The sequence below is a fragment of the Rutidosis leptorrhynchoides genome, chromosome 4, assembly GCF_046630445.1.
Source record: "Rutidosis leptorrhynchoides isolate AG116_Rl617_1_P2 chromosome 4, CSIRO_AGI_Rlap_v1, whole genome shotgun sequence".
Classification (NCBI taxonomy): domain Eukaryota; kingdom Viridiplantae; phylum Streptophyta; class Magnoliopsida; order Asterales; family Asteraceae; genus Rutidosis; species Rutidosis leptorrhynchoides.
In genome coordinates this window covers 1,350,851-1,422,939 of record NC_092336.1, presented here as the reverse complement: position 1 = coordinate 1,422,939, position 72,089 = coordinate 1,350,851, and positions in this window count along the sequence as shown.

Sequence of the window (72,089 nt, the reverse complement as noted above, 5' to 3'; positions counted from 1 at the left end):
GTCTCCGACCATGCTATGCAACCACCGTTCTTACGGTTGACACCCGATTTGGTTCAGGTGACCTAATGAATTCTGTTGAATTCCCAGGATTTTACGTTCAATGGTAATGAACGCATTGAAAATGGATTTTCAGAAAACAAATCGGTTTTAATTTTGATCAAAATATTTTCTCGTTCAAGCTCGAGTTTAGATATCATTGAATTCCATGAGTTTGAATTCTCAATCTTTAAGGTCAATCTCTAGGATTGAGTAATATCAGTCTTAAAAGCTGATTTTTAATCTTTAAGGAGATTATCCTTTCTGGGGATCTGATTCATTAGTCTTATCAAGCTAATTTGCATGGTGCCTCCCCATTGTACGAGATAAATCCTTCTCATGGTTAGGATAAATCTGACCACATGGCGACCCTGTTTGATGCTGAGGTCCGTGGATTTCCTGCTGATTTTAGAGATGACTTTTCTAGATTTTTCGTCAACCTACAGCTGGTCTGGACGACAACTTCATGACCTAAATCAAGAAGCGCGTGTCTTTTTCGGAAGACTTTACTTCCTTCAAATGATGGAATTGATTCATCGTGTAGATCCATATATTCTTTCAAATATATTACAGTAAACCGGGTAAAACTGATTAGTATCGTCCAAAGCAAAAGTACCTGCAATAATCTTGTACAAAAATATGTGATATATGTTTTAAATTGAATAACTTGGTACATTCTTCCCACACTTAGTTTCTTTCTTTGCCTTTTTATTTTCTTCTATTTCATTTTAAATGAATTCAAGCGTTTTAGGGTATTTCTCAATTTATGTCCTTTTCGAGGTAACGATAATTTCGGTATTATCACCTAGTTTTCATCGTTCATAAATATGTATAAACATGATTTTGAGTTCATTTAGTTGAAAATTTTTCAAATTTTCACAAAATTTGGCAAATAAACTAAGTGTAAACTCGAGAGAATTTATAACCCTTCCCCACACTTAAGATCATGCAATGCCCTCATTTGCATGAAATCAGACTATAATTATAAATTCATGAGGGTGATTAGTGTAGAAAAGTGATTAAAAATACCCAGTTTGCAAACATATTGTTATTTCACATTTGATTTTTTCGTCTTGTCAAAATCAGTAGCTTTTGCTGAACTTCATGACAGTCTTTGAAAGTGCGCTGTTTTACCCTGTTGTGTACATAACATAAAATACAAACATATATATACATATTTTTGAAGTTTGGTACATAACCCCACGTTCAAAAATTTATAATATATTTTTTTTTTTTTTGCATGCTTTAGATCAATAAAATTAAAAATAATGATAACAAAATTTGCCGTCCCACCCTCGGGTAAAGCACTTTCGGCTTAATGACCTAGTCTTCAACTCACGACGAATTTTAGAAATCATTTTTTTAAACTTAATGAAATAAAGTAAATTTTTGTTTTTAAAAACTTAAATTAAAATGCATATTAATTTCATAAAAAACCTACAAAACAAAAATTCAGAATGGAGGGAGAAAACTAGTTCTTTAGTGTCTGCTAGCGGAAAAGACCAATCGAATTCCATTCTCGGAACTATACGAGAACAGAACAACTAACTACAAACAGCATTTTCTTTTTAGAATATTTGAATCTCCTCACACTTAGGTAGATGTGGTGTCGAAATTGTGATTAACTTCATCGTTAATTTCTCTTGGTCCATAATCAACTTGCATATCCGTGACTTTTTCTTTAAGCCATTGGTCGGATTCCTGTGTAATATCCACAATTTCAACTAGTTTCTCCTTTTCTTTAGGTGATAGATTGGATACTAACCGGTTACATAACTTAAAGTTCCCCTTGGTTCTAGCATCGCGAATCCGTTTAATAAGTTTCTTCATTGAACTATTAATAACGGGATTATTTAATTTCGTATCAACAACGGGGTTCTTTGTTATCAGGTCATCATTAGGTGTTACTTCATTTTCCCCACACTTAGGCGTTTCATTATTGCTAAGCACTACCGTTGGAGTTGGTAAAACCACATGGTTATTACCAATCGTTTTTACTGGTTCAACGGTTTTGGCTGGTGGAGATTTAGACTTTCGAATCATAAAGGTGATCGATTTGTCACCACTTTTAAGTGTCATTCTTCCATTTCCTACATCAAATAACGCCTTGGTGGACGCTAAGAATGGCCGACCTAAAATTAGAGGAATGTTTGGGTCCTCTTCTATGTCAATGACAATAAATTCGACTAGAAAGGTTAAATTGCCTACTTGAATGGGTAGGTTGTCAGCAATTCCAACTGGGTGCTTAATGGTTTGATCAAAGAGTCGAACACTCATATCCGTTGGACTTAACTTACCTACACCTAATCTTTTATATAATGAAAGAGGCATAACACTCACACTTGCACCTAAATCTGCTAGTGCATCATACATGACACAATCACTAAGTAGACAAGGAACAATAAATTCACCCGGATCACCTACTCTAGGTGGAGGTTTTGGTGGAACTGTCTTCACCGGGTTTATATTTACGGCTTTTGTTTCTTGCACTTTCTTATTCTTTTTCTTCTTCTTCTTTCCAGAGGTATCACAATCTTTATTACCTATCACTTGCTCATACTCAACTCCTTTTCTTGGAAACGGGATGGGTGGTTTGTATGGTGCCACCACTGGCTTTACATACTCGGGTGGTGGTGGTGTAACTTCTTCATTGTTACTCTCATCTAAAACCTTCCCATCTTCTGATGCTGGTTTTTCAGAATTCGTTGACACCATATTAACATTCTCATTCCGAGGATTTACTTCAGTATTACTCGGTAGCTTTCCTTGTTCCCTCTCACTCATCATGCTAGCAAGAGTACCTACGTGTTTTTCTAGATTCAAAATGGAAGCTTGTTGAGTTCTTAATGACTGATCAAACCTCTCGTTCGTTTGGGTTTGAGATGTAATGAATTGTGTTTGAGATTCAATCAGCTTTGCCATCATTTCTTCTAGATTTGGCTTTTTCTCTTCGGGTTGTTGTGGTGGTTTATACAAGCTAGGTCTTTGTTGATTGAAAGTGTTGTTTTGAGTTGGTTGGTTATTCGGACCTTGTTGGTTATACCAGTTATTTTCTGGTCCTTTTGGATTGTAAAGAATGTTTTGATTTCGATTTAAGTTTAGCCTTGGCGGTTGATAATTATTTTGATAATTATTTCCCGGCCTTTGGTTCATATAGGAAACATTCTCTCGTTGTTCCATCGTTGGTTCAATGTGACAATCTTTCAATAAGTGTGGTCCACCGCATTGCTCACAACTGATTCGTATTGCGTGAATATCTTTATTCATCTTTTCCATTCGTCTTTCGAAAGCATCTATTTTTGCGGAAACGGAATCAAAGTCATGGCTAGAATCGGCTCTAGCCACTTTAGATGATCGAAAGATATCTTTTTCTTGATGCCACTCATGCGAGTGGGAGGCTGTGTTATCAATAATTTTGTAAGCTTCAGTTGCGGTTTTCTTCATAATGGAACCACCAGCTGTTATGTCGATGTCTTTTCGTGTAGCAACGTTGACACCTTGGTAGAATATTTGTACTATTTGGTAAGTATCTAATCCGTGTTGAGGACATCCTCTCAACATCCTTCCGAATCTTGTCCACGCCTCATATAATGTTTCATTTGGATTTTGCGCGAACGTAACAATTTCTCCTTGAAGTCTCACGGCTTTGGATGCCGGAAAGAATCGTTTAAGAAATTTTTCAACTAAAACATCCCATGTGTCAATCGCCCCTTCAGGTAACGATTCTAACCAATCTTTGGCTTCTCCCTTTAAAGTCCAGGGAAACAACATGAGATAGATCTGCTCATCTTCCACTTCTCGGATTTTGAATAGTGTACAAATTCTTTTAAACGTACGAAGGTGTTCGTTAGGATCTTCATTCGGTGCACCACTGAATTGGCATTGGTTAGTTACCATGTGTAGAATTTGTCCTTTGATTTCATAATCTGACGCATTAACTTCTGGTTTAATAATGGCATGACCTTGGCCCGTGCGTTTAGCCCTCATTCGATCTTCCATACTTAGAGGTTCTAGATTTTCCATGATTGGAAGTGTTGTATCTGAATCACTAGAGGTTTCTGATTTAATGGTTTCTTCCTCAACAATCTCTGTTTGAATGATTGGTGGTTCCGGAGGAATAATTAATGGATCAGGGTCTCGGAATTGTCCCTGAGTATTCTCCGGATTCTCAATTGTGATATTGGTTTCAAAAACTGGATTATCGGAAATTTGAGTTGAAGTACTCGGTCGACTTGATGACGAGTCTAAAGAAAAATCAACGGCAGCTATATTTGTTTAAACGATGTCTTGATCGAGTTACAGGTGGTGAACGTCTTGCTCGGTGCATTCACTGAATATCCTATTAGTTTTAAAAAGGAAAGAAAAATTATAATAAGTTATCCAACCAATAGACTTTTCTGATTTTGCCCACGTTTCGAATAGCCAAAAGATGCAGCAGAGGGGCAGGATTCGTTTGGTCTCAATATAATTGAAGACTGTTTGGCTCCAATAACCCGGTCCACGTACAAATCCAACTATTACTACGAACCAGAAAATTTTGATGTCTATCAATTTAACCACTTAAAATAAATTTTCGTAATTTTAAGAAATTTAGAGAAGAAGTAGAAAAAAAATTCTAAGTCCTAAAAACTAGAATGGCGAGAAATAAGAAAGAAATAGATTGCGCGTCGAAAAATGTCGAAAAATAAAAGGTCGAAAAATAGGCGTCGAAAAATAAAAATAAGAAAGTAGTGCGAAATACGGCGTCGTAAAATTCTAAAGCACCTAAAACTTAGTCTAAGGAATAAGCACTTAAGGGATTTTACGGCAAAGCCTAAAAATTCTAGAAGTAAAAATAACTATGGCAAAACTAAACTTAACACTAAAAGTTGCGAATATAGTCTAAAAATCTAAAGGTAATAAAACTAAAAAAAAAAACATTTTTTTTTTTTTATAGACAAAATTTTAAAAATATATATATTTTTTTTTTTAATAATTTTTTTTTTTTTTTTTTTTTTTTTACGTTTTTTTTTTTTTTTTTTACGTTTTTGTTTTTACGTTTTTTTTTTTTTTTTACGTTTTTTTTTTTTTTTTTTTTTTTTACGTTTTTTTTTTTTTTTTTTTTTTTTTTTTTTAAAACGATTTTTTTTTTTCTTTTAAAAAAAAACGATTTTTTTTTTTTACACAAATTTTTTTTTTTTTTTTTTTTTTTTTTTTTTTTTTTAAAAAAAAACGATTTTTTTTTTTTTTTTTTTTAAAAAACGATTTTTTTTTACAAATTAATAATTTTTTTATAATTATAATTTTTTTTAAAACTTTTTTTTTTTTTTTTTTAATTCATTTACTATTCATGAATAGTAAATGAAAATAAATTAATTAATTTACTATTCACATGAAAGCGACATGATAGCAATTATTAATTATAAGTTACATAATATACCCCTGAAGTATTTAATAAATACGACTTTTTTTTTTAAAATTTACGTAAAGATTCTTAAATATTTTTATATTATTATATTCTATTTCAATATTATTATATTATTATATTCTATTTCAATATTATTATAATTAAAAATATAGCGTTTTAGCGCTCCCCGGCAGCGGCGCCAAAAACTTGGTGATGTAGCGTGAGGGTACGAAATAGTATTATTTTTACTAGGAAATACTACAAAATATGACACAAGTTTTATTAATTTACGGATGGGATATACCTAAACCTTGCTACAACACTATAGGCAGTGTACCTAATCGTAAAGTAGTGTAGTTTTTAGTAAGTCCGGTTCGTTCCACAGGGAGCTGGTGAAACTTACTATATTTTTAACTATATTTATACAAAATATATATAATTATATAAGTAGTAATATTATTATAAAAGGGGGGTTTTACCGTTTAATGACCGGTTTGTCGATTCTATATTTTAAGCGTAAAGATAAATGACGATAATTAAAGTGCGTAAAATAATGACAATAAATAAAATGACAGTAAATAAAATTGCGAGTAATAAAATGACAGTAAATAAAGATACGATGAGAAATATAATAAAAGAATTATGCTTATTTAAACTTCCGTAATCATGATGTTTGACGTGTTGATTTTAATTTATTACCATGGGTTAATTGTCCTTTGTCCTGGTTTATTTGATACGTCTATCTGGTTTTTGTCCATAATAGTTCATCGGTCATAAATATAAAGTGCGAGTATCCTCGTCAAATTACCCTTATACCCGAAGTCAAATATTCCAACTGATTAAGGATTTAAACTGTGACGCAGTTATCACTTCTGTCAACAATTACACCAGTTATCACTGTATGTAATCCACCCCTGTTTTAATTAGTTTATGAATATTAATTCATCCACTTGATCAGAATGAATAATCAATTACCCAACCCAATTGATTAATTAAATGATTATAACAGATTCCATATGAACGTCACTAAATAGGACAACCATAATCATTATTAATTATTAGGTTAATTAATTTGAAGATAGGTTCGACAGACTCCAATGAGTTGTCACTCAATTAGACAATACCCCCCATCTATTAATAGTCAATAATCCAATTTCCACAAGTGTCGGTCTTTTGCCCAAACCTTAATTATGGTCCAAAGTTCAATAACCCAATTTTAGTAATTAGCCCAACATCATGAGTACTTCATTTTAAATAAGCATAATAACGACTTAGCTACGAGACATTAATGTAAAAAGGTTGAACATAACTTACAATGATTAAAAATAGCGTAGCGTTACACGGACAGAATTTCGACTTACACACTCAAACGATCTCTATCATAAATCTTATTATTATCATAATTTAAAATTAAAATTAAGATTATTGTTATATCTGATTACATTAACATTATGATAGAGAATTATAAATATAGATATTGATATTTGATAGATAGAAAAATAAGAAAAAGATAGAAGAAGAAAAAAAAGATCGGAAAAAGTCTCTCCCTAATTCATCGAACATATCGTTCGTTTTATAGGGAAATTAGAATTCAAATTTTCATTTACGACCCCTGAACTATGCTCAATTAACAACTTTTTATTATTTAATATTATTCTTATTATGAATTATTTAAATATTATATTTTATTCTTGTGCATAGTTGACTTGTAATTTTTACACCGTTGCGTCGAGCGTTGAGAGTTGGTTCATGTCCCAGTTCCGGATTTTCGAACGTCCTTTCGTACAATTTTATATCTTGTACTTTGCGTTTTGTAACTTGTACTCTTGTCATTTTTAGACGTTCTTCATCAATAAATTGAACCTTTTGAATTGTATCTTGTACATTTGAGCTTTTTGGACGTTTTGGTCTTTCAAATCTTCGTTTTTGTCTTTAAATCTTCATTTTCGAGCGATTTGCGTCTTTCGTCTTCGCACTTATTTATTTAACTATTACAACTAAAAATAAGGAAATCACATTTAAAAACTTTACATATTGGAACGATATTGCTACTAAATATATGTTCATTTGGAACACTATCAACCATAATTAACTTTGATCGGTTGGTTTAGGATTTTCTTCTACTTAACCGTTTTATTATTTCCCCCGCTGGTTCTATTTCTTCTTCCGGTTCCGATTCTTCTTTCGGTTTCGATTCTTCTTCCGGTTCCGACTCTTCTTCCGGTTCCTCTTCGGGAACTTGTGAATCAGTCCACGAATCATTCCAATTTACATTTGACTCTTCATTATTATTAGGTGAGTCAATGGGACTTGTTCTAGAGGTAGACATCTATCACATAATATCAAAAGCGTTAAGAGATTAATATATCACATAATATTCACATGTTAAAAATATATAGTTTCCAACAAAATTTGTTAAGCAATCATTTTTAAAGTAAACACGGTCGAAGTCCAGACTCACTAATGCATACTAACAAACTTGATAAGATACACTAATGCAAAATTCTGGTTCTCTAAGACCAACGCTCGGATACCAACTGAAATGTCCCGTTCATATTGATTATCAACGTTCCATATTAATTGATTTCGTTGCGAGGTGTTGACCTCTATATGAGATGTTTTTCAAAGACTGCATTCATTTTTAAAACAACCATAACATTTATTTTATCAATAAAGGTTTCAAAAGTATTACGTAGATTATCAAATAATGATAATCTAAAATATACTGTTTACACACGACCATTACATAATGGTTTACAATAGAAATATATTACATCGACATATGTTTCTTGAATGCAGTTTTTACATAATATCATACAAAAATGGACTCCAAATCTTGTCCTTATTTTAGTATGCAACAGCGGAAGCTCTTAATATTCACTTGAGAATAAACATTCTTTAAATGTCAACAAAGATGTTGGTGAGTTATAGGTTTAACCTATATATATCAAATCGTAACAATAGACCACAAGATTTCATATTTCAATATACATCCCATACATAGAGATAAAAATCATTCATATGGTGAACACCTGGTAACCGACATTAATAAGATGCATATATAAGAATATCCCCATCATTCCGGGACACCCTTCGAATATGATATAAATTTCGAAGTACTAAAGCATCCGGTACTTTGGATGGGGTTTGTTAGGCCCAATAGATCTATCTTTAGGATTCGCGTCAATTAGGGTGTCTGTTCCCTAATTCTTAGATTACCAGACTTAATTAAAAGGGGCATATTCGATTTCTATAATTCAACCATAGAATGTAGTTTCACTTACTTGTGTCTATTTTGTAAATCATTTATAAAACCTGCATGTATTCTCATCCCAAAAATATTAGATTTTAAAAGTGGGACTATAACTCACTTTCACAGATTTTTACTTCGTCGGGAAGTAAGACTTGGCCACTGGTCGATTCACGAACCTATAACAAATATGTACATATATATCAAAGTATATTCAAAATATATTTAAAACACTTTTAATACATTTTGATGTTTTAAGTTTATTAAGTCAGCTGTCCTCGTTAGTAACCTACAACTAGTTGTCCAACATTAGATGTACAGAAAAAAATTGATATATATTATCTTGAATCAATCCACGACCCAGTGTATACACATCTCAGGCTAGATCACAACTCAAAGTATATATATTTTTGGAATCAACCTCAACGCTGTATAGGTAACTCCCACATTACGGCATATAGAGTGTCTATGGTTGTTCCAAATAATATATACACATGGGTCGATATGATATGTCAAAACATTTGTATACGTGTCTATGGTATCCCAAGATTACATAATATATTAGAATACATGTATAATACAATATAAATTGGCTAGGATATGATTAATATGGATTTGTTACCAATTTTCACGTTGCTACAACAAGAAAAATTATCCAATCTTGTTTTACCCATAACTTCTTCATTTTAAATCCGTTTTGAGTGAATCAAATTGCTATGGTTTCATATTGAACTCTATTTTATGAATCTAAACAGAAAAAGTATAGGTTTAAAGTCGAAAATATAAGTTACAAGTCATTTTTGTAAAGGTAGTCATTTCAGTCGAAAGAACGACGTCTAGATGACCATTTTAGAAAACATACTTCCACTTTGAGTTTAACCATGATTTTTTGGATATAGTTTCATGTTCATAAGAAAAATCATTTTCCTAGAAAAACAACTTTTAAATCAAAGTTTATCATAGTTTTTAATTAACTAACCCAAAACAGCCCGCGGTGTTACTACGACGGCGTAAATCCGGTTTTAAGGTGTTTTTCGTGTTTCCAGGTTTTAAATCATTAAGTTAGCATATCATATAGATATAGAACATGTGTTTAGTTGATTTTAAGAGTCAATTTAGAAGGATTAACTTTTGTTTGCGAACAAGTTTAGAATTAACTAAACTATGTTCTAGTGATTACAAGTTTAAACCTTCGAATAAGATAGCTTTATATGTAAGAATCGAATGATGTTATGAACATCATTACTACCTAAAGTATTTTGGATAAAGCTACTGGAAATGAGAAAAATGGATCTAGCTTCAAAGGATCCTTGGATGGCTTGAAAGTTCTTGAAGTAGAATCATGACACGAAAACAGTCCAAGTAAGATTTTCACTCTAAATAAGATTGTTATAGTTATAGAAATTGAATCAAAGTTTGAATATGAGTATTACCTTGTATTAGAAAGATATCTTACTGTAAATAAAAAAGATTTCTTGAGGTTGGATGATCACTCTACAAGATTGGAAGTAAGCTAGCAAACTTGGAAGTATTCTTGATTTTATGAAACTATAACTTGTAGAATTTATGAAGAACACTTAGAACTTGAAGATTGAACTTGAGAGAGATCAATTAGATGAGAAAATTGAAGAATGAAAGTGTTTGTAGGTGTTTTTGTTCGTTGGTGTATGGATTAGATATAAAGGATATGTAATTTTATTTTCATGTAAATAAGTCATGAATGATTACTCATATTTTTGTAATTTTATGAGATATTTCATGCTAGTTGCCAAATGATGGTTCCCACATGTGTTAGGTGACTCACATGGGCTGCTAAGAGCTGATCATTGGAGTGTATATACCAATAGTACATAAATCTAAAAGCTGTGTATTGTACGAGTACGAATACGGGTGCATACGTGTAGAATTGTTGATGAAACTGAACGAGGATGTAATTGTAAGCATTTTTGTTAAGTAGATGTATTTTGATAAGTGTCTTAAAGTCTTTCAAAAGTGTATGAATATATATTAAAAAACTACATGTATATACATTTTCACTGAGTCGTTAAGTCATCGTTAGTCGTTACATGTAAGTGTTGTTTTGAAATCTTTAGGTTAACGATCTTGTTAAATGTTGTTAACCCAATGTTTATAATATCAAATGAGATTTTAAATTATTATATTATCATGATATTATGATATTATCATGATATTATGATATTATCATGATATTATTATATTATTATGATATTATGATGTACGAATATCTCTTAATATGATATATATACATTAAATGCCATTACAACGATAATCATTACATATATGTCTCGTTTCAAAATCATTAAGTTAGTAGTCTTGTTTTTACATATGTAGTCCATTATTAATATACTTAATGATATGTTTACTTATCATAATATCATGTTAACTATATATAGAACCATATATATGTCATCATATAGTTTTTACAAGTTTTAACGTTCGTGAATCACCGATCAACTTGGGTGGTCAATTGTCTATATGAAACCTATTTCAATTAATCAAGTCTTAACAAGTTTGATTGCTTAACATGTTGGAAACACTTAATCATGTAAATAACAATTTCATTTAATATATATATAAACATGGAAAAGTTCGGGTCACTACAATGTCACTTCATTTAATATATATATATATGCGCCGCCAGATGGAGTACCATTTGACGGCACATAACCTTCGATTTTAGATTGTGCTGAAATTCTCGAGATTACCCTAACATCAAGACTCCTGGATAGTGTCTTGATATTCGAGGTCGTCAGGATGCCGAAAAAGACATTTTACTCAGTTTTAATGTTCTCTTTGAACGTTTTCAATTTATATCTTATTATTAGCTTTGTGTATGCATGAATTAGCATGGTATATATTGTTTTAAGGCCTATTATTTCACTCGCAATGTAATTATGTATAACAGGTATAAATTCGAATCTAATGTCACTTCACTAAACACGTTTTTTTGAATCATTAGTATGCGCCGCCAGATGGAGTACCATTTGGCGGCGCATAACCTTCGGTTTATGATTGTGCTGCAATTCTCAAGATCACCCTAAAATGATCGAACGAGCAAGACTCTCTGAATGTGCTTGCCATTCGAGGTCGTCTAGATTCCTAAAAAGACATCTTTCCTCGCAAAATCGAACCACGCACCAAACACTACCGACGGTTCGTGGTGCTTGGTGTTTTGTGTCTTTGGCCAAAATGTTAGATCTATCGTGTCTTTCGACTCATAGCTCCGATTTAGTCACCATTTTTTTCAAATCGTGTATTTTTTTGGGATCTATCTATTGGCAAACTGCCGTAGGCGGTTTGTCCCAAATATTTTTTGAAACGAGACCTCGAAAGCCTTTAATTTTTCCTTTTTGGATTTTGACCGTTTTGAATTTCATTGATATTATTCCTTTTGTGTATGCATTACTTAGCATGGTACATATTGTTCTAAGGCCTGTTATTTCAATCGAAATGTAATTATGTATAACACATATAAATTTTAATCTAATGTTACTACATTAAACACGTTTTTTTAAATCATTAATATGCGCCGCCAGATGGAGTACCATTTGGCGGCGCATTACCTTCTATTTCAGATTGTGCTGAAATTCCCGAGATCACCCAAAACGACCCAAACATAAAGACTCCTGGATAGTGTCTTGCCATTCGAGTTCGTTAGGATACCGAAAAAAGACATTTTACTCAGTTTTAATGTTCTCTTTAAATGTTTTCAATTTATATCTTATTATTAGTTTTGTGTATGTATGAGTTAGCATGGTATATATCGTTTTAAGGCCTATTATTTCACTGGCAATGTAATTATGTATAACAACTATAAATTTGAATCTAATGTCACTTCATTAAACACATTTTTTTAAATCATTAGTATGCACCGCCAGATGGAGTACCATTTGACGGCGCATAACCTTCGGTTTCAATTTGTGCTGAAATTCTCAAGATCACCCTAAAATGGCTGAACGAGCAAGACACTCTGAACGTGCTTGCCATTCGAGGTCGTCTAGATTCCGAAAAAGACATCTTTCCTCGCAAAATCACACCACACATCAAACACCACCGACGGTTCGTGGTGCTTGGTGTTTTGTGTCTTTGGCCAAAATGTTCGATCTATCGTATCTTTTGACTCGTAGTTCCGATTCAGACACCATTTTTTTCAAATCGTGTATGTTTTCGAGATCTATCCGTTGGAAGTTTTTTCCAAATATATTTCGAAAGAGACCTCGAAAGCCTTCAATTTTTTCTTTTTATGATTTTGACCGTTTTGAATTTCATTCATATTATTCCTTTTGTGTATGCATTACTTAGCATGGTACATATTGTTCTAAGGCCTGTTATTTCAATCACAATGTAATTATGTATAACACATATAAATTTGAATCTAATTGCACTTCATTAAACATGCTTTTTTAAATCATTAATATGCGCCGCCAGATGGAGTACCATTTGGCGGCGCATAACCTTCAATTTCAGATTGTGCTGAAATTCTCGAGATCACCCTAAAATGACCCTAACATAATGACTCATGGATAGTGTTGTGACATTCGAGGTCGTTAGGATGCCGAAAAAGGACATTTTACTCAGTTTTAATGGTCTCTTTGAGCATTTTCAATTTATATCTTATTATTAGTTTTGTGTATGCATGACTTAGCATGGTATATATCATTTTAAGGCCTATTATTTCACTCGCAATGTAATTATGTATATCGGGTATAAATTTGAATCTAATGTCACTTCATTAAACATGTTTTTTTAAATCATTAGTATGCACCGCCATATGGAGTACCATTTGACGGCGCATAACCTTCGGTTTAAGATTATGCTAAAATTCTCAAGATCACCCTAAAACGGCCGAACGAGCAAGACTCTCTGAACATGCTTACCATTCTAGGTCGTCTAGATTCCGAAAAAGGCATCTTTCCTCGCAAAATGGCACCACGCACCTAACACCACCGACGGTTCGTGGTACTTGGTGTTTTGTGTCTTTGGCCAAAATGTTCGATCTATCGTATCTTTTGACTCGTATCTCTGATTTAGTCACCGTTTACATTCAAATTGTGTATTTTTTCGGTATCTATCCATTGTTAAACTGCCGTAGGCGGTTTGTCCCAAATATTTTTTGAAATGAGACCTCAAAAGCCTTCAATTTTTCCTTTTTTGGATTTTGACCGTTTTGAATTTCATTGATATTATTCCTTTTGTGTATGCATTATTTAGCATGGTACATATTGTTCTAAGGCCTGTTATTTCAATCGCAATGTAATTATGTATAATGCATATAAATTTTAATCTAATGTCACTTCATTAAACATGCTTTTTTAAATCATTAATATGCGCCGCCAGATGGAGTACCATTTGGCGGCGCAAAACCTTCAATTTCAGATTGTGCTGAAATTTTCGAGATCAACCTAAAATGAACCTAACTTAAAGACTCCTGGATAGTGTCTTAACATTCGAGGTCGTTAGGATTCCAAAAAAAAAGACATTTTACTCAGTTCTAATGTTCTCTTTGAACGTTTCCAATTTATATCTTATTATTAGTTTTGTGTATGCATGACTTAGCTTGGTATATATCGTTTTAAGGCCTATTATTTCACTCGCAATGTAATTATGTATAACGAGTATAAATTTCAATCTAATGTCACTTCATTAAACATGTTTTTTTAAATAATTAGTATGCGCCGCCAAATAGAGTACCATTTGGCGGCGCATAATCTTCGGTTTCAGATTGTGCTGAAATTCTCAAGATCACCCTAAAACCGCCGAACGAGCAAGACACTCTGAACGTGCTTGCCATTCGAGGTCATATAGATTCTGAAAAAGACATATTTCCTCGCAAAATCGCACCACGCACCAAACACCACCGACGGTTCGTGGTGCTTGGTGTTTTGTGTCTTTGGCCAAAATGTTCGATCTATCGTATCTTTTGACTCGTAGTTCCGATTCAGACACCGTTTTTTTAAATCGTGTATTTTTTGAGATCTATTCATTGGCAAACTTCTGTAGGCAGTTCGTTCCAAATATATTTCAAAACGAGACCTCGAAAGCCTTCAATTTTGCCTTTTTTCGATTTTGACCGTTTTGAAATTCATTCATATTATTCTTTTTTTGTATGCTTGACTTAGCATGGTACATATTCTTTTAAGGCCTGTTATTTCACTCGCAATGTAATTATGTATAACGCATTTATATTTGAATCTAATGTCACTTCATTAAACACGCTTTTTTAAATCATTAATATGCGCCGCCAGATAGAGTACAATTTGGCGGCGCATAACCATCAGTTTCAGATTGTGCCGAAATTCTCGATATCACCCTAAAACAAACATAACATCAAGACACCTGGATAGTGTCTTGACATTCAAGGTCGTCGGGATGCCTAAAAAAGACATTTTAGTCATTTTTAATATTCTCTTTAAGCGTTTTCAATTTATATCTTATTATTAGTTTTGTGTATGCATGACTTAGCATGGTATATATCATTTTAAGGCCTATTATTTCACTCGCAATGTAATTATGTATATCGGGTATATATTTGAATCTAATGTCACTTCATTAAACACGTTTTTTTAAAATCATTAATATGCACCGCCATATGGAGTACCATTTAGCAGCGCATAACCTTCGGTTTAAGATTATGCTGAAATTCTCAAGATCACCCTAAAACGGCCGAACGAGCAAGACTCTCTGAACATGCTTGCCATTCGAGGTCGTCTAGATTCCGAAAAAGACATCTTTCCTCGCAAAATCGCACCACGCACCAAACACCACCGACGGTTCGTGGTGCTTGGTGTTTTGTGTCTTTGGCCAAAATGTTCGATCTATCGTATCTTTTGACTCGAAGCTCCGATTTAGTCACCGTTTTTCTTCAAATTGTGTATTTTTTTGGGATCTATCCGTTGGTAAAATGCCATAGGCGGTTTTTCCCAAATATTTTTCAAAACGAGACCTCGAAAACATTCAATTTTGCCATTTTTGAATTTTGACCGTTTTGAATTTCATTGATATTATTCCTTTTGTGTATAAATTACTTAGCATGGTACATATTGATCTAAGGCCTGTTATTTCAATCGCAATGTAATTATGTATAACGCATATAAATTTTAATCTAATGTCACTTCATTAAACACGCTTTTTAAATCATTAATATGCGCCGCCAGTGGAGTAAGATTTGGCGGCGCAAAACATTCAATTTCAGATTGTGCTGAAATTCTCGAGATCACCCTAAAACGACCCTAACATAAAGACTCCTGAATAGTGTCTTGACATTTGAGGTCGTTAGGATGCCGAAAAAAGACATTTTACTCTGTTTTAATGTTCTCTTTGAACGTTTTCAATTTATATCTTATTATTAGTTTTGCGTATGCATGACTTAGCATGGTATATATCGTTTTAAGGCCTATTATTTCACTCGCAATGTAATTATGCATAACAGGTATAAATTTCAATCTAATGTCACTTCATTAAACATATTTTTTTAAATCATTAGTATGCGCCGCCAGATAGAGTACCATTTGGCGGCGCATAACCTTCGATTTCAGATTCTGCTGAATTCTCAAGATTACCCTAAAACGGCCCAACGAGCAAGACACTCTGAACATGCTGGCCATTCGAGGTCATATATATTCCGAAAAAGACATCTTTCCTCTCAAAATCGTACCACGCACCAAACACCATCGACGGTTCGTGGTGCTTGGTGTTTTGTGTCTTTGGCCAAAATGTTCGATCTATCGTATCTTTTGACTCGTAGTTCCAATTCAGACACCGTTTTTTTTCAAATCTTGTATTTTTTCGAGATCTATTTGTTGGCAAACTGCCATAGGCAGTTTTTTCCAAATATATTTCGAAACGAGACCTCGAAAGCCTTTAATTTTCCTTTTTTTATTTTAAAAGTTTTGAATTTCATTCATATTATTCCTTTTGTGTATGCATGACTTAGAATGGTACATATTCTTTTTGGGCATGTTATTTCACTCGCAATGTAATTATGTATAATGCATATATATTTGAATCTAATGTCACTTCATTAAACAAGCTTTTTAAATCATTAATATGCGCCGCCTGATGGAGTACCATTTGGCGGCGCATAACCATTAGTTTCAGATTGTGCCGAAATTCTCGAGATCACCCTAAAAAACATAACATCAAGACGCCTGGATAGTATGTTGACATTCGAGGTCCTCAGGATGCCTAAAAATACATTTTAGTCATTTTTAATATTCTCTTTGAGCATTTTCAATTTATATCTTATTATTAGTTTTGTGTATGCATGACTTAGCATGATATATATCGTTTTACGACCTATTATTTCACTCGCAATGTAATTATGTACATCGGGTATACATTTGAACCTAATGTCACTTCATTAAACACATTTTTTAAGTCATTAGTATGCACCGCTAGATGGAGTACCATTTGGCGCATAACCTTCGGTTTAAGATTATGTTGAAATTCTCAAGATCACCCTAAAATGGCCGAATGAGCAAGACTCTCTGAACATGCTTGCCATTCGAGGTCGACTAGATTCTGAAAAAGCCATCTTTCCTCGCAAAATCGCACCACGCACCAAACACCACTGACGGTTCGTGGTGCTTGGTGTTTTGTGTCTTTGGCCAAAATGTTCGATCTATAGTATCTTTTGACTCGTAGCTCCGATTTAGTCACCATTTTTATTCAAATCGTGTATTTTTTCGGGATCTATCCATTGGCACACTGCCGTAGGCAGTTTGTCCCAAATAAGTTTTGAAACGAGACCTCGAAAGCCTTCAATTTTGCCATTTTTGGATTTTGACCGTTTTGAATTTCATTGATATTATTCCTTTTGTGTATGCATTACTTAGCATGGTACATATTGTTCTAATGCCTGTTATTTTAATCGCAATGTAATTATGTATAACGCATATAAATTTTAATCTAATATCACTTCATTAAACACGCTTTTTTAAATCATTAATATGCGCCGCCATATGGAGTACCATTTGATGGCGCATAACCTTCAATTTCAGATTGTGCTGAAATTCTCGAGATCACCCTAAAACGACCCTAACATAAAGACTCCTAGATAGTGTCTTGACATTCGAGGTCGTTAGGATGCCGAAAAAAGACATTTTTCTCATTTTTAATGTTCTCTTTGAACGTTTTCAATTTATATCTTATTATTAGTTTAGTGCATGCATGACTTAGCATGGTATATATCGTTTTAAGGCCTGTTATTTCACTCGCAATGTAAATATGTATAACGAGTATAAATTTGAATTTAATGTCACTTCATTAAACATGTTTTATTTATTTATTAGTATGCGCCGCCAGATAGAGTACCATTTGGCGGCGCATAACCTTCGGTTTCAGATTGTGCTGAAAATCTCAAGATCACCCTAAAACGGCCGAATGAGCAAGGCACTCTGAACGTGCTTGCCTTTCGAGGTCGTCTAGATTCCTAAAAAGACATCTTTCCTCGTAAAATCGCACCACGCACCAAACACCACCGACGGTTCGTGGTGCTTGGTGTTTTGTGTCTTTGGCGAAAATGTTCGATCTATCGTATCTTTTGACTCGCAGCTCCGATTCAGACACCGTTTTTTTTCAAATCGTGTACTTTTTCGAGATATATCTATTGGCAAACTGTCGTAGGCGATTTGTTCCAAATATATTTTGAAACGAGACCTTGAAAGCCTTCAATTTTGCCTTTTTTTGATTTTTACCGTTTTGAATTTTATTCATATTATTCCTTTTGTGTATGCATGACTTAGCATGGTACATATTCTTTTAAGGCCTATTATTTCACTCGCAATGTAATTATGTATGACACATATAAATTTGAATCTAATGTCACTTCATTAAACACGCTTTTATAAATCATTAATACGCGCCGCCAGATGGAGTACCATTTGGTGGCGCATAACCATCGGTTTCAGATTGTGCCGAAATTCTCAAGATCACCCTAAAATGAACCTAACATCAAGACTCCTGGATAGTGTCTTGACATTCAAGGTCGTCAGGATGCTGAAAAAAGACATTTTACTTATTTTTAATGTTCTGTTTGAACGTTTTCAATTTATATCTTATTATTAGTTTTGTGTATGCATGACTTAGCATGGTATATATCATTTTTAGGCCTATTATTTCACTCGTAATTTAATTATGTATAACGGGTATAAATTTGAAATCTAATGTCACTTCAGTAAACACGTTTTTTTTAAATCATTAGTATGTGCCACCAGATGGAGTACTATTTGGCGGCGCATAACCTTCGGTTTAGGATTGTGCTGAAATTCTCAAGATCACCCTAAAACGGCTGAACGAGCAAGACTCTCTGAATGTGCTTGCCATTCGAGGTCATCTAGATTCCGAAAAATACATATTTCCTCGCAAAATCTGAAGCGACCCGACAAAATCGTCATTGACGGCGCCGTCTACTTAGGTCCCATTACGTGGTCATAAGTCTTTAAAACAACGTTTGACCAAAAGTATATCGCATTCATTTCAAAAGTAAAGATGTTTCAAGGTTTACAATGTAGTTCGACAACTAGTTACTTTACAAAGTTTTAAAGTACGATTTAAACATATGCGACACAATTTAAAAGTAGCCAAAAGACGCTCCACGTATGCATGTATACTCGACATCCGAGCAAGTATCAAAAGTAATGAGCGGAAGCATGTATCACAATACGTTCAAGGACCTGAGAAAAACATAGAAATCTGTCAACGAAAACGTTGGTGGAATCATAGGTTTAAGTAAGTGAGTACAAGTTGTAGAGACCCGTCCTAATCCATCCGGACGAAGTCCATATCAATTATAAACGATTCACAACAGTTGATTACATCGCGAGGTACTTGACCTCTATATGATACATTTTACAAACATTGCATTCATTTTTGAAAAGACAATCTTTCATTACATCGAAAGTTGACAATATGCATATCATTTCGTAATATATCTTACTATAATTGACTTAATAATAATCTTGATGAACTCAACGACTCGAATGCAACGTCTTTTGAAATATGTCATGAATGACTCCAAGTAATATCTCTAAGATGAACAAATGCAGAGCGGAAGATTTCTTTCGTACCTGAGAATAAACATGCTTTAAAGTGTCAACCAAAAGGTTGGTGAGTTAATTAGTTTAACTTAAACAATCGTTTCCATCATTTTAATAGACCACAAGATTTCATATTTCCATTTCACATAAACATACGTCTCATGCATAGAGACAAAAATATCATTCATATGGATTGAACACCTGGTAACCAACATTCACAATTATGCATATAAGAATATCCCCATCATTCCGGGATCCTCCTTCGGACATGATATAAATTTTGAATTACTAAAGCATCAGGTACTTTGGATGGGGCTTGTTGGGCCCGATAGATCTATCTTTAGAGGTCGCATCAATTATGGTGTCTGTTCCCTAATTCTTAGATTACCAGACTAAAAAGGGGCATATTCGGTTTAATAATTCAACCATAGAATGTAGTTTCGATTACTTGTGTCTATTTCCTAAAACAGTTATAAAAAGTTGCGCATGTATTCTCAGCCCAAAAATATAAAGGGTAAAAAGGCAAATGAAACTCACCTAATGTATTTTGTAGTAAAAATACATAGAACGACATTGAACAAGTATAAGGTTGGCCTCGGATTCACGAACCTATATCATTTGTGTATATATATTAATACACATAATCGTAATCGAATAAATATATATAACTTTCTTAGTTATATCGTTTTTATGTTAATAATTTATATGTTCTATGTATTTATTATATATTTTTTAACTAAATAAAATATTAAGTTTGTTATGTTTTATATATATTAAATATATTTATATACTTATATATATATATATATATATATATATATATATATATATATATATATATATATATATATATATATATATATATATATATATATATATATATATATATATATATCATTTTGTTTGTTAAAACAGTATTTTAATAATGCTAAGATAATATTTGAAGTAATATAATGAAAATAATAATATTAAATATAATGATAACATTAGTAGTTTAATAAGATTGATAATTTAATAATAATGGTAATAAAATTAATAATTTTGATATCAATTCATAATACTTCATAACATTAATAATTGTAACAATTTCAATACTAACCATTTATAAATTAATACTAATAATAATATTTATAATAATAATTTTGTATTATGTTCAATAATAAGGTTAATAATAATAATAATGATCATAATGATAATAATAATAATACATAAATTAATATTAGTAATAATAATAACTAAGTAATGATAGTAATATTAGTAACAATAACAATTATAACAACAATAATTAATGCAAGTACTAATAATAACAATCATAATAATAATAATAATAATAATAATAATAATAATAATAATAATAATAATAATAATAATAATAATAATAATAATAATAATAATAATAATAATGATAAAAAAAAAGCTACCTCTAATAAAATTAGGCCATAAAAAGAATACTGCCACTCCCGGGACTCGAACCCCCGACCTCTCGCATACCCGAATAACCCTCTAACCATTCGGTTGTTGCCGTTTTTCTGATTTAATATGGTATCAAATAATATTTAACCCGTTAACAATTCTAATTGTTTCTTCCCTTTTCTGCTTGACAGTAAACGCTCATAGACTCATTGTAGCATCAAATAATTTGTTTGATTTAGGTTTGTAACTGAAACAGAAACGTTCTTATGTAATATTTGATTCAATCAAACAACAGAAAAAAAATTAAGTAGTTGCAACAGTTCACGAACCCAATATGAACTCAAATTCGCGTTTTTAAAATCCAGACATTTATATGATGTATTTACAACATGAGATAGGTTCAAAATCATTCTTAGAAACTTTATAAATCATCAATTAGACATGAATTACAACAGAGAAATCAAATTTAATCGAAGAACAATGTTTGACTTTTTATCTCAAAACTTTGACTTCGAAAATTCCAGTTTGATATGAAAAATTAAGTTTTGAAACTTTGCAAGCAGTTTAAACAAAGGATTTCTATCTTTACTGCATTTCTAGATTTTAAAAATCAATAAGAAATCAATCCTTTTAATTATAGAAGGAAGAACAGAGTTCGTTTGGGTGTTCTTCACCCTTTTCTGTTTTAATTCGAGTGATTAAGAGCTGTTAAAAGTTTTCTGTGATTGGTAAAGGATAATGTGAGGTAGTATTATCTCGTATACAACTGGAATCACTTGTTTTATCTATCAATTAGGTCGACATTAGGTACAACCAAAAATAATAAAAAAATAAAGCAGAATTTGACTCTTTACTGATTTGTTTGTTACTGAATTCATTTGGAATCAAATGGTACGAAATTTGAATTCAGTTACAGTAAGAAAGCAATTGGTAACTGATTTGGATATATATGTATGATTTTATATATGTTTTATTAATAATTATAATTATATTATTAATAATCTAAATACTAATAATAATAATAATAATAATAATAATAATCCTAATACTAATAATCTATATAAAATAGTACTGATTTCTTGATATATGTATATCTGTATATATATATATATATATATATATATATATATATATATATATATATATACATATCTATTTTATATATATTTGTATCTATATTATCTATATAATATAATTAGTCTAATTAATTAATAAAATATAACTATAATAATAATACTTTTAATATTATTAATAATAAATGATGTTTACAATAGTAATAATATTATTGATAATAATAATAATATCTATAAGATTTATAACAATAATATTAATAATACATATTTTCAATATATTTATAATGTTACTACAAAATATGATAATGATAATATTAATTTATAATAATACTAATAATTCTTGATAATGATAATAATATCTAATATAAGTGATATGAAAGATATATCAAGCTACATGTATTCTATTTTCGTATTAGATTTATGATATTAATAATTTTGATATTGATATTAATAATAATAAAAGTAATAATAATATTATACAAATATATTTTCAACTTGTAATACATTTAATACATTAATGTTACAGTTTACTAGTTATATCATATTTACAAATTATTGTTCGTGAATCATCGAGACTGGTCAAAGGTCAATTGAATATATGAACATAGTTTCAAGGTTTTCGAGACTCAACATTACAGACTTTGCTTATCGTGTTGGAAATCATTTAAAGATTAAGTTTAAATTTGATCAAAAATCTCCGGGTCATCACAGTACCTACCCGTTAAAAGAAATTTCGTCCCAAAATTTTGATAGAGGTCGTCATGGCTAACAGTAAGAATGTTATTATGACGAATATGAGTTGATAAATAGAGTTTTATCGTCATTGAGTAATATGGATAAAACAATTCATTTAATCGAAGAGTACGAGTGAAGCTGTCACAAAAGATTGAGATAGAGATTTAACTTTTGACGTAGTCAGGGTTGAATTCAACAATCCAAGGAATTTAAAGAAAATCTTTGTAATCTATAAGATTTGATTCTTCGGTAAATAATAAAATTAGGATTCTCTGTAATTTAATGCGGTCATCTGCCTATAAATCAACCTCTTTCGTTCCTTTTATTTTCATCACTCATATACTTCCTTTGCTATAAATCAACCTCTTTCGTTCCTTTTATTTTCATCACTCATATACTTCCTTCCTCAATCTATTCTCTTAAGGATTGTGAAAATGCTCAATCCAGTTCTAATTCTGAATATTATTCTGGTCATTGCAACAATAATTCTTCTTTTTCATTTGCCACCAGAAGAATCTGTTTACTTCTATTACGCTCTAAGAATTATTGTATTCCTGATCCTCCCGTGTCTTTATCTTGCTATTCGCATAGACATACACGGTTTATGATCTTTCTTGTTTGCTGCGATTTATACTCCAATTTGTATTTCGCGGCTCCATATTTTTGTTTTCTCCCCGACCTGAAGTAAAGCGATTAAGACGTCTCGAATTCGTACGTATAAAATTTCGAATGAACATAACTTAATGTTCTAAGCGAAAAGGAAAAGTAATAGCACGATTTAATTTGTTAAATTACCAGAAGTTACGAAAAAGACAGAACCATCAAGAAAATATTTTCTTGATATGTTTAGAGGTTAAATAGAATGAAAAAATCGTGTAGAATGGCACATAATGATGGTACTGTGAATCATCACATTCCATTAGAAACTCAGCATGACTTACTGTAATATAATCACGTTGATCAAGTGTCATTATATTATACTAACTCATGCATCAGTTCCCAACATTACTTCAATAACATTCATATTTTAAGCTCGAAAGTTTACAGAATATAGAAACTAACAGTTTCTATATGATGTAATACTGATAGCAAGAAGAGATTAATGATTTCAGATAAAAATAGTTATAAAAATATCTCCAGAAATATGGAGGATATTTATAATGAAAGATACGATAGTATCTCGGAATATCTAAGATCAGAGGATGATAGAAACTATTGTCTGCAAGGGTTTAGAGTAAGGAGCAAGATATTCACTAAAGACTTTAGCAGACATTGAATCATTTGGATTCTTTGAAGTCAAACTTATTCTTTGTGATTTGTCCACGACTTTCTTCATATTTTCGCATAATCTTCTTTTCGGTACTAAATTTTTTATTGAAAATTTCCAATATAATGATACACAGGAAGCACGAAGAGGTATATAATTTCGGACGAGAATATTTATGAAAATATCCTCAGAAATATCGAAGATATTGATGATGATATTTTGGAATTTCTAAGTTCGATGGTTGATGAAGAAAGATTTTCCGCAAGATTTTAACATGAGTACGGAGTAAGACATTCGTTGAAGTTTTCATCGGATCCAGAATTACCTGGATTCTTTGAATATATGGTATGGTCCTTGTATTTGTCCTTGGTCTCTTTCGTGGTTAGCTCAATCCGTTTTCTAGTTTCAACTTTTCTGAGCTTTTCCAACATACTACTCTTTATCATCAAACTTCCGATGATTAAGGTCATTTACGGTTGTCTATGGTTTCTGCTGCTTCATTCAGCTTTTCAACATTCAGAGTATTGATTTGTGACTGAGTGCTTTTTAGAATTTCAGAATGAGAGATCATAATTCTAAAAGATAAATGTCATACAAATAACTGTTGATGTAGATATGCTATGAGTTTTCAAAGTACTGATTGCTGATTTCCGGTAATTGGTATGGCAGTTCTCGTTACAAGATGCAGATAAATATATGATAGGGTTTCAATGAATAAATATAGTGATTTATCAGAGGGATTTAAGTCATGGAGCGATGAGGTTACTGATACGTCTGTTGGTAATATGATGGAATATAAAAGATTCTCCAGTAACAATAAATGAGCATGCATATATATCATGGTTATAATAAGACTAGTACAGTTGAAAAGTCGAAGTTGACTTGCTGAAGCTGTGACAAAATTGGCTATTTTGAAAAAAACTGTAGAGTTATTTTGGGTAATAATAACACCAAAGGAATTGGTACAGCTACGTGTTAAACGTTTACTCAGTTTCCAAGAGTTTTTCAGGTGTATAACTATATGCATAAATCTTTCCTTCTGTAGATGAAGTGTCGTTGGTTCATCCTCTCGATTGAGGTGTTTTCAAGAATCATGAAAGGTTTCAACGCAGATTATAATCGTCGAGTTACAAATGAGGTTTAAGATGAAATCAAGTGGCAAACTTGAAGGATTATTTAGTTTCATATGTTATAATTAATATTTTAATTCATTTTAATTGTCCAATGTTGATAGTCCACAGTTAGCAGTGTACAAATAATAATTCATATATAAGTTACTATATAATATTCAAATTAATTAATACGTATCGTGACCCGTGTACATGTCTCAGACTCGATCACAACTCAAACTTATATATATTATTATAGAATCAACCTCAACCCTGTATAGAGAACTCGATCATTACTGCATATAGAGTGTCTATGGTGATTCCAAATAATATATATAGATGCGTCGATATGATATGTCAAAACCTTGTATACGTGTCCCGATATTTAAAGTGCGTAAAAATAAATAACAGAAATTAAATGACAATAAATAAAATTGCGAGAATTAAATTGCGATAAAACAAATTGCGATAATTAAATGTACCAAAAGGAATTAACAGTTAGCTGGGAACAGTTAGCTAGGATTTTGTTAGCGTGGATTCTTAACAAAATTTCATATTGTTAAGTAGTCAGTTTCTAATCAATTTTTATTGTGTCCATTATTTCTTCATTATGCCACTTGTTGGATTCTGATAGGTCAAAATCCAAATATGAAATTGAATTTGAATGAAAACAGTTATTCTTTGGTGAACGGATACATATATCGGTGGTTGTAAATTGGATAGTAAATGATCGTTGAATCAAGTTCGAAGAATGTACAGTGTTACTTATTAATGCTAAATCCAAATATTTCTAGGGTATTACCTACCCGTTAAAATATTTTCACCATTAACAATTTGTACAAAAGAGTTTTTAGTTACAATCTTTATGAAAATATACTTACGTATATATATTTTCTTCAGATGTAATATAGATTTAATAATTTATTATGATATTAAACTCATTTGATTTACCGTTAGAACATGAATATATAATCTCTAAAACATTAGAGATTACATAATCATCATGAGGAACGAAGATGTAGAACATCATGTAGAACGATGATTATACTCGAGGTACAGAATAAGATGTTGAGGCATGTGATGTTGAAACTTGGGTTGTTGGTGGTACTGATGTTATCGGTGCTGTTGTGAAGCTGGTAGATTTTGCACCACGTTTTCCAAATTGATTACCCGAGAGCGAATTTCGTTGACTTCTTCTATTATTTCGGGATGATTGTTGATTCGGATGAACGGATGAATAAGGTTTAGAGTTGTGGATGGAATATAATCGTGAAGAGCTACCATGGAAATGAGAGTGAAAATGGTATTACGAACAGGTTCGCCGGTAACTGCTTCAGGTTCTTCGCCATGTTGATGAATTCGGTTGACGAAAATGATCGCCTTCTTCACGTCTTCATTGATTAAGTCGACTACGAACCCATCAGATGAATTGGGGATGGCTGATTGATTGATTTATTCTGGTGACACCGCTTTCGGAGTTTAGGTGAATATCCATGTTGGAATAGCTGCCGGAATAACTATCGGAATAGCTATCGAAATCTGAGGGACTCGAACTGGTGGAGGGATTCTTCTTGTACGATCAGGTGAAAGATTTTTGATAAGAAATAGATTATAGGATTTAGATTAGTACTCTGCATTACATAATTTACATTTTTATATATAATACTTAAATCCCATAAATTACGGAGGAATCTATGGAAACTGTCAAGTAAAGGTAACAATAACAGATACGCTAAGATATGAATTTATCTATACACTGTCTATGCAATAGAGGCAGTAAGACGTGTCTAGACTTTAAGGATGATAAGCAAATAATTTTCGACACAAAATGATGAAATGTCCCGTTCTTATTGATTAAAAACGTTCCATATTAATTGATTTCGTTGCGAGGTTTTAACCTCTATATGAGACGTTTTTCAAAGACTGCATTCATTTTAAAACAAACCATAACCTTTATTTCATCAATAAAGGTTTAAAAAGCTTTACGTAGATTATCAAATAATGATAATCTAAAATATCCTGTTTACACACGACCATTACATAATGGTTTACAATACAAATATGTTACAACAAAATAAGTTTCTTGAATGCAGTTTTTACACAATATAATACAAGCATGGACTCCAAATCTCGTCCTTATTTAAGTATGCGACAGCGGAAGCTCTTAATAATCACCTGAGAATAAACATGCTTAAAACGTCAACAAAAATGTTGGTGAGTTATAGGTTTAACCTATATATATCAAATCATAATAATAGACCACAAGATTTCATATTTCAATACACATCCCATACATAGAGATAAAAATCATTCATATGGTGAACACCTGGTAACCGACATTAACAAGATGCATATATAAGAATATCCCCATCATTCCGGGACACCCTTCGGATATGATATAAATTTCGAAGTACTAAAGCATCCGGTACTTTGGATGGGGTTTGTTAGGCCCAATAGATCTATCTTTAGGATTCGCGCCAATTAGGGTATCTGTTCCCTAATTCTTAGATTACCAGACTTAATAAAAAGGGGCATATTCGATTTCGATAATTCAACCATAGAATGTAGTTTCACGTACTTGTGTCTATTTTGTAAATCATTTATAAAACCTGCATGTATTCTCATCCCAAAAATATTAGATTTTAAAAGTGGGACTATAACTCACTTTCACAGATTTTTACTTCGTCGGGAAGTAAGACTTGGCCACTGGTTGATGCACGAACCTATAACAATATATACATATATATCAAAGTATGTTCAAAATATATTTACAACACTTTTAATATATTTTGATGTTTTAAGTTTATTAAGTCAGCTGTCCTCGTTAGTAACCTACAACTAGTTGTCCACAGTTAGATGTATAGAAATAAATCGATAAATATTATCTTGAATCAATCCACGACCCAGTGTATACATATCTTAGTATTGATCACAACTCAAACTATATATATTTTGGAATCAACCTCAACCCTGTATAGCTAACTCCAACATTCACATATAGAGTGTCTATGGTTGTTCCGAAACATATATAGATGTGTCAACATGATAGGTCGAAACATTGTATACGTGTCTATGGTATCTCAAGATTACATAATATATAGTACAAGTTGATTAAGTTATGGTTGGAATAGATTTGTTACCAATTTTCACGTAGCTAAAATGAGAAAAATTATCCAATCTTGTTTTACCCATAACTTCTTCATTTTAAATCCGTTTTGAGTGAATCAAATTGCTATGGTTTCATATTGAACTATATTTTATGAATCTAAATATAAAAAGTATAGGTTTATTGTCAGAAAAATAAGTTACAAGTCGTTTTTATAAAGGTAGTCATTTCAGTCGAAAGAACGACGTCTAGATGACCATTTTAGAAAACATACTTCCACTTTGAGTTTAACCATAATTTTTGGATATAGTTTCATGTTCATAATAAAAATCATTTTCTCAGAATAACAACTTTTAAATCAAAGTTTATCATAGTTTTTAATTAACTAACCCAAAACAGCCCGCGGTGTTACTACGACGGCATAAATCCGGTTTTACGGTGTTTTTCGTGTTTCCAGGTTTTAAATCATTAAGTTAGCATATCATATAGATATAGAACATGTGTTTAGTTGATTTTAAAAGTCAAGTTAGAAGGATTAACTTTTTTTTGCGAACAAGTTTAGAATTAACTAAACTATGTTCTAGTGATTACAAGTTTAAATCTTCGAATAAGATAGCTTTATATGTATGAATCGAATGATGTTATGAACATCATTACTACCTTAAGTTCCTTGGATAAACCTACTGGAAAAGAGAAAAATGGATCTAGCTTCAACGGATCCTTGGATGGCTCGAAGTTCTTGAAGCAGAATCATGACACGAAAACAAGTTCAAGTAAGATCATCACTTGAAATAAGATTGTTATAGTTATAGAAATTGAACCAAAGTTTGAATATGATTATTACCTTGTATTAGAATGATAACGTACTGTAACAAACAAAGATTTCTTGAGGTTGGATGATCACCTTATAAGATTGGAAGTGAGCTAGCAAACTTGAAAGTATTCTTGATTTTATGTAACTAGAACTTGTAGAATTTATGAAGAACACTTAGAACTTGAAGATAGAACTTGAGAGAGATCAATTAGATGAAGAAAATTGAAGAATGAAAGTGTTTTTAGGTGTTTTTGGTCGTTGGTTTATGGATTAGATATAAAGGATATGTAATTTTGTTTTCATGTAAATAAGTCATGAATGATTACTCATATTTTTGTAATTTTATGAGATATTTCATGCTAGTTGCCAAATGATGGTTCCCACATGTGTTAGGTGACTCACATGGACTGCTAAGAGCTAATCATTGGAGTGTATATACTAATAGTACATACATCTAAAAGCTGTGTATTGTACGAGTACGAATACGGGTGCATACGAGTAGAATTGTTGATGAAACTGAACGAGGATGTAATTATAAGCATTTTTGTTAAGTAGAAGTATTTTGATAAGTGTATTGAAGTATTTTAAAAGTGTATAAATACATATTAAAACACTACATGTATATACATTTTAACCGAGTCGTTAAGTCATCGTTAGTCGTTACATGTAAGTGTTGTTTTAAAACCTTTAGGTTAACGATTTTGTTAAATGTTGTTATCCCAATGTTTATAATATCAAATGAGATTTTAAATTATTATATTATCATGATATTATCATGTATGAATATCTCTTAATATGATATATATACATTAAATGTCTTTACAACGATAATCGTTACATATATGCCTCATTTAAAAATCATTAAGTTAGTAGTCTTATTTTTACATATGTAGTTCATTGTTAATATACTTAATGATATGTTTACTTATCATAGTATCATGTTAACTATATAACTATATATATATATATATATATATATATATATATATATATATATATATATATATATATATATATATATATATATATATATATATATATATATATATATATATATATATATATATATATATATATATATCCATATATATATATATATATATATATATATATATATATATATATATATATATATATATATATATATATATATATATATATATATATCCATATATATATATATATATGTCATCATATAGTTTTTACAAGTTTTAACATTCGTGAATCACCGGTCTACTTGGGTGGTCAATTGTCTATATGAAACATATTTCAATTAATCAACTCTTAACAAGTTTGATTGCTTAACATGTTGGAAACATTTAACCATGTAAATATCAATCTCAATTAATATATATAAACATGGAAAAGTTCGGGTCACTACAGTACCTACCCGTTAAATAAATTTCGTCCCGAAATTTTAAGGTGTTGAAGGTGTTGACGAATCTTCTGGAAATAGATGCGGGTATTTCTTCTTCATCTGATCTTCACGCTCCCATGTGAAGTCGGGTCCTCTACGAGCATTCCATTGAACCTTAACAATTGGTATCTTGTTTTGCTTAAGTCTTTTAACCTCACGATCCATTATTTCGACGGGTTCTTCGATGAATTGGAGTTTTTCGTTGATTTGGATTTCATCTAACGGAATAGTGAGATCTTCTTTAGCAAAACATTTCTTCAAATTCGAGACGTGGAAAGTGTTATGTACAGCCGCGAGTTGTTGAGGTAACTCAAGTCGGTAAGCTACTGGTCCGACACGATCAATAATCTTGAATGGCCCAATATACCTTGGATTTAATTTCCCTCGTTTACCAAATCGAACAACGCCTTTCCAAGGTGCAACTTTAAGCATGACCATCTCTCCAATTTCAAATTCTATATCTTTTCTTTTAATGTCAGCGTAGCTCTTTTATCGACTTTGGGCGGTTTTCAACCGTTGTTGAATTTGGATGATCTTCTCGGTAGTTTCTTGTATAATCTCCGGACCCGTAATCTGTCTATCCCCCACTTCACTCCAACAAATCGGAGACCTGCACTTTCTACCATAAAGTGCTTCAAACGGCGCCATCTCAATGCTTGAATGGTAGCTGTTGTTGTAGGAAAATTCTGCTAACGGTAGATGTCGATCCCAACTGTTTCCGAAATCAATAACACATGCTCGTAGCATGTCTTCAAGCGTTTGTATCGTCCTTTCGCTCTGCCCATCAGTTTGTGGATGATAGGCAGTACTCATGTCTAGACGAGTTCCTAATGCTTGCTGTAATGTCTGCCAGAATCTTGAAATAAATCTGCCATCCCTATCAGAGATAATAGAGATTGGTATTCCATGTCTGGAGACGACTTCCTTCAAATACAGTCATGCTAACTTCTCCATCTTGTCATTTTCTCTTATTGGCAGGAAGTGTGCTGACTTGGTGAGACGATCAACTATTACCCAAATAGTATCATAACCACTTGCAGTCCTTGGTAATTTAGTAATGAAATCCATGGTAATGTTTTCCCATTTCCATTCCGGGATTTCAGGTTGTTGTAGTAGACCTGATGGTTTCTGATGTTCAGATTTGACCTTAGAACACGTCAAACATTCTCCTACGTATGTAGCAACATCGGCTTTCATACCCGGCCACCAAAAATATTTCTTGAGATCCTTGTACATCTTTCCCGTTCCAGGATGTATTGAGTATCTGGTTTTATGAGCTTCTCTAAGTACCATTTCTCTCATATCTCCAAATTTTGGTACCCAAATCCTTTCAGCCCTATACCGGGTTCCGTCTTCCCGAATATTAAGATGCTTCTCCGATCCTTTGGGTATTTCATCCTTTAAATTTCCCTCTTTTAAAACTCCTTGTTGCGCCTCCTTTATTTGAGTAGTAAGGTTATTATGAATCATTATATTCATAGATTTTACTCGAATGGGTTCTCTGTCCTTCCAGCTCAAGGCATCGACTACCACATTTGCCTTCCCCGGGTGGTAACGAATCTCAAAGTCGTAATCATTCAACATTTCAATCCACCTACGCTGCCTCATATTCAGTTGTTTCTGATTAAATATGTGTTGAAGACTTTTGTGGTCGGTATATATAATACCTTTAACCCCATATAAGTAGTGCCTCCAAGTCTTTAATGCAAAAACAACCGCGCCTAATTCAAAATCATGCGTCGTATAATTTTGTTCGTGAATCTTCAATTGTCTAGACGCATAAGCAATCACCTTCGTTCGTTGCATTAATACACAACCGAGACCTTGCTTTGATGCGTCACAATAAATCACAAAATCATCATTCCCTTCAGGCAATGACAATATAGGTGCCGTAGTTAGATTTTTCTTCAATAACCGAAACGCTTTCTCTTGTTCATCATTCCATTCAAATTTCTTCCCTTTATGCGTTAATGCAGTCAAGGGTTTTGCTATTCTGGAAAAGTCTTGGAAGAACCTTCTGTAGTAACCAGCTAGTCCTAAAAACTGGCGTATGTGTTTCGGAGTTTTCGGGGTTTCCCACTTTTCAACAGTTTCTATCTTTGCCAGATCCACCTTAATACCTTCTTTGTTCACTATGTGACCGAGGAATTGAACTTCTTCCAACCAAAATGCACACTTTGAAAACTTAGCGTACAGTTTTTCTTTCCTCAATACTTCTAGCACTTTTCTTAAATGTTCACCGTGTTCTTGGTCATTCTTTGAGTAAATAAGTATGTCATCAATGAAAACAATGACAAACTTGTCAAGGTATGGTCCACACACTCGGTTCATAAGGTCCATGAACATAGCTGGTGCATTAGTTAAACCAAACGGCATGACCATAAACTCGTAATGACCGTAACGTGTTCTGAAAGCAGTCTTTGGAATATCATCTTCTTTCACCCGCATTTGATGATACCCGGAACGTAAGTCAATCTTTGAATAAACAGACGAGCCTTGTAGTTGATCAAATAAGTCGTCGATTCTCGGTAGTGGGTAGCGGTTCTTGATGGTAAGTTTGTTCAACTCTCGGTAGTCGATACACAACCTGAATGTACCATCTTTCTTCTTGACAAACAAAACAGGAGCTCCCCACGGTGATGTGCTTGGTCGAATGAAACCACGCTCTAAAAGTTCTTGTAATTGGCTTTGCAGTTCTTTCATCTCGCTGGGTGCGAGTCTGTAAGGAGCACGAGCTATTGGTGCAGCTCCTGGTACAAGATCTATTTGAAATTCAACGGATCGATGTGGAGGTTGTCCCGGTAATTCTTTCGGAAATACATCGAGAAATTCTTTTGCGACGGGAACATCATTGATGCTCTTTTCTTCAGTTTGTACTTTCTCGACGTGTGCTAGAACAGCATAGCAACCTTTTCTTATTAGTTTTTGTGCCTTCAAATTACTAATAAGATGTAGCTTCGTGTTGCCCTTTTCTCCATACACCATTAAGGGTTTTCCTTTTTCTCGTATAATGCGAATTGCATTTTTTTAACAAACGATCTCTGCTTTCACTTCTTTCAACCAGTCCATACCGATTATCACATCAAAACTCCCTAACTCAACTGGTATCAAATCAATCTTAAATGTTTCGCTAACCAGTTTAATTTCTCGATTCCGACATATATTATCTGCTGAAATTAATTTACCATTTGCTAATTCGAGTAAAAATTTACTATCCAAAGGCGTCAATGGACAACTTAATTTACCACAAAAATCTCTACTCATATAGCTTCTATTAGCACCCGAATCAAATAAAACGTAAGCAGATTTATTGTCAATAAGAAACGTACCCGTAACAAGCTCCGGGTCTTCCTGTGCCTCTGCCGCATTAATATTGAAAATTCTTCCGCGGCCTTGTCCATTCGTGTTCTCCTGGTTCGGGCAATTTCTAATAATGTGGCCCGGTTTTCCACATTTATAACAAACTACATTGGCATAACTTGCTCCGACACTACTTGCTCCGCCATTACTCGTTCCGACACCATTTGTTCCTTTCGTTCTATTAACCCCTGGTCCGTAGACCTCACACTTCGCCGCGCTATGACCATTTCTTTTACACTTGTTGCAAAATTTGGTGCAGAACCCCGAGTGATACTTTTCACACCTTTGGCATAGCTGCTTCTGATTGTTGTTGTTGTTGCGGTTATTATTGTTGTTAGGATGATTGTTGTTGTTATTGTTGTTGTTGTTTTTGTTGTTGTTGTTGTTGTTGTTGTTGTTGTTGTTGTTGTTGTTGTTGTTGTTGTTGTTGTTGTTGTTGTTGTTGTTGGGCCGTTTGTTGTAGTTGCGATTGATGTTGCGATTGTTGGGATAATTGTTCCGATTATTGTTGTAATTGCTGTTGTTGTTGTATTGGTGATTCTTATCACCGTTTTCCTCCCACTTTCTTTTGACTTGCTTCACATTGGCCTCTTCAGCAGTCTGTTCTTTAATTCTTTCTTCAATCTGGTTCACTAGTTTGTGAGCCATTCTACATGCCTGTTGTATGGAGGCGGGCTCGTGTGAACTTATATCTTCTTGGAATCTTTCCGGTAATCCTTTCACAAACGCGTCGATCTTCTCTTCCTCATCTTCGAATGCTCCCGGACACAATAGGCACAATTCTGTGAATCGTCTTTCGTACGTGGTAATATCAAATCCTTGGGTTCGTAACCCTCTAAGTTCTGTCTTGAGCTTATTGACCTCGGTTCTGGGACGGTACTTCTCGTTCATCAAGTGCTTGAATGCTGACCACGGTAGTGCGTACGCATCGTCTTGTCCCACCTGCTCTAGATAGGTATTCCACCATGTTAACGCAGAACCTGTGAAGGTATGCGTAGCGTACTTCACTTTTTCCTCTTCAGTACACTTACTTATGGCAAACACCGATTCGACCTTCTCGGTCCACCGTTTCAATCCGATCGGTCCTTCGGTTCCATCAAATTCCAAAGGTTTGCAGGCAGTGAATTCTTTGTAGGTGCATCCTACACGATTTCCTGTACTGCTAGATCCAAGGTTATTGTTGGTATGTAGCGCAGCCTTTACTGCGGCTATGTTTGAAGCTAGAAAAGTACGGAATTCCTTTTCATTCATATTCACGGTGTGTCGAGTAGTCGGTGCCATTTCCTTCAAAATAGTCAAATGGAACAAGTTAATCATACAGAATATTAAGAGTAGTTAATAGTATTTCGTAGCATAATATGAACTCATTTATAAAAGCTTTTTCTTCATATTAGCATTTTATAAGTTTAAATTCTGGTAGTACCTACCCGTTAAGTTCATACTTAGTAGCTAATATACAATTCAACTACTACAATTCTATATGAAAAACTGATTATAATAATATTTCGCGTTCAAACTTTTATACAATATTTTACAAACTTACAATACCCCTTATTTTACATAAAGCATGAAATATAGCACACAATAACTTTGATACAAGATAGTTGTGAAGATAATTCTAGCTAGTACACAAGTCGTTCAGCAAAGGCAATAAAGACACGTAATTCATACGTCCAGAAACAAGTCATGCATTCTGGTTTTACTAGGACTACTTCCCATCCTTGGTCTTGTGGAACATAACCGTTATGGTCGTTGATAAGACAGCGTGTTGTAACGTCGTCAAAGGGACGTGGGTTACGTAATGTCCAACAGTCCCGTAGCAATCTAAAAACCTCATTTCTTACCCCAATTACCGACTCCGTCACTTGTGGGAACGTTTTGTTTAATAGTTGTAGCCCGATGTTCTTGTTCTCACTTTGGTGAGAAGCGAACATTACTAATCCGTAAGCATAACATGCTTCTTTATATTGTATGTTAGCCGCTTTTTCTAAATCACGAAGTCCAATATTCGGATATATTGAGTCAAAATAATTTCTTAACCCATTGCGTAAAATAGCATTTGGGTTCCCCGCGATATATGCGTCAAAGTAAACACATCGTAACTTATGGATTTCCCAATGTGATATCCCCCATCTTTCAAACGAAAGCATTTTATAAACCAAGGCATTCTTGGAACGTTCTTCAAATGTCTTACAAACTGATCTCGCCTTAAATAGTTGTGCCGAAGAATTCTGACCGACTCTAGACAAGATTTCATCAATCATGTCTCCGGGTAGGTCTCTTAAAATATTGGGTTGTCTATCCATTTTGTGTTTTTATACTGTAAAATAGACAAGAGTTAGATTCATAAAAAAAATACTTATTAATACAAGGAATTTTTACATATATCATAAAGCATAAGCACACTATATTACATATATTACACCACACGAATACAACTATCTTATTCCGACTCGCTTGTTTCTTCTTCTTCGGTTTTGGTTCGTTTTGCCAAGTTTCTAGGGATATATGATGTTCCCCTAATACGAGCTTTCGTTTTCCACATTGGTTTAGAAAAACCTGGTGGTTTAGAGGTTCCCGGGTCATTGTTACAACTTAAGGACTTCGGGGGTTGACGATATATATAAAGTTCATCGGGGTTGGAATTAGATTTCTCTATTTTTATGCCCTTTCCCTTATTATTTTCTTTTGCCTTTTTAAATTCGGTTGGGGTAATTTCTATAACATCATCGAAATTCTCGTCGGAATCCGATTCATCGGAGAATTGGTAATCCTCCCAATATTTTGCTTCCTTGGCGGAAACACCATTGACCATAATTAACCTTGGTCGGTTGGTTGAGGATTTTCTTTTACTTAACCGTTTTATTATTTCCCCCACCGGTTCTATTTCTTCATCCGGTTCCGATTCTTCTTCCGGTTCCGATTCTTCTTCCGGTTCCGACTCTTCTTCCGGTTCCTCTTCGGGAACTTGTGAATCAGTCCACGAATCATTCCAATTTACATTTGACTCTTCATTATTATTAGGTGAGTCAATGGGACTTGTTCTAGAGGTAGACATCTATCACATAATATCAAACGCGTTAAGAGATTAATATATCACATAATATTCACATGTTAAAAATATATAGTTTCCAACAAAATTTGTTAAGCAATCATTTTTCAAGTAAACACGGTCGAAGTCCAGATTCACTAATGCATCCTAACAAACTCGATAAGACACACTAATGCAAAATTCTGGTTCTCTAAGACCAACGCTCAGATACCAACTGAAATGTCCCGTTCTTATTGATTAAAAACGTTCCATATTAATTGATTTCGTTGCGAGGTTTTGACCTCTATATGAGATATTTTTCAAAGACTGCAATCATTTTAAAACAAACCATAACCTTTATTTCATCAATAAAGGTTTAAAAAGCTTTACGTAGATTATCAAATAATGATAATCTAAAATATCCTGTTTACACACGACCATTACATAATGGTTTACAATACAAATATGTTACAACAAAATAAGTTTCTTGAATGCAGTTTTTACACAATATCATACAAGCATGGACTCCAAATCTCGTCCTTATTTAAGTATGCGACAGCGGAAGCTCTTAATAATCACCTGAGAATAAACATGCTTAAAACGTCAACAAAAATGTTGGTGAGTTATAGGTTTAACCTATATATATCAAATCATAATAATAGACCACAAGATTTCATATTTCAATACACATCCCATACATAGAGATAAAAATCATTCATATGGTGAACACCTGGTAACCGACATTAACAAGATGCATATATAAGAATATCCCCATCATTCTGGGACACCCTTCGGATATGATATAAATTTCGAAGTACTAAAGCATCCGGTACTTTGGATGGGGTTTGTTAGGCCCAATAGATCTATCTTTAGGATTCGCGTCAATTAGGGTGTCTGTTCCCTAATTCTTAGATTACCAGACTTAATAAAAAGGGGCATATTCGATTTCGATAATTCAACCATAGAATGTAGTTTCACGTACTTGTGTCTATTTTGTAAATCATTTATAAAACCTGCATGTATTCTCATCCCAAAAATATTAGATTTTAAAAGTGGGACTATAACTCACTTTCACAGATTTTTACTTCGTCGGGAAGTAAGATTTGGCCACTGGTTGATTCACGAACCTATAACAATATATACATATATATCAAAGTATGTTCAAAATATATTTACAACACTTTTAATATATTTTGATGTTTTAAGTTTATTAAGTCAGCTGTCCTCGTTAGTAACCTACAACTAGTTGTCCACAGTTAGATGTACAGAAATAAATCGATAAATATTATCTTGAATCAATCCACGACCCAGTGTATACGTATCTCAGTATTGATCACAACTCAAACTATATATATTTTGGAATCAACCTCAACCCTGTATAGCTAACTCCAACATTCACATATTGAGTGTCTATGGTTGTTCTGAAATATATATAGATGTGTCAACATGATAGGTCAAAACATTGTATACGTGTCTATGGTATCTCAAGATTACATAATATACAATACAAGTTGATTAAGTTATGGTTGGAATAGATTTGTTACCAATTTTCACGTAGCTAAAATGAGAAAAATTATCCAATCTTGTTTTACCCATAACTTCTTCATTTTAAATCCGTTTTGAGTGAATCAAATTGCTATGGTTTCATATTGAACTCTATTTTATGAATCTAAACATAAAAAGTATAGGTTTATAGTCGGAAAAATAAGTTACAAGTCGTTTTTATAAAGGTAGTCATTTCAGTCGAAAGAACGACGTCTAGATGACCATTTTAGAAAACATACTTCCACTTTGAGTTTAACCATAATTTTTGGATATAGTTTCATGTTCATAATAAAAATCATTTTCTCAGAATAACAACTTTTAAATCAAAGTTTATCATAGTTTTTAATTAACTAACCCAAAACAGCCCGCGGTGTTACTACGACGGCGTAAATTCGGTTTTACGGTGTTTTTCGTGTTTCCAGGTTTTAAATCATTAAGTTAGCATATCATATAGATATAGAACTTGTTTTAGTTGATTTTAAAAGTCAAGTTAGAAGGATTAACTTTTGTTTGCGAGCAAGTTTAGAATTAACTAAACTATGTTCTAGTGATTACAAGTTTAAATCTTCGAATAAGATAGCTTTATATGTATGAATCGAATGATGTTATGAACATCATTACTACCTTAAGTTCCTTGGATAAACCTACTGGAAAATATAAAAATGGATCTAGCTTCAACAGATCCTTGGATGGCTCGAAGTTCTTGAAGCAGAATCATGACACGAAAACAAGTTCAAGTAAGATCATCACTTGAAATAAGATTGTTATAGTTATAGAAATTGAACCAAAGTTTGAATATGATTATTACCTTGTATTAGAATGATAACCTACTGTAAGAAACAAAGATTTCTTGAGGTTGGATGATCACCTTACAAGATTGGAAGTGAGCTAGCAAACTTGAAAGTATTCTTGATTTTATGTAACTAGAACTTGTAGAATTTATGAAGAACACTTAGAACTTGAAGATAGAACTTGAGAGAGATCAATTAGATGAAGAAAATTGAAGAATGAAAGTGTTTGTAGGTGTTTTTGGTCGTTGGTGTATGGATTAGATATAAAGGATATGTAATTTTGTTTTCATGTAAATAAGTCATGAATGATTACTCATATTTTTGTAATTTTATGAGATATTTCATGCTAGTTGCCAAATGATGGTTCCCACATGTGTTAGGTGACTCACATGGGCTACTAAGAGCTGATCATTGGAGTGTATATACCAATAGTACATACATCTAAAAGTTGTGTATTGTACGAGTACGAATACGGGTGCATACGAGTAGAATTGTTGATGAAACTGAACGAGGATGTAATTGTAAGCATTTTTGTTAAGTAGAAGTATTTTGATAAGTGTATTGAAGGCTTTCAAAAGTGTATAAATACATATTAAAACACTACGTGTATATACATTTTAACCGAGTCGTTAAGTCATCGTTAGTCGTTACATGTAAGTGTTGTTTTGAAACCTTTAGGTTAACGATCTTGTTAAATGTTGTTAACCCAATGTTTATAATATCAAATGAGATTTTAAATTATTATATTATCATGATATTATCATGTATTAATATCTCTTAATATGATATATATACATTAAATGTCTTTACAACGATAATCGTTACATATATGTCTCGTTTAAAAATCATTAAGTTAGTAGTCTTGTTTTTACATATGTAGTTCATTGTTAATATACTTAATGATATGTTTACTTATAATAGTATCATGTTAACTATATATATATATATATATATATATATATCCATATATATGTCATCATATAGTTTTTACAAGTTTTAACGTTCGTGAATCACCGGTCAACTTGGGTGGTCAATTGTCTATATGAAACATATTTCAATTAATCAAGTCTTAACAAGTTTGATTGCTTAACATGTTGGAAACATTTAATCATGTAAATATCAATCTCAATTAATATATATAAACATGGAAAAGTTCGGGTCACTACAAATGATAAGCAAAACTTTTTGACATGCAGACCAGGTCGAAGTCCAAACTCATTAATGCATCGTAACGACTGCTAGTTAGACACACTAAATGCAAGACCTGGTTCGCTACGACCACCGCTCTGATACCCACTGTAGTTACAGTGGGGACAACCACCATCCCACCCAGTGCCTTCCCAGCTAACCGCCTGGTGACCAATGAGTGTACCTCAGATACTGATTTTAGGGCCTGCCTCTCGGCTACTGCCAACCCTCGTAAGGGATCGTAAGGAGTAAGAGCCAATGCTTCGCCATAGTTCACACTGTGAGAACCTCCTTTACGACTAACCCGTCACACATGGACGCAGTTATACCAGCTCTGATGCCAACTGTAGAGACCCGTCCTAATCCATCCGGACGAAGTCCATATCGATTATAAACGATTCATAACAGTTGATTACATCGCGAGGTACTTGACCTCTATATGATACATTTTACAAACATTGCATTCGTTTTTGAAAAGACAATCTTTCATTACATCGAAAGTTGACAATATGCATATCATTTCGTAATATATCTTACTATAATTGACTTAATAATAATCTTGATGAACTCAACGACTCGAATGCAACGTCTTTTGAAATATGTCATGAATGACTCCAAGTAATATCTCTAAGATGAACAAATGCACAGCGGAAGATTTCTTTCGTACCTGAAAATAAACATGCTTTAAAGTGTCAACCAAAAGGTTGGTGAGTTCATTAGTTTAACTTAAACAATCGTTTCCATCATTTTAATAGACCACAAGATTTCATATTTCCATTTCTCATAAACATACGTCCCATGCATAGAGACAAAAATATCATTCATATGGATTGAACACCTGGTAACCGACATTCACAATTATGCATATAAGAATATCACCATCATTCCGAGATCCTCCTTCGGACATAATATAAATTTCGTATTACTAAAGCATCCGGTACTTTGGATGAGGATTTGGGCCCGATAGATCTATCTTTAGAGTTTGCGTCAATTAGAGTGTCTGTTCCCTAATTCTTAGATTACCAGACTAAAAAGGGGCATATTCGGTTTAATAATTCAACCATAGAATGTAGTTTCGATTACTTGTGTCCATTTCGTAAAACAGTTATAAAAAGTTGCGCATGTATTCTCAGCCCAAAAATATAAAGGGTAAAAAGGCAAATGAAACTCACCTAATGTATTTTGTAGTAAAAATACATAGAACGACATTGAACAAGTATAGGGTTGGCCTCGGATTCATGAACCTATATCATTTGTGTATATATATTAATACACATAATCGTAATCGAATAAATATATATAACTTTCTTAGTTATATCGTTTTTATGTTAATAATTTATATGTTCTATGTATTTATTATATATATATTTTAACTAAATAAGATATTAAGTTTGTTATGTTATATATATATATATATATATATATATATATATATATATATATATATATATATATATATATATATATATATATATATATATATATATATATATATATATATATAAATCATTTTGTTTGTTAAAACAGTATTTTAATAATGCTAAGATAATATTTGAAGTAATATAATGAAAATAATAATATTAAATATAATGATAACATTAGTAGTTTAATAAGATTGATAATTTAATAATAATGGTAATAAAATTAATAATTTTGATATCAATTCATAATACTTCATAACATTAATAATTGTAACAATTTCAATACTAACCATTTATAAATTAATACTAATAATAATATTTATAATAATAATTTTGTATTATGTTCAATAATAAGGTTAATAATAATAATAATGATCATATCATAATGATAATAATAATACATAAATTAATATTAGTAATAATAATAACTAAGTAATGATAGTAATATTAGTAACAATAACTATTATAACAACAATAATTAATACAAGTACTAATAATAACAATCATAATAATAATAATAATAATAATAATAATAATAATAATAATAATAATAATAATAATAATAATAATAATAATAATAATAATAATAATAATAATAATAATAATAATAATAATGATAAAAAAAAAAGCTACCTCCAATAAAATTCGGCCATAAAAAGAATACTGCCACTCCCGGGACTCGAACCCCCGACCTCTCGCATACTCGAATAACCCTCTAACCATTCGGCTGTTGCCGTTTTTCTGATTTAATACGGTATCAAATAATATTTAACCCGTTAACAATTCTAATTGTTTCTTCCCTTTTCTGCTTGACAATAAACGCTCATAGACTCATTGTAGCATCAAATAATTTGTTTGATTTAGGTTTGTAACTGAAACAGAAACGTTCTTATGTAATATTTGATTCAATCAAACAACAGAAAAAAAAATTGAGCAGTTGCAACAGTTCACGAACCCAATATGAACTCAAATTCGCGTTTTTAAAATCCAGACATTTATATGATGTATTTACAACATGAGATAGGTTCAAAATCATTCTTAGAAACTTTATAAATCATCAATTAGACTTGAATTACAATAGAGAAATCGAATTTAATCGAAGAACAATGTTTGACTTTTTATCTCAAAACTTTGACTTCGAAAATTCCAGTTTGATATGAAAAATTAAGTTTTGAAACTTTGCAAGCAGTTTAAACAAAGGATTTCTATCTTAACTGCATTTCTAGATTTTAAAAATCAATAAGAAATCAAGCCTTTTAATTATAGAAGGAAGAACAGAGTTCGTTTGGGTGTTCTTCACCCTTTTCTGTTTTAATTCGAGTGATTAAGAGCTGTTAAAAGTTTTCTGTGATTGGTAAAGGATAATGTGAGGTAGTATTATCTCGTATACAACTGGAATCACTTGTTTTATCTATCAATTAGGTCGACATCAGGTACAGCCAAAAAAAAAAAAAAAATAAAGCAGAATTTAACTCTTTACTGATTTGTTTGTTACTGAATTCGTTTGGAATCAAATGGTACGAAATTTGGAATTCAATTACAGTAAGAAAGCAATTGGCAACTGATTTGGATATATATGTATGATTTTATATATGTTTTATTAATAATTATAATTATATTATTAATAATCTAAATACTAAAAATAATAATAATAATCCTAATATAAAATAGTACTGATTTCTTGATATATGTATATCTGTATATATATATATATATATATATATATATATATATATATATATATATATATATATATATATATATATATATATATATATAGACATATCTGTTTTATATATATTTGTATCTATATTATCTATATAATATAATTAGTCTATTTAATTAATAAAATATAACTATAATAATAATACTTTTAATATTATTAATAATAAATGATGTTTACAATAGTAATAATATTATTGATAATAATAATAATATCTATAAGATTTATAACAATAATATTAATAATACATATTTTCTATATATTTATAATGTTACTACAAAATATGATAATGATAATATTAATTTATAATAATACTAATAATTCTTAATAATGATAATAATATCTAATATAATTGATATGAAAGATATATCAAGTTACATGTATTCTATTTTCGTATTAGATTTATGATATTAATAATTTTGATATTGATATTAATAATAATAAAAGTAATAATAATATTATACAAATATATTTTCAACTTGTAAATACATTTAATACATTAATGTTACAGTTTATTAGTTATATCATATTTACAAATTATTGTTCGTGAATCGCCGAGACTGGTCAAAGGTCAATTGAATATATGAACATAGTTTCAAGGTTTTCGAGACTCAACATTACAGACTTTGCTTATCGTGTTGGAAATCATTTAAAGATTAAGTTTAAATTTGGTCAAAAATCTCCGGGTCATCACACAAGTGAACCACAAGATTTGTAACATTGATATAATAGTAATACATTCCAAAAGTTAATATTCACGAGCACCCAATTGTCAATGCTTAACATTCCTTCCATAGAACCCCATCACAATAGTGTTAGAACATACACTGTTTCTCGAAAATATATTCCATTCGTAAACGGTAGCGAACCGTTTAAATGAGGGTTTGTCAAACCCATATGGCCATATAACATAAGTTCTCGCTTACACCCGGTAAGTGTAACTAATGATAATCGAATTGAGGATTTTTGTTCAAACTCGTATGTAGAATGTTTGTTTTCCTGTACACGTTTATGTTTTCTCATCCCAAATGTAAGTTCAAAAAGAGTAAAAGTGGGACTATGATCTCACCTTGAGTGTACGTATGTAAAAGTACTTCAACAAGTAAACGTGTGCAAGAACGAATGCTATTCTTGACCTAAACAAATAGGTTTGTATCAATATCGGTAAACACGATAGGTCAAAGTGTTCAATTAGTCCTATGGCACGTTACGACTCGGTTGTATAGCATGTGAATCACATTGTCAAGTTTCATGCAAGATACAAGTATAGAATCACGTTAGAAAGGTTGCATAATCATTTGGTTAAGTTTGACAAAAAGTCAAACTTTGATCGGGTCAAAGTCAACGAAAAAGTCAACACGTTCGGGTCGGGTCCTGAACAAATTTTCTGAGGTTTTTAATCATATATAAGCATGTTAGAACAAGTTTCATGTGAATCGGAGGTCCCTAGCATAGCAAACATTTTTCTTAGAAGTGACAAGTTGGTCAACCCACTTTGGCGCGCCGCGCGGGGATATGGCGCGCCGCGCCATTACCTGTGCAGAAAATTCTGGCAGTTTTCAAGTTTAATGCACGGACCTAACTTCAAAAAATCACCATTTATGACCCGCAAACAACCAAAACACGTATCTTATATCATCGGAAATGTATTTTGACAAGGAAAACAACTAAACACATTTCATCAATCACATTTACTTTTACAACAACCAAAATCACATTCAAAGCTCCTCATTTAATGCATTCAAGTTCATAAATGAAATTCGATAATTCGGCAACCAATTTACATGAATGATATGCCGTTTCAAAGGTGATCAAGCATACAATGCAACCTAACACTTACAAATAACATTTCATGTCATTCAAAGTATCAAAAGTCCATTTCAAGTTCATCAAACCCTAACCCAATTTCGCCAAAATCACTAATCAAGTTCATGAAGTTTTCTAAAGCAACCTACACATCAAATTGAAGCTAGTGATACTAGGAACACATTTAATACTTGCACTTTATCATAACAACAACATTTAAGCAACCAATTCATCAATCAAACACACCAAACTTTCAAGTTCATGCTAGTTACCAAAAATAACAAGATCGAACATTCAATTCATATATTCATGTTAGACTTGAGCCATAGACACTAATTAACAACTTTATAAGTTAAGAACATCAAGAACACAAAATCTAGTAATTTTAGAAAGTTACCCAAATTAGATGTAATCGGTATGGAATCGAAGAGGAAGTTGCAAGGATTCCAAATATGTAATTTGTATGGATTGAAGCTTGCTAGATTTGAAATGGATGATGATTCTTTGTGATGAAGTTTGAGAGAAAACTTGAAAGTATTGAAAGAAAATGAAAATGAAAATGGAAAAAGAATGGGGAGGTGGGTGTTGACAAGTCAAAAACTAGTAACATCTTTGCTCCCTTGGCGAAATTAGTCCCTCGAGTTCGGTTGCGGGTGCGTGAATTACCTAAACAAGATATTTTGAATACGCGTAACAACGAAGGATGTTATAATCATATAACGGACTTTAAATAAATAAACGGAAAAGTAAACGGAAAAAGGCGGGATGTTACATTATCTACTCCTTAAAAGAAATTTCATCCCGAAATTTAAGTAGGCGTAGTAGTCGTTGTTTCTTCCTTCGGGATCTTGCATTTCCGGAACCGGGAACAAGTGAGGGTATTTCTTTTGTATTTGATCTTGCCTTTCCCAAGTAAACTCGGGTCCTCTTTTGGCATTCCAACGAACCTTAACAATCGGAATTCGGCTTTGTTTCAACGTCTTGACGGAGGTGTCCACAATTTCAACTGGTTCTTTCACAAAATGAAGTTTGTCATCAATAGTATGTTCTTCGAGAGGGATGACGATATCGGGTTCGGCAAGAAACTTTTTCAAGTTAGATACATGAAAGGTAGGATGAACGGAGCTCAATTGAGGTGGAAGATCTAAACGATAGGCAACGGTTCCAATACACTCCAAGATTCTGAAAGGACCAATATACCGCGGATTTAGCTTCCCGCGCTTCCCGAAACGGATTACACCTTTCCAAGATGCAACTTTTAACATTACACAGTCACCGACTTGAACTTCGAGGTCGTTGCGTCTCTTGTCGGTATAGCACTTTTGATGACTACGGGCCGTCCTAAGCCTATCTCGGATTTGAACGATTTTCTCGGTTGTTTCATGAATGAGTTCGGGTCCGGTGATTTGTGTGTCGCCAACTTTGGCCCAACAAAGAGGAGAGCGACATTTTCGGCCATACAACGCTTCAAAAGGTGCGGCTTTAATATTCGCATGATAACTATTATTGTAAGAGAATTCGGCGAGATGTAAGTGCTTGTCCCAAGCTTTTCCAAAATCGAAAACGCAAACTCGTAACATGTCTTCCAAAGTTTGGATTGTGCGTTCACTTTGTTCATCAGTTTGAGGATGATATGCGGTGCTCATGTCTAAACGCGTTCCCAACGCTTCTTGTAAAGTACGCCAAAATCTAGAAACAAAACGGCCATCTCAGTCGGAGATAATCGATAACGGTACACCGTGTCGGGCTACGATCCCCTTAATGTAAAGTTGTGCAAGTTTCTCCATTTTGTCAGTTTCTTTCATAGCGAGAAAGTGTGCGGATTTGGTGAGACGGTCAATAATAACCCAAATAGTATCATAACCGCCCACTGTCTTTGGTAGCTTGGTGATAAAATCCATTGTTATTCTTTCCCACTTCCATTGTGGGATTTTGGGTTGTTGAAGTAACCCTGACGGTCTTTGGTGTTTGGCTTTGACCTTGGAACATGTCAAACACTTGGCAACATAAGTAGCTACGTCCTTTTTGATGTTCGGCCACTAATATTGTTCTTTAAGGTCATGGTACATCTTATTGGCACCGGGGTGAATCGAGTATCGTGACTTATGGGCTTCATCTAAAATAAGGCTTCGTAGGTCCCCATATCTAGGCACCCAAATCCTTTCGGCGAATTATCAAAGTCCGGTCTCCCTAACTTCGAATCGAGAGACGAGAATGTTCAAGAGCTCGTGTGAAACGTTTTCATCCTTGAGAGCCTCATCTTGGGCTACCCGAATTTGGCTATTAAGGTTTGTGTGGACGGTGATGTTTAAAGCTCGGACACGAAGAGGCACCACTCTTTCTTTTCGACTTAAGGCATCGGCTACTAAATTTACCTTTTCGGGATGGTAACGAAGCTCGCAATCGTAATCGTTTAAGGTTTCAATCCACCTTCGTTGTCTCATGTTTAGTTGCTTTTGATCGAAGATGTGTTGAAGACTTTTGTGATCGGTAAAGATAGTACTCTTGGTTCCATAAAGATAGTGTCTCCATATTTTAAGTGCAAAGACAACAGCTTCGAGTTCGAGATCATGTGTCGTGTAGTTTTGTTCATGAATTTTGAGTTGTCAAGAAGCATAAGCAATGACTTTCGTTCGTTGCATCAACACACACCCAAAACCATGTTTCGAGGCGTCGCAATACACAACAAAATCATCGTTGCCTTCGGGAAGTGACAAGATAGGAGCGGTGGTTAGCTTTATTTTCAAGATTTGAAATGCGGATTCTTGTTCGGTTGCCCAAACGAATTTTCTTCCCTTATGAGTTAACGCGGTTAGAGGACGAGCGACCAAAGAGAAATCTTTGATGAATCTACGATAGTATCCGGCGAGATCCAAGAATTCACGAATGTGAGTAGGAGTAGTAGGAGTCTCCCATTTACTTATGGCTTCAATTTTTGATGGATCGACTTTAATACCTTGATCACTTACAACATGACCAAGAAATTGAACTTCCTTCAACCAAAATTCACACTTGGAGAATTTGGCATAGAGTCGTTCTTTTCTTAAAAGTTCAAGCACAAGTCGGAGATGTTCCTCGTGTTATTCTTCGTTTTTAGAATAGACCAAAATATCATCGATGAACACGATAACGAATTTGTTAAGGTACGGTTTGCACATGCGGTTCATAAGATCCATGAACACTGTCGGTGCGTTAGTGAGACCAAATGGCATGACAAGGAATTCATAAGTACCATAACGAGTCCGGAAAGCAGTTTTGGAGACGTCTTCCTCCTTAACCCTTAGTTGAAGATAACCCGAACGGAGATCGATTTTCGAATATACACAAGACCCTTGTAATTGATTAAATAGGTCATCGATGCGAGGAAGAGGATATCGGTTCTTAATTGTCAATTTGTTTAGTTCACGATAATTAATGCACATTCGTAGGGATCCATCTTTCTTCTTAACGAATAAAATCGGAGCGCCCCAAGGTGAATGGCTAGGTTGGATAAAACCACGATCAAGTAGTTCTTGGATTTGACTTTACAATTCTTGCATTTCGGATGGAGCGAGTCTATATGGTGCACGTGCTACGGGTGCGGCTCCCGGAATAAGATCGATTTGGAATTCAACCGGTCGATGAGGTTGAAGACCCGACAATTCGTCGGGAAATACATCGAAAAAGTCACTAACAATTGGCACATCATCGATATGCTTCTCATCGGACTCGACTTTCTTAACGTGGGCAAGGATCGCAAAACAACCCTTACGGAGTAGTTTTCAAACTTTAAGGCACGAAACGAGGTTGAGTCCGGTGCACCTCTTATCGCCATAAACAATCAAAGGTTCACCCTTCTCGATAGGAATTCAGATTGCGTTAAGCTCACAAAGGATATGAGATTTTGTTTTGGCTAACCAATTCATACCAATTATTACATCGAAGCTTCCTAGTTCCATGGGTATCAAGTCAATTTCAAACTCATTACCCAAAATGCTTAACGTACACCCCCGATAATATGTGTCAGCGCTCAATAGTTTCCCATTGGCCACTTCAATGGTATAAGTGGTATCTAATGGAAGTGGGGGAGTGCTAAAAGAATGAGTCAAAGTCTTGGATACAAAGCATTTATCGGCACCCGAATCGAATAAGCAAGTAACATAAGAGTTGTTGAGAAGAAACGTACCCGTGACTAATTCATTGTCATCTCGGGCTTCCTCGGTGTTGATATTGAAAGCTTGGTCGCGCGTGTTGGAGTTATCTTTCTTCTTCGGGCATGCATTTCTATAATGGCCTGTTTGGCCACATTCGTAACAAGTGCCCATCTTTGGTGCTTTGGGCCCCTTTCGAGTGATGGGGGTGACACTTTTACATTCGTTGGCCTTATGACCAACTTCTTGGCATCGATGGAAAATTAGCTTGCCACATTCACCAAAGTGATGTTTGTTGCATTTGTTGCAAAGAGGTAGGTTTCCGGCATAACCCTTCTTACCGTCGGAGGTGAAAGGCTTCTTGGTATAGTTGTTGTTGCTTGATTGGGGGGCTTCCCATTTTTTTTTGTTACTCGACTTATCCTCGGCTTTAGGTGTCGGCACTACAATTTCGTCCACCGTTTCAATCAACTTGGGGGCCATGTTCAAAGCTTCTTGATGATTAGTGGGTTTGGATGACATTACCCCGTGTTTGATGCTCTTTGGGAGACCATCCATGTAAAGTTCAACCCTTAAAGCTTCGGGGTTCACAAGGTTTGGGCACATCAAGGCTAGTTCGAAAAATTGTTGATTATAAGCCTTGAGATCGTTTTCGACCGCTTTCAAAGTTCTTAGCTCTTGTTCGAGCCTTCGGGTTTCTTCACGAGGGAAATATTCGACGATCATCTTTTCCCTTAGGTCAGCCAAAGAGAGGGCGTGAGCTTCATCGGTACCCACCGATTGTACATAGGTGTTCCACCATGTGAGGGCGACACCGGCGAAAGTGTGAGTAGAGTATTTGACCTTATCTTGGTCCCGATAACCGCTTATGCTAAAGACGGCCTCCGTTTGTTCGAACCATCAAGTGAGAGTAACCGGTCCCCTGGTCCCATCAAAAGTATGAGGTTTGCACCCCATGAAGGCTTTATAGGAGCATCCCTCGCTTGAGTTACCAGCTCCTTGATTGTTGTTGTTGTGGTTGTTGTTATTTTTGTTGTTGGAGGAGTGACCGGCCATGGCCGCATCCACAGTGGTGGCTATCATTCATTGTAGAGCTTGTTCGGGAGTCTCATGGCGTGGCACACGACGAGGAGGCATTGTTCCTTCAAAACACAAGAATACCGTTGATTAGTATTTTCAATAATACTAATCATGATATGGAATAAGGATAGAGAGAAAAATTTTCCTTAACTCGCCTTAAATTCTTTATGCCACAATGTCGGAACGTTCATATGAGTAACCGTAATATAATCTTGGAAATTATATTACCCTGATTTATATGTGCATTCGACATCATTTCATATAGTCAAGGTGGCGTGTCAATCAAATTAAACAACGTGAGATTAAGATGAACAAAGAGTAAATATGAGTAGAAACATTCGAGTATAATGCACAAGTAGTCAAGTAATTCCTACTTCAAGTCTATATGTCGGTTGTAGTCTAGACTCACTAATGTGCCCTATGACCCGGGGTTGACACCAATGAAATCTAAATCCCTACAACCAACGCTCTGATACCATCTGGAGCGACCCGACAAAATCGTCATTGACGGCGCCGTCTACTTAGGTCCCGTTACGTGGTCATAAGTCTTTAAAACAACGTTTGACCAAAAGTATGTCGCATTCATTTCAAAAGTAAAGATGTTTCAAGGTTTACAAAGTTGTTCGACAACTAGTTACATTACAAAGTTTTAAAGTATGATTGAAACATATGCGACACAATTTAAAAGTAGCCAACAGACGCTCCACGTATGCATGTATACTCGACATCCGAGCAAGTATCAAAAGTAATGAGCGGAAGAATGTATCACAAAATATTTCAAGGACTTGAGAAAAACATAGAAATCTGTCAACTAAAAAGTTGGTGAAATCATAGGTTTAAGTAAGTAAGTACAAGTGAACCACAAGATTTGTAACATTGATATAATAGTAATACATTCCAAAAGTTAATATTCACGAGCACCCAATTATCAATGCTTAACATTCCTTCCATAGAACCCCATCACAATAGTGTTAGAGCATACACCATTTCTCGAAAATATATTCCATTCGTAAACGGTAGCGAACCGTTTGAATGAGGGTTTTTCAAACCCATATGGCCATATAACATAAGTTCTCACTTACACCCAGCAAGTGTAACTAATGATAATCGAATTGAGGATTTTTGTTCAAACTCGTATGTAGAATGTTTGTTTTCCTGTACTTGTGTTCACTTAGTAAAAAGAACGTTTATGTTTTCTCATCCCAAATGTAAGTTCAAAAAGAGTAAAAGTGGGACTATGATCTCACCTTGAGTGTACGTATGTAAAAGTACTTCAACAAGCAAACGTGTGCAAGAACGAATTCTAGTCTTGACCTAAACAAATATGTTTGTATCAATATCGGTAAACACGATAGGTCAAAGTGTTCAATTAGTCATATGGCTCGTTACGACTCGATTGTATAGCATGTGAATCACATTGTCAAGTTTCATGCAAGATACAAGTATAGAATCACGTTAGAAAGGTTGCATAATCATTTGGTTAAGTTTGACAAAAAGTCAAACTTTGTCGGGTCAAAGTCAACGAAAAAGTCAACACGTTCGGGTCGGGTCCCGAACAAATTTTCTGAGGTTTTTAATCATATATAAGCATGTTAGAACAAGTTTCATGTGAATCGGAGGTCCTTAGCATAGCAAACATTTTTCTTAGAAGTGACAAGTTGGTTAGCCCACTTTGGCGCGCCGCGTGGGGATATGGCGCGCTGCGCCATTACCTGTGCAGAAAATTCTGGCAGTTTTCAAGTTTAAAGCACGGACCTAACTTCAAACAATCACCATTTATGACTCGCAAACAACCAAAACATGTATCTTATATCATCGGAAAGCTATTTTGACAAGGAAAAACTAAACACATTTCATCAATCACATTTACTTTTACAACAACCAAAATCACATTCAAAGCTCCTCATTTAATGCATTCAAGTTCATAAATGAAATTCGATGATTCGACAACCAATTTACATGAATGATATGCCGTTTCGAAGGTGATTAAGCATACAATACAACCTAACACTTACAAATAATATTTCATGTCATTCAAAGCATCAAAAGTCCATTTCAAGTTCATCAAACCCTAACCCAATTTCACCAAAATCACTAATCAAGTTCATAAAGTTTTCTAAAGCAACCTACACATCAAATTGAAGCTAGTGATACTAGGAACACATTTAATAGTTGCACTTTATCATAACAACAATATTTAAGCAACCAATTCATCAATCAAACACACCAAACTTTCAAGTTCATGCTAGTTACCAAAAATAACAAGATCGAACATACAATTCATATATTCATGTTAGACTTGAGCCATATACACTAATTAAAAACTTTATAAGTTAAGAACATCAAGAACACAAAATCTAGTGATTTTAGAAAGTTACCCATATTAGATGTAATCGGTATGGAATCGAAGAGGAAGTTGCAAGGATTCCAAATATGTAATTTGTTTGGATTGAAGCTTGCAAGATTTGAAATGGATGATGATTCTTTGTGATGAAGTTTGAGAGAAAACTTGAAAGTATTGAAAGAAAATGAAAATGAAAATGGAAAAAGAATGGGGAGGTGGGTGTTGACTAGTCAAAAACTAGTCACATCTTTGCTCCCTTGGCGAAATTAGTCCCTCGAGTTCGGTTGCGGGTGCGTGAATTACCTAAACAAGATATTTGAATACGCGTAACAACGAAGGATGTTATAATCATATAACGGACTTTAAATAAATAAACGGAAAAGTAAACGGAAAAAGGCAGGATGTACAAAATCGCACCACGCACCAAATACCACCGACGGTTCGTGGTGCTTGGTGTTTTGTGTCTTTGGCCAAAATGTTCGATCTATCGTATCTTTTGACTCATAGCTCCGATTCAGTCACATTTTTTTTAAAATCGTGTATTTTTTTGAGATTTATCCGTTGGCAAACTACTCTAGGCGGTTTGTCCCAAATATATTTCGAAACGAGACCTCAAAAGCCTTCAATTTTTCCTTTTTTCGATTTTGACCGTTTTAAATTTTATTCATATTATTCCTTTTGTGTATGCATGACTTAGCATGGTACATATTCTTTTAAGGCCTATTATTTCATTCGCAATGTGATTATGTATGATGCATATAAATTTGAATCTAATGACACTTCATTAAACACGCTTTTTTAAATTATTAATATGCGCCACCAGATGGAGTACCATTTGGCAGCGCATAACCTTCGGTTTCAAATTATGCTGAAATTCTCAAGATCACCCTTAAACGAACCTAACATCAAGACTCCTGGATAGTGTCTTGATATTCGAGGTCGTCAGGATGCCCAAAAAAGACATTTTACACATTTTTAATGTTCACTTTAAACGTTTTCAATTTATATCTAATTATTAGTTTTATGTATGCATGACTTAGCTTGGCATATATCGTTTTAAGGCCTATTATTTCACTTGCAATGTAATTATGTATAACGGGTATAAATTTGAATCTAATGTCACTTCATTAAAGAAGTTTATTTAAATCATTAGTATACGCCTGATAATGCTAAAAACGAACATATATTTCATAGCATTATTCCTCAAGAAAGACAAGATTTTAGTTGGTATTGTTCGATTTACAAGCAATATTCGTTTAAATATTAAAAAGTGAAGACAAAAGGCAGAATCGACAAATTTAAGACAAAAAGGTCCAAAGAGCTAAAAAGTACAAGATACAACTAAAAAGGTTCAAAATATTGATGAGGAACGTCTCAAAATGACAAGAGTACAAGTTACAAGACGCAAAGTACACGATATAAAATAATACGCGAAGACGTCCGAAAATCCGGAACCGGGACCTGAGCCTAGAAGAAACGCCCGACGCAACGGACCAAAAATATCTAGTCTACTATGCACAAGAATATAATATAATATATATATAATTATATATAATTATATATTATATTATATATTATTATTATATTACGTCGGCAAGAAGAAAACAAATCAATTTGGCTGGATCCAGGGTGGCCATGCGACTCGCATGGCCAGAGGCACAAATCCATGCGAGTTGCATGGAGTGAAAATGTTGGTCAGGTCCTATATAAAGCCAGTTTTCTGCCGAGTTTGAGACACATAATTTTAATCTCTCTCAATATATACGATATATATATATATAATTTATATTTTAATTTTAATTTTAATTATAATTCTAATAATAAGGGTATGTTAGCGAATGTTGTAAGGGTATAAGTCGAAATTCTGTCCGTGTAACGCTACGCTATTTTTAATCATTGTAAGTTATGTTCAACCTTTTTATATTAATGTCTCGTAGCTAAGTTATTATTATGCTTATTTAAAACGAAGTAATCATGATGTTGGGCTAATTACTAAAATTGGGTAATTGGGCTTTGTACCATAATTGGGGTTTGGACAAAAGAACGACACTTGTGGAAATTAGACTATGGGCTATTAATGGGCTTTATATTTGTTTAACTAAATGAAAGTTTGTTAATGTTAATATAAAGATTTACAATTGGGCGTCCCTATAAACTACCATATACACTCAATCGGACACGATGGGCGGGGTATTTATATGTACGAATAATCGTTCATTTAACCGGACACGGGAATGGATTAATAGCCACTAGAATAATTAAAACAGGGGTGAAATTACATTCAAGGGTAATTGGTGTAATTGTTAACAAAGTAGTAAAACCTTGGTTTACACGCAGTCGATATCCTGGTGTATTCATTAAACAAAGTATTAAAACCTTGTTACAATTCGAATCCCCAATTAGTTGGAATATTTAACTTCGGGTATAAGAATAATTTGATGAGGACACTCGCATTTTATATTTATGACTGATGGACTGTTATGGACAAAAACCAGACGGACATATTAAATAAACCAGGACAAAGGACAATTAACCCATGGGCATAAAACTAAAATCAACACGTCAAACATCATGATTACGGAAGTTTAAATAAGCATAATTCTTTTATTTCATATATAATCCCTTTTATTTCATATTTAATTGCACTTTTAATTTTCGCACTTTAATTTCTGTCATTTTAATTATCGTCATTTACTTTACTCTTTAAATTAAGTTTTTAGTTATTTTTAATATTTTGCATTAGCTTTTAACTGCGACTAAAGTTATAAAATCGACAAACCAGTCATTAAACGGTAAAAACCCCCTTTTTATATTTATATTTATATATTGTTATATAAAAATAAAGTGTTTCATAAGCCCGTCTCCCTGTGGAACGAACCGGACTTACTAAAAACTATACTACTTCGCGACTAGGTACACTGCCTATTGTGTTGTAGCAAGGTTTTGGTATATCCATTTTGTAAATATTTAATTAAAACTTGTTAAATTTTGTAGCATTCCGTATTAAAAATATACACTATTTTGTAACCCCGTGCTACCACATCAAGTTTTTGGCGCCGCTGCCGGGGAACGCCGAAGCGAAACGCCATATTTTTAAATTTTAAATTATAATTTGTTTTTGTAAAATTTATATTTTTGTTTTAAAAAAAAAAATTAAAAAGATATAAAAAATTAAAAAATCTTTTAAAACCGAAAAAAAAATAAAATATTTTAAGTATATTTTTAAGTTTTTCTTTTATTTTTACAAAATTATAAAGTATTTTAAGTTTATTTTAAGTTTTTATTTTAATTATATATATATATTTTATTTAAATTTAAAACAGAAAAAAAAAAGAAAATAAAATATTAAATATTACGTGACCTGTCATTTGAACCAGTCCAATTGAACCAGTTCAGGGTATCCATGCGACTCGCATGACCCACCCCCTTAAATCATGCGACTCGCATGAGGGGTCTGACAAGACCACAATCAAACCCTAAAAACGCATTTATTACGGAGTATAATATATTATTATTATTAAACCCTAATATTATTATTATTATTATAATTAAGTTTTTAGTTTATTTTATTTATACTACTTTTTAAACTAGTTTTATTTATTATAAACTTAATACTTTTAAAAATAATATTTTTATAAAAATTATACTTTTTACAACTTTTTGTATATTTTTATATTTTGTACCTTTTTAATCGTTGTAGCGTAACTTTTGTATTTTTAGCTCATATTTAATTTTAAACTTAGTTTTTGCTATAGTTATTTTTACTCCTAGATTTTTAGGCTTTGCCGTAAAATTCCTTAAGTGCTTTTTCTTTAGACTAAGATTTAGGTGCTTTAGAATTTTGCGACGCCTTTTTAAGTTTTAGTTTCTTTTTAAGTTATTTCCATTTGGGATTTAGTTTCTCCTGTAAGCCTTAATATTTTTAGACACCTTTTACTATGTATCAATTATCATTTCAATTAGTAATCTCAATTTGCGATTATAATTTTAAGTTAGTTGTAGTAATAAGGTTAGGTTAGTAAAGTATTTTTAAGTTTTTATAAGTTTCTTTTATTTTTCCGTCACCTTTTATTTTTCAACCATTTTTTCTTTTTCAACCTTTTGCGACGAACTCTTTTTCTCTCTTATTTCTCGCTATTCTAGTTTTTAGGACTTAGAATTTTTTTCTACTTCTTATCTAAATTTCTTAAAATTACGAAAATTTATTTTAAGTGGTTAAATTAATAGACATCAAAATTTTCTGGTTCGTAGTAATAGTTGGATTTGTACGTGGACCGGGTTATTGGAGCCAAACAGTCCTCAATTATATTGAGACCAAACGAATCCTGCCCCTCTGCTGCATCTTTTGGCTATTCGAAACGTGGGCAAAATCAGAAAAGTCTATTGATTGGATAACTTATTATAATTTTTCTTTCCTTTTTAAAACTAATAGGATATTCAGTGAATGCACCGAGCAAGACGTTCATCACCTTTTGTACGTTCACCACCTGTAACTCGATCAAGACATCGTTTAACAAATATAACCGCCGTTGATTTTTCTTTAGAATCGTCATCCAGTCGACCAAGTACTTCAGTTCAAATTTCCGATAATCCATTTTTTGAACCCAACCTCACAATTGAGAATCCGGAAAATATTCAGGAACGGTTCGTAGATCCTGAACCATTAAACTTTCCTCCGGAACCACCAATCATTCAAACAGAGATTGTTGAGGAACGAACCATTAAATCAGAATCATCTAGTGATACCGATTCAACAAATTCAATTATGGAGAATCTGGAACCTTTAAGTATGGAAGACCGAATGAGAGCTAAACGCACTGGCCAAGGTCACGCAATTACTCATCCAGACATTAATGCGCCAGATTATGAAATCAAAGGACAAATTCTACACATGGTGACTAATCAATGCCAATTTAGTGGTGCGCCGAAGGAAGATCCAAATGAACATCTACGTACCTTTAATAGAATCTGCACACTATTTAAAATCCGAGAAGTGGAGGATGAACAGATATATCTCATGTTATTTCCCTGGACTTTAAAGGGAGAAGCCAAAGATTGGTTGGAATCGTTACCTGAAGGGGCGATTGATACATGGGACGTTTTAATTGACAAATTTCTTAAACAATTCTTTCCTGCATCTAAAGCCGTAAGACTTCAAGCAGAAATTGTTACGTTCACACAAAAGCCAAATGAAACTCTATATGAGGCGTGGACAAGATATGGAAAGTTGTTAAGAGGATGTCCGCAACATGGTTTAGACACCTGTCAAATAGTACAAATATTCTACCAAGGATGCGACATCACTACGAGAAAAGACATAGATATAGCAGCTGGTGGTTCTATTATGAAGAAAACCGAAACTGATGCTTACAAAATTATTGATAATACTGCTTCCCACTCACATGAGTGGCACCAAGAAAAAGATATCATTAGATCAACTAAAGCAGCTAGAGCCGATTCTAGCCATGACTTAGATTCCATTTCGGCAAAGATAGATGCTTTCGAGAGACGAATGGAAAAGATGACTAAAGATATTCACTCAATACGAATTAGTTGTGAGCAGTGTGGAGGACCACATTTGACAAAAGATTGTCTAAGTATTGAATTAACAATGGAACAAAGAGAGAATATTTCATACATAAACCAAAGGCCTGGAAATAATTATCAGAATAATTATCAACCGCCAAGACCGATTTACAATCAAAACCAGAATTATAACCGAAATATTCCATACAACAACCAACAAGGTCCTAGCAATCAACAAGTATCCAATAATACTTACAATCAGCAAAGACCTAATTTTCAAAACAAACCACCACAACAAACCGATGATAAAAAGCCAAATTTAGAAGATATGATGACGAAGCTAGTTGAAACTCAAACGCAGTTTTTCACATCTCAAAAACAAACCAATGAACAAAATGCTCAAGCATTTAGAAATCAACAAGCTTCTATTCAAAATCTGGAACAAGAAGTAAGTAACCTAGCAAGGTTAATAGGTGAAAGAAAACCGGGAAGTCTACCTAGTGATACAAACGCTAACCCCCGGAATGAAACAGCTAAAGCTATTACCACAAGAAGTGGTACAACACTTAAACCACCTGAAATACCTGTAACTTCTGATGAAACTATTCCTACTCCACAAGAACCACAACCTGATCAAGATAAGGAAAAAGAACCGGTAAAGGTTAATGAAGATAACACAGTTAAGGATAAACCTTATGTTAAACCATACCAACCACCACTTCCTTACCCGAGTAAAATGAAGAAAGAGAAACTTGAAGCCGAGCAATCCAAATTCTTGGATATGTTTAAACAGATAAATGTAAATCTTCCTTTCATTGATGTGATTTCAGGAATGCCTAGATATGCTAAATTCTTGAAAGATCTAATATCAAATAGAAAGAAAATGGAAGAACTCTCGGCTGTTACTATGAATGCTAATTGTTCAGCAGTGCTGTTGAATAAGATACCAGAAAAACTATCTGATCCAGGAAGTTTCACAATTCCATGTTTTCTGGGTAGTCTTAGTTCAATAGAAGCATTGGCAGACTTAGGTGCTAGTATAAATCTAATGCCGTATTCACTATACGCTAAACTAGACCTTGGAGAATTGACACCAACAAGAATAAGCATACAACTAGCCGATAGATCAATAAAATATCCTAGAGGGATAATGGAGAACATGCTAGTTAAAGTTGGTACTTTAGTATTTCCAGTAGATTTTGTTGTTTTGGACATGGAAGAAGATTCTCAAGTTCCTCTCATATTAGGAAGACCATTCTTAAACACGGCTAAAGCAATGATAGACGTATTCGGTAAGAAACTGACCCTAAGTATAGAGGATGAGAGTGTTACCTTTTCAGTTGATAGAGCAATGCAACAACCACAATCTGCAGATGATACATGTTATTATATTCAAACTATAGATGCACATGCAGAATTATTAGAAGAATTTCCAGAATTACAAGGAACAGGAGAATGTTCTTTAGGAGAAAGTAATGAACCAATTGATGAAGCTGAAATGTTAGCTACACTTATAGCTAATGGATATGAACCAACAACAGAAGAAATTCAAATGCTAAAAGAAGAAGACAGATATCGATATAAATCATCGATAGAAGAACCTCCGAAATTAGAGTTAAAGCCACTTCCAAACCATTTGGAATACGCTTATTTACATGGTGAATCTGAATTACCTGTAATAATATCGTCTTCTCTTACTGAAAATGAGAAATCACAACTCATTTCTGTGTTGAAAGCTCATAAACCAGCCATTGCATGGAAGATTCATGATATTAAAGGAATAAGTCCTTCGTATTGCACACATAAAATCCTTATGGAAGAAGGTCATAAAACGTATGTGCAACGCCAACGAAGACTAAATCCTAATATGCAAGATGTAGTTAAGAAAGAGATTATTAAACTGCTAGATGCAGGTTTGATATATCCAATCTCTGATAGTCCATGGGTAAGCCCAGTTCAATGCGTACCTAAGAAGGGTGGCATGACTGTCATCACAAATGAGAAAAATGAGCTTATTCCTACTAGGACTGTAACAGGATGGCGTGTATGTATTGATTATAGAAAATTAAATGACGCCACCAGAAAAGATCACTTTCCCTTACCTTTCATAGATCAAATGTTGGAAAGATTAGCCGGAAATAGTTACTATTGTTTTCTAGATGGATTTTCCGGATATTTTCAAATTCTAATAGCACCCGAAGATCAAGAGAAAACCACATTCACGTGCCCTTATGGTACTTTTGCTTACAAAAGAATGCCATTTGGACTTTGCAACGCCCCTGCAACCTTTCAAAGGTGTATGATGGCGATTTTTCACGACATGATAGAAGAATGCATGGAAGTATTCATGGATGACTTTTCAGTTTTCAGTGATACATTTAAATCATGTCTAGTTAATCTGGAACGAATGCTAATTAGATGCGAAAAATCAAATCTAGTACTTAATTGGGAGAAATGCCATTTCATGGTTAAAGAAGGCATCGTTCTTGGACATAAAATTTCAAAAGAAGGAATCGAAGTGGATAGAGCTAAAGTAGATGTAATTGCTAAACTTCCACATCCCACCAATGTTAGAGGAGTTAGGAGTTTTCTAGGGCATGCCGGTTTTTACCGACGTTTTATAAAAGATTTTTCAAAAATTGCCACTCCTATGAATAAACTCCTAGAAAAGGATGCGCCATTCATCTTTTCAGATGAGTGTATCATATCTTTTAATATTCTTAAAGAAAAACTCACTAATGCACCGATCATGATAACACCAAATTGGAATCTACCATTTGAACTAATGTGCGATGCAAGTGATTTTGCAATGGGAGCCGTTTTAGGACAAAGGATTGAAAAACGATTTCAACCTATATATTATGCTAGTAAGACATTACAAGGAGCACAAACGAACTATACAACTACTGAAAAAGAACTCCTTGCTATTGTCTTTGCTTTTGACAAATTTCGATCATATCTCGTTCTAGCAAAAACGGTGGTCTATACCGACCATTCTGCTCTTAGATACCTATTTTCAAAACAAGATGCTAAACCAAGATTAATCCGTTGGATCTTACTCTTACAAGAGTTTGATATTGAAATCCGAGATAAAAGAGGAGCAGAAAATCTCGCCGCTGATCATCTTTCTCGTCTTAAAAATCCCGAATTAGAAGTTCTAAATGAATCGGCCATACAAGACAACTTTCCTGATGAATATCTATTGAAGATAGATTATAAAGAAATCCCATGGTTTGCAGACTATGCAAACTACTTAGTTTGTGGATTCCTTGAAAAAGGATTATCATACCAAAGACGAAAGAAATTCTTCAGTGATATAAAACACTATTTCTGGGAAGATCCACATCTGTTTAAAAGTTGTCCCGATGGAATAATACGCCGATGTGTATTTGGAGATGAAGCTAGTAAAATTTTAAACCATTGTCACACAGGACCAACAGGAGGGCATTATGGGCCTCAACTAACAGCAAGAAAAGTTTATGAAGCTGGATTCTATTGGCCTACAATTTACAAAGACGCACACCTTCTTTGCAAATCCTGTGATGCATGTCAAAGGGCCGGAAAAATAAGTCAACGTGATGAAATGCCACAAAATGTCATCCAAGTATGTGAAGTATTTGACATTTGGGGTATTGACTTTATGGGTCCATTTCCAAAATCTCATAATAATCTATATATACTCGTAGCCATTGATTATGTATCTAAATGGGCGGAAGCACAAGCTCTCCCAACTAACGATGCACGAGTTGTAGTCAACTTTTTAAAACGTCTTTTTGCAAGGTTTGGAACACCGAAAGCTTTAATAAGTGATCGGGGTACTCATTTCTGTAATAATCAACTTGAGAAAGTTCTTAAAAGATATGGAGTAACTCATAAAATCTCCACCGCATATCATCCACAAACAAGTGGACAAGTTGAAAATACCAACCGAGCTTTAAAACGTATTCTAGAGAAAACCGTAGGATCAAATCCGAAGGAATGGTTCATTAAATTGGAGGATGCACTCTGGGCTTTTAGAACAGCCTACAAAACTCCAATTGGAACCACACCTTTTAGACTTGTTTATGGAAAAGCATGTCATCTTCCAGTAGAAATTGAACACAAAGCATTTTGGGCTTTGAAGACATGTAATCTTGATTTACATGAAGCCGGACGTCTACGATTAAGTCAACTAAACGAATTAGAAGAATTAAGACATGAAGCATACGAAAATTCGTTAATCTATAAAGAAAGAACGAAGAAATGGCATGATAAAAGAATCAAAAATTCAAAAGAATTTAAAGAAGGAGACAGAGTTCTTCTTTTCAATTCACGATTCAAGCTATTTCCTGGAAAATTGAAATCAAGATGGTCTGGACCATTCATAGTCAAAAGAGTTTTCCCATACGGAACGATAGAATTAATAAATTCAAATGGGATGGAATTTAAAGTTAATGGTCACAGAGTTAAACATTACATACATGGTCCGATGGAAGTCGACAATGAAGTTAATCACAATTTCGACACCACAGCTAACTAAGTGTGGGGAGAATCAAGTCTTTAAAGGATAATATGTATTTCTGTTAGAGTTAGATTGTCTGTTTTCGTGTAGTTCTCGAAAATGGAACACGTATGGTCTTTCCCTAGCAGACCCTAAAGAACTAGTCTTCTCCCCCCATTCTGAATTTTTATTTTTTTTAGGTTTTTACGAAATGAAGACTGCCTGTGAATTAAACCATGGTCTAATGCTACACGCTTTGATCACTAAACGTAATAATGACATACTACCGAGTGAATTAGTATCAGTAATCAGAGAAAGAATGGACGGAGTTAGAAAAGGATCCAGATGCGAAGATAATAAGTTACAATTTGGTAAAGGAAAATCAAAATCCGCAGCGAAAAGAAGAGCACGACACCTAGAACGATGTCACAAATGCGGAAAATGGTCACATGGAGGTAAATGTTCAAATAATCAAACCTATTCAAATACCGAATTTGTTACTTTATGCAGAGACGGACCGTTCATATGTTTAGAAGAAAAGACAATGAATGCTCGAGGTTACGCCTATGCAGCCATGGAAAACCAATTAAACCGACTATCTTATGAATATAATAGATCATATAACTAAGAAATCTATTTCACAGGTATGTCTGTACAGTTTTTATTTTTATTTTTATTTTTAACCTTTTGATAATAAACGCTAATTTGTTCGCTAAAAAGTATTAAATTGGTATTAAATAAAATTAGGTTTGGCGACCGAAATTATTGATATCATTCAAAAATTTATTACATCACTGCGAAATTTAACGTTTATTCTTAAGGTATAAATATCTTTAATCAATCAACCCAAAATATTTCAAAAATTCGTCATGAGTTAAATTAGGTCTTGGAACCGAAATTACTTTACCGAAAAGAGGGGCGCATATTTTTGATAATATTTGATTGATTAAAGTGGGATAAAAAGACAAAAAGATTTTTAAATTTATTTTTACCATGTTTTTAAAATTAATATTTAAATCTTAAGTTAATATTGTAAACATTGTAAAAACAATATATTGTAAATATTTGAAAAATTAATATAAGTTTGGTGTGAATTTATAATATAAATTTTTAAAATAAGTTTGGTGTGAATTTATAATATGAATTTATAAATTAAGTCTGGTGTGAATTTTTAAAATATGAATTTTTAATTTTATGCATTTCAAATTTTAAGTTTGGTGTGATTTTTTTTATATATTAATTTTGAATTTTATAATTGTGTGAATTTAAAAACAAAAATTTACTCTATCTCATTAAGTTAAAAATATGATTTTTAAAATTCGTCGTAAGTTGAAGACTAGGTCTTTGAACCGAAATTGCTTTACCCGAAGGAGGGACGAGAACTTTTATTATCATTATTTTTAATCTTATTGATTTAAAGTATGCCAAAAACATTAAAAAAACCCAAAAATCTTAGCTTTTAAAACAATCGCTACAAAAAGACAAATTTTAAAATTTTGTCGAGGGACGGACTAGGGCATCGTCCCGAAACGACCTCGTCTTAAAAAGAAACAAAATTTTTAAAATTTTATTAAATTTTATGTTTTAAAAGCTTAAGGTTTTAAAAAAAAAAAAAAAAAAAAAATATATATATATATATATACCTGGAAAATACCTCCATGCGAGTCGCATGGGGATGGGCAGGAAACCATGCGACTCGCATGGATACAAAAAACTGGACAGGATCAAAATTCCAGTCGACCTGCTTCTTTCTCACAATAAACACACATACACAAACACGAAAACCTCCCAAACTCTCTCAATTTTTCACCAATTTTCACCAAATTTCTTGCAAAAATTTCACAATAATCATGCCTAGATTCAGTAGTCTCAACCCCTTCAGGAGAAAGGTAAAGATTTCACCCCTAATCTCTTTAAATTCAAATTTTTGTGTTCTTGAGCTAGAAATTTTATATTTTGATTTTGTTAAATTTAGGTGTAATTAGAGCTAAATTGTTGTTATATTATGCATGTATATCCTAGATAGAAGCTATTTAACATGAATTGAAGCTAAAAACTTCAAATTTTTAAGAATCTAGGGTTTGTGTTCTTGAGCAATTTGGGGCTTTTTGATATAAACAGGTTATGGCCGATTTTTATCATGAATTGTTGCTAAATTAAGTAGTATAACATGTTTAGGTAGTTAATTAATCCAAACTTTGAGCCTAAACATGTTTTTGAGAATTAAAGTGGACTTTTTAAGTCTAAAAATTCATGAACTTGGATAATTTGATATAAAGGCCATTTGAAACTTGTTTCATTGCTAGTAGTGATTATTTTGGCATGTTATTTGAGATAAATGCTTATGAACTTGATGTACATTTTTCGTATATGCTTATTTGACAAAGTGTAGACTTGACAAAAATTTGAAAATGAGCACTAGTTTGATTTGAATGCCATGTAACAAGTGTTTAATTGCTATAATGATTATTGTTGACATGGTTAAGAGTTTAAATGTGATAAAACATTGTACACATTTTCGTATGTAAAAGTGTAGAATTGTTATTGTTAAGAAAATGTGTATAAAATGTGTTATGAATTGAACATGTCATCATAATTGTTTCAAGTTATTATTTTGCTAACACTAATGCATATTTGGATGCACAAATTTTGTGTTTAATGTGTTTTGCAAAGAAATACAGATACGGACGGTGCATCATCGTCCAGACAACCAGAGCCCGAACCGGAAATGTTTCATGAACAAGATCAACATATGCAACAAGAAGAAGAAGAACATGAGGAGCAACATATTCCTTATCACGATCAAGATCAATTATTCATGAATCAGTTTCGTCAATTCGCTCCACATAAAATGATTCTGAGCTTAGACATTAATGAAGATCAGTTACACCCAAATCTAAGATTTGATCGATGTTGGATAGAGTATCCAGATTATCAAAAGAACATGCACATTCTCTACTTTAAGGTTGTTGAAATGCCAAGGGCAATTGACTGGGTACCTTTGGAAACAGTAGACCTTGCCGAACCGATTCGGGAATTATTGGTGCAAAGGTATGGTAATTCTCAGTTTAACGATTGGATGCGCCTATTTTCAATTCGTAGAACCATATATAGGGAATGGTGTATAGAATTACTTAGTACTATTAAGTTAAACAGTGATGTTAGAAGGATAGATGATAGAAACTTTATTAGATTTCTGTTAGGTGGACGCATGTACAGAATGTCCATGATAGATTTAGCCAGGGCCTTACAGATTTACACCCCTGCTGAACTTTTGAGCCCCGACTGTAATAGCCTAATTGCCCAAGGAGAAAGGATAGATAGGGAATTTGATATTAACGCCGTCTGGAGGCGTATGTCCCACTTTAATGAATTTCACGCCAGTGGAAATCATACATACTTAGATATAGACAGAGCTGAACTCCGGGTGATTCATAGATTCTTAGCAAACACAATTACACAAAGGGGTAAGAATAAGGAGAAATTGACCGTAAACGATTTGTTCTACCTCAAGTGTATTAGATACCCGAGGAGTTTCGTTAACATTCCCTATTGTGTTGGTTATTATCTCGCTAATGTAGTTTCGGGGATGAAATCGGGGAGTATTATAGGTGGTGGTATTTTCATTACTCTCATTGGAGAGTATTTAGGTGTGGATAAGCACCAAGGGGGTCCAATGAACGAAATAGAGGACGAAGGTGAAACTATAAGTTCAAATCTTTATCACGGTGCAAGGGTATTATTGATGAGACGTGGTCGGGTATATCGATACGAGGGACCTCAGCGACAGGTAGAGAGAGGTTCGGATGACGAGATGGAAGAGGCGAACAACATTATAGGAGTTGTTCGGGAGACTGCTCTTGATTTAGGCGTTCGTATGGAGGATGAATACATGACGAACTATGATAGGCATATGCAGTACGAGGCATGGCAACGTCGGAATGACTACGAGCATTCCCGGCAACGAGAGCATGGCCGATGGGATTATCATCAGCGCCAAATTATAAGTCAGTTGCAGCCTGGCGAGATGTATTATCCGACCCGACCCGCATACTATCCCGCACATCAGCCAGAAATGAGACCACCCTATGATTCATATGATTATGACGCAGCATACCAGTTCACCTATAATCAGCCATGGAACCCGGACGCGAACATGAATTGGGATCCATATCCTAATTTTCCTCCTAACCCACCTCCTGATCAGTAGAGATAAGTTGGTAATTTTTATTTTTATTTTAAACACTTAACATTTTATTACGTTTATGTAATGTTTGATATTCTTATTATTATTGTGTACTAATATTTTTCTTATAGTTTGAAAGTGGGATGCCAAAGTTCCATTTCAAATTGCATGTATGATTATATTTGTATTGTATGTATTCTCTTTTATGCACAAAACAGGGTAAAACAACGCATTTTCAAAGACTGGCATTAAGTTCAGCAAAAGCAACAAATTTTGACGACAAGATGAAAAATATATGTGAAATAGCAACAAGACGGAATGAACAAATGATGTGCACCATTTATCATTCAGCAAACAAACGCCAATATATTTGGAAACTTTGGTAAAAATTTAATCATTTTCACACAAATCACCCTCAATAATTTAAATTGTTACTGATTTCTTGCAAATGAGGGCATTGCAAGATCTTAAGTGTGGGAAGGGGTTAAATTCTTTCGGATTTTAAAATTTTTATATTAAACACTTGGTTACCATTAAAAATACTAGTAAAGCAGTAGTTGTATTAGAATCTAGTGCTCTCTGATAAAAAAGAACAGCCCTAGTCTTATATACTGACTACCCAATTCTAGTAAAATTTTTCAAAATTTTCAATTAAATGAATTCAAAATCATGTTTATACATATTTATGAACGATAAAACTAGGTTTTAACACCGAAATTATTGTTACCTCGGAAAGGACATAAATTGAGAAACAAACTAAAATGTTAAAATTCATTTAAAATGGAATAGAGGACGATAAAAAGAAAAATAAAAAGCCAAGTGTGGGAAAATTTACCAAGTTATCTTAAACATATGTCACATATATCTGTAACAAATAACTGAAAATACTTTTGCTTTGAACTAAACTAAACTGTTTTACCCGATGAAAGAAAAGAAGAGATGGATCTACACGATGAATCAATTCCATCATTAAAAAGAAGTAAAGTCTTCCGAAAAAGAAACGCGTTTCTTGATTTAGGTCATGAAGTTGTCGTCCAGACCAGCTGTAGGTTGACGAAAAATCTAGAAAAGTCATCACTAAAATCAGCTAGAAATCCACGGACCTCAGCATTAAACAGGGTCGCCAAGTGGTCAGATTTATCCTAACCATGAGAAGGATTTATCTCGTACAATGGGGAGGCACCGTGCAAATTAGCTGGATAAGACTAATGAATCAGATCCTCAGAAAGGATAATCTCCTTAAAGATTAAAAATCAGCTTTTAAGCCTGATATTACTCAATCCTTGAGATTGACCTTAAAGATTGAGAATTCAAACTCATGGAATTCAATGATATCTAAACTCGAGCTTGAACGAGAAAATATTTTGATCAAAAATACAAACCGATTTGTTTTCTGAAAACCCTATTTTCAATGCGTTCATTACCATTGAACGTAAAATCCTAGGAATTCACCTGGAATTCACTAGGTCACCTGAACTAAATCAGGTGTCAACCGTAAGAACGGTGGTTGCATAGCATGGTCAAAGACAGGACTTTGTGCCAAACCGACAAATTATAAGGGTGAGCTTTACTATTGCTCCTACCAAGGATAGTAATTGCGTCCGACACGTTATAGACCATAATCAAAAGCATGTCACGGGACATTGCCTTAACAGTTGCTTGTTCAACGCTTTCCTTTACAACCAGACGGTAGTTTGCCGAAAGGTAATATACGGAACAAGTAAACTGAACGTGTTGCTTTCCAAATACAAGGTTAGCAAGTGGGTGACACAAAACCGCAAGTTTTGAGCTAAAATTTTCAAATCTGAAACCCACCAAACCCACAAAAATATTTTGCAAACACTGGTAAAGGGTTATTCCGGAAAACTTATCTAGGGTAAAAACTAGATTTAATTTTCAAAAGATCAAATGTTTTCATAAAGATCCAATTTCCTTAATGGATCTAAATTTTTATAGTCATGTGGGACTGTAAACCACATCGTTACTACCATTGTTCATACCGCCGTATTGAAATCACTGATGTACAAAGTGTGAAGAATAAAGAAGTGATTCTAGTATTTCAAGACAATATTGCTTGAGGACAAGCAACGCTCAAGTGTGAGAATATTTGATAATGCTAAAAACGAACATATATTTCATAGCATTATTCCTCAAGAAAGACAAGATTTTAGTTGGTATTGTTCGATTTACAAGCAATATTCGTTTAAATATTAAAAAGTGAAGACAAAAGGCAGAATCGACAAATTTAAGACAAAAAGGTCCAAAGAGCTAAAAAGTACAAGATACAACTAAAAAGGTTCAAAATATTGATGAGGAACATCTCAAAATGACAAGAGTACAAGTTACAAGACGCAAAGTACACGATATAAAATAATACGCGAAGACGTCCGAAAATCCGGAACCGGGACCTGAGCCTAGAAGAAACGCCCGACGCAACGGACCAAAAATATCTAGTCTACTATGCACAAGAATATAATATAATATATATATAATTATATATAATTATATATTATATTATATATTATTATTATATTACGTCGGCAAGAAGAAAACAAATCAATTTGGCTGGATCCAGGGTGGCCATGCGACTCGCATGGCCAGAGGCACAAATCCATGCGAGTCGCATGGAGTGAAAATGTTGGTCAGGTCCTATATAAAGCCAGTTTTCTGCCGAGTTTGAGACACATAATTTTAATCTCTCTCAATATATACGATATATATATATATAATTTATATTTTAATTTTAATTTTAATTATAATTCTAATAATAAGGGTATGTTAGCGAATGTTGTAAGGGTATAAGTCGAAATTCTGTCCGTGTAACGCTACGCTATTTTTAATCATTGTAAGTTATGTTCAACCTTTTTATATTAATGTCTCGTAGCTAAGTTATTATTATGCTTATTTAAAACGAAGTAATCATGATGTTGGGCTAATTACTAAAATTGGGTAATTGGGCTTTGTACCATAATTGGGGTTTGGACAAAAGAACGACACTTGTGGAAATTAGACTATGGGCTATTAATGGGCTTTATATTTGTTTAACTAAATGAAAGTTTGTTAATGTTAATATAAAGATTTACAATTGGGCGTCCCTATAAACTACCATATACACTCAATCGGACACGATGGGCGGGGTATTTATATGTACGAATAATCGTTCATTTAACCGGACACGGGAATGGATTAATAGCCACTAGAATAATTAAAACAGGGGTGAAATTACATTCAAGGGTAATTGGTGTAATTGTTAACAAAGTAGTAAAACCTTGGTTTACACGCAGTCGATATCCTGGTGTATTCATTAAACAAAGTATTAAAACCTTGTTACAATTCGAATCCCCAATTAGTTGGAATATTTAACTTCGGGTATAAGAATAATTTGATGAGGACACTCGCATTTTATATTTATGACTGATGGACTGTTATGAACAAAAACCAGACGGACATATTAAATAAACCAGGACAAAGGACAATTAACCCATGGGCATAAAACTAAAATCAACACGTCAAACATCATGATTACGGAAGTTTAAATAAGCATAATTCTTTTATTTCATATATAATCCCTTTTATTTCATATTTAATTGCACTTTTAATTTTCGCACTTTAATTTCTGTCATTTTAATTATCGTCATTTACTTTACTCTTTAAATTAAGTTTTTAGTTATTTTTAATATTTTGCATTAGCTTTTAACTGCGACTAAAGTTATAAAATCGACAAACCAGTCATTAAACGGTAAAAACCCCCTTTTTATATTTATATTTATATATTGTTATATAAAAATAAAGTGTTTCATAAGCCCGTCTCCCTGTGGAACGAACCGGACTTACTAAAAACTATACTACTTCGCGACTAGGTACACTGCCTATTGTGTTGTAGCAAGGTTTTGGTATATCCATTTTGTAAATATTTAATTAAAACTTGTTAAATTTTGTAGCATTCCGTATTAAAAATATACACTATTTTGTAACCCCGTGCTACCACATCAACGCCGCCAGATTAAGTACCATTTGGCGGCGCATAAGTTTCGGTTTCAGATTGTGCTAAAACTCTCAAGATCACCCTAAAACGGCCGAACGAGCAAGACTCTCTGAACGTGCTTGCCATTCGAGGTAGTATAGATTCTGAAAAAGACATCTTTCCTCACAAAATCGCACCATGCACCAAACACCACCGACGGTTCGAGGTGCTTTGTGTTTTGTGTCTTTGGCCAAAATGTTCAATCTATCTTATCTTTTGACTTGTAGCTCCGATTTAGTCACCGTTTTTATTCAAATCGTGTATTTTTCGGGATCTATCCATTGGTAAACTGCCGTAGGCAGTTTGTCCCAAATATATTTCGAAACGAGACCTCGAAAGCCTTCAATTTTGCCTTTTTTTGGATTTTGACCGTTTTGAATTTCATTGATGTTATTCCTTTTGTGTATGCATTACTTAGCATGGTACATATTGGTCTAAGGCCTGTTATTTCAATCGCAGTGTAATTATGTATAACGCATATAAATTTTAATCTAATGTCACTTCATTAAACACGCTTTTTTAAATCATTAATATGCGCCGCCAGATGGAGTACCATTTGGCGGCGCAAAACCATCAAGTTCAGATTATGCTGAAATTCTCGAGATCACCCTAAAAAGACCCTAACATAAAGACTCCGAGATAGTGTCTTGACATTCGAGGTCGTTAGGATGGCTAAAAAAGTCATTTTACTAAGTTTTAATGTTCTCTTTGAACGTTTTCAATTTATATCTTATTATTAGTTTTATGTATGCATGATATAGCATGGTATATATCGTTTTAAGGCCTATTAT